Genomic DNA, 72,089 nt, shown 5'->3' on the forward strand with positions numbered 1-72,089 from the left:
CGCCTTTTGTGAGACAGCAAGTCTAGGTTTCCAGTTATGTGCCACAAAGTACTTCACCTTTAAAAGAAGCCTTCTACCCAAAGATACTTGACTCATCTATGTCCAGAAATTTGAAAGACAACTACTTGGCTGGCTGACTGCAAAGATCCACTGTGTACTCATGGCAAAGATAGGTCACACAACAGATTGCGCAAATTATAGACCAATACCATTGATAACACATGCAAGTAAAATTTGCTGAAGATCATCCAACAATGATTTTAGGAATGAACTGCCAGAGATCAGGTTGGGTTCAGAAAAGGACATGGAACAAGGGATATCATTGTTGATTTCAGATAGATCTTGGCTGAAAGCAGAGAATTCCAGAAAGTTATGTTCTTGTGTTTCATTGATTATGCAAAGGCATTCAACTGAAGGATCCATAGCAAACTATGGACAAGCTTGAGAATTGTACTTCCAGAACACTTTATTGTGATCCCGAAGAACTTGTACATGGATCAAGGGTTGGTTGTGGTAACAGAACAAAGGGATACTGCGTTTTTTAATGAAGAAAGGCATACATCAGGGTTGTATCCTTTCCTTGTATACTTATTTAATCTGTTTGCTAAGTAAATAATCAGAGAAACTACTGTATGAAGGAGAATGTGGCATCGGGTTTGGATTAATTCTCATTAACAACAATGACACAACCTTGCTTGCTGAAAGCAAGGAGAACTCAACATCCTTGCTGATGAAGACCAAGGATTACAACCTTCAATATGCATTACATCTCAATGTAAAGCAAACTCAAATGCTCACAACTGGGCCAATATGTAACATCGTGATAGATGGAGAAAAGATTGAAGTTATTAAGGATTAATTCTTGCTCAAATGCCCAACCAACGTTCATGAAATCAACAGGCAAGAGATCAAATGAAACGTTGCATAAGTTAGATCCACAGCACAAACCAGACATCTTTTAAATGTTAAAAAGCAAATGTGTTAGTCCAGGTTGACTAGAGAAACAAATTCATACACACTCATATGTGTATAAGAGAGAGCTTTATAAACAAGAGCAATTGAATATTGTGAAAATATCCCAGCCTAGCCCAGATCAAGTCCATAAGTCCAATATTAGCCCATATGTCCAATACCCATCTACAAATTCCTCTTCAGACTCACAAGCACATGCAATTAAGCCAAATGCAGGAAGATCACAGGCCAGTGGATGGAAAGCCGTGTGGATCCAATGGCAGTGTAAGCGTCTCTGTGCTGGGAGGGACTCCATGTAACTCTTCCAGCTCCAGGGCCATCAGTGTGTCTCCATGTGGCTTGTCAACAAGAATGTCTTGCAGGGAGTGAGTGTGTGTCTAGCCTCTACCAAACTATTTAGCAACTTAGCACCTCCAAATGAGGTCATCAAGCTGTGACCTGATTGACAGGCTACACACCAACCCTCCACAAGTTGACACCAGATTATGTAACTACCACAGTAAGGTTGTAACTTTGAAGACTAAGGTATGTCTGACCCAAGCCATAGAATTTTCAATGACCACATATGCATGTGAAAATTTGACATTGGATAAGGAAGCCTGAATAAAAATTGGCACATTTGAACTATAGTGTTGACAAAGAATATTGAAAGCACCATGCACTGCCAAAAGAATAAATAGATGTCTTGGAAGAAGTAGGGCCAGAATGCTCTTTAAACTTTGGCTCGTGTACTTTGGACATGTTGTCAGGAGAAGGACATCATGCTTGCTAAAGTGGAGAAGAGGAAATGAAGAAAGTACTCCCTGAAGGAGACTGACACAGCGGCTGAAACATAAGAACCAGTGGGAGGTTGGTGCATGACGGGGCCGGGTTGCTTTCTGTTGTAATAGGGCTGTGATGATTCAGAACAGACTGGATGATACCTACCACCAGGTGGCCAAACCTAATCACACCAATTTTTTAAAGAATGATAATTAGTATTGCTGTGTTTACAGGATATTTGATAATGGAAAAAGACACAGAGCTGATTAACTTGGCTGACTTTGAAGACAGAAGATCTCTCTAGCCAACAGATAGGGGTGGGTTCCAGAACCCGGAAAAATTAAGGATACAGATTTATCCTTAGTACCACCAGCAATTTATCCTTACTACCATCAGTGAAGGAACACCTTTACTTTGGCCCATTGAGACCCATGCCAGATTGCAAAAATCTAGGTGAAAATAGCATGGTGTAATTGATCATTACTATAATGTTGTAGTACAAGGTAGAGAGGAGGGAATAACACAGTGGTAGAGAAAAGCAGAAATTGAATACAGGAAAGCCCCCTTGGCATTCCCATGGAGCTTTACTGGTATCTTGTAAGACATCTTGCAACTATTCAAGTGCTTTAAATGGGTATTATTGTTGTTTTATCGGGTGCACTCAAGTTATGTACAACTCACAAAGATTATATACACCACAGAATTAAATACTGCTTGGTCCTGAACCGCCCCCACAATTGTTTGGCCTATTGTTGCAGACATTATGTCAACCTATCTCATTGAGAAATCTTCTTGAATAAAAATCCACATGATGTCAGTGAGTTTGATTGGGGTTCATAATTTACCAAACGCAATGCCCTTCTCTAGGGTCAGTTACTTCTTGGTAACATATACTTAATAACTCACTTCTAAGAGGCATCAGTGTAAATAAACTTGCATTTAATTTTATTTATCAACAGGATGATAGGAAAATTGAGAGGGACATTTTAAATCAAACTAAGATAGGAGTACTGGGAATTGTTGGGTGGAAAAGCATAATAGATACATTTTAATAAGGGAGGTATTCTTGGCATTAGGAGCAATATGTATTTATTTCCATATCTACTACCAAGTATTATTGCCTTGTAGATGAAGTCAGTGCTACTTTCTAGGCTTGACAGATGGGTTGCAGTCCCATTTCAGACTCTGTCAGAAATCTGTATTTGAATATTCAATCACTCGGCAAAATCTTTAATAGAAAATTTGAAATCATTATTTCAAAACAGTCTTTTTTCTCCATAATGATAATGATACCTGAGAACCTAAAAAGGTGTTCGTATAAATTTCAATCCAATGCCCTCCTCCAAATTGAAAATATAATGTGCACCCAACCTTTTTATTTTCTTTAAAATAATTATATATTAAAAGATGTGAACATATGTATTTTCATGTCAAATATTGAGAGAGAACATTTCATACAATGTGGCAAAGCTATTTATTCATAAAATAGTAGAGTGATGGAAATATTTTTATAAAAGGCACAAAGAAGATATTAAATAATCTGTATAATCTTAAATCATTTGAAATTATTACTTCATTGCTAAGTGAAATTTAGGAATTTTCTAAATGTCCTCCCAATAGAATTATTCTTTCCTTTTTATCTACTACAGAGCTCTCCCATTAAATCACAATTATTACAATAGTCTTTATTTCACCTCCCTGCTTCATTCCTTCTACATCCAATCCACAGTCTTCATGCATCCTGACATGTCGCTGTTAAAATCAGTTTCAGCACGGTAGCTATTCATTGAAGGATTAACTTGACTGGCCAGTACTTTCAGAATCTAGCCTTCTTGAATTTTTCTAGGCATTCCAAAATCTGTTCCACTTATATCCTCCAAAATGATCTCTCAAGTTTTAGCAAATTACACCATCTATTCAAGCCGGACTATAATCCGCAGTAGGCTCCATGCATTCATATATCCGAGTTCATCATCTCGGCTAGTTTACTTTTCCCAGATAGCATAGCAGTTGTGTATTGTTACAGAATATTAATATTACAAATTGAATCTATTTTTATTGTTTATTAAAAAGCCAACAGCTTCTTTATATGCTTTGTTCAAACTCACCTTAAATATTTGTTAAATGTTAATGAGGCATATGTCTACTGATTATTTCTACTTTTCTGTTGAATATTGTAACCCAGCTTTCTTAATAATTAATGCTGCTCAACTTCTCACTGACTCATCTGTCCCAGTACTTCATTAGATAGTGATTCACATGACAATGGGTACGTAGTAGACAGCAATACTTACTGGTTGATAAATTTTCCCCTTAATGGTCAAGTTCTTATCTCCCACATATGTTCAGCCACTTCCCCAAGACCTTCTCCCGGATTTGCCGGGTTTTTACACAATACACAATAGGATTCATCACGGGAGGCACTAACAAGAACACATCGGCAATAAGGATCGTAGCAAGGGGCCTCTTCTGCTTGGCAAAGCGAGGCATGGCAGACAGGGTGATGATGGGGACATAGAAGATGAGCACAGCACAAAAGTGAGACACGCACGTGTTGAGGGCTTTGAGTCTTTCTTCCAGAGAGCCAATGTTCATTACAGTCCTCAAGATCAGAACATATGACACAAAAATCAAAGTTAAGTCCAGCATAGTACAGAGTGCAACGAAGAAGCCATAAACAACGTTGATCTTGTTGTCAGAGCAGGCCAGCTTCATGGTGTCCTGATGAAAGCAATACGAGTGAGAAAGGACATGCTTCTGGCAGTATTTCAGTCTCCTCAGAATGAAGGGGAACGGCAGCACCAAGAGGATGCTCCTGAAGGCCATGGCGAGACTCATTTTACAAACCCGATCGCTAGTGAGGACGGAGCTATATCTTAGGGGATTATGAATGGCAAGAAACCGATCCAAAGACATAATTAGAAGAACTGAAGATTCCATGACAGTGAACCCATGAATAAAGAACTCTTGAGCAAAACAAGCATTGTGTGAGATTCCCATCACATTGAACAAGAAGACCCGCATCATGGTAGGAAGAGAAGAGACGGAGAGGCCCAAATCGGAGAGAGCCAACATGGCCAGGAAATAATACATGGGCTCATGGAGCGAGGACTCAGTCTTTATGACAAAGAGAATTGTGCAGTTGCCTAGGATGGCAACCGTGTACATGAGGCAGATGGGGATGGAGAACCAGATGTGGGCATGCTCCCATTCGGGAATCCCAATCAGAAGGAAAATCTGGACCTCAGAATTATTGAAAATAGACATAATGAGTAGGAGTATGTTCCCTCTATCCACATTTGAAACCATATAAATGGAAGGTAGTTACACTTTTGTGTAAAATCCAGTGTTATGAGAATAAGTGAGTCTTTCATATATTCTTCTAGAACATATATTTGACATAATATTGAGTTTCAAATTTTATCAAAAATTCTTTTAACATTTCCATGCCCTGCAGCATAGTTTTCCAACATTTCATCCAATAAGTAATACACGTCAACATATCTATTATGATTGAATCAATGATGGAATACCAATAGTATTTTCCACTTTATTTTTAGTATGATCTTCAGCATCCAATATGTTCACTTCACAAGACCTATGAATTTCAGAGAAGGATGGAAAATAAGATTTTAAAGAAATTATCATGAGTAACTGAAAATAACTATAGTGGTTAAACATAATAATAGAGACTACGTATATAGACTTATTTATTTCTTCAACTTTTAATATTATCCCATGTGTGTTGAATTGAACTCTCCTCCATTGAGTTTTCAATCCTAAATTTTCAGAAACAGATAGCCAGGCCTTTCTTCAGAGACATTGCACAGTGAACTTGATCTACTAACATTGTGATTACCAGCCGAAATGCTAATTATTTGCACCACCAAGGGATTCCTAAAATGTATAAGGTAGGTAGTTATTTCCACATTTTATGCAGGATTATGTATATGTATTTCATTAAGAATCAGAACCTTCATTTTTGTTTTCTGTTAGGTAAATTATTTGACATGAGTCTTCTTTCAGAACTGTAAAGGGAATAAAACTGAAACTGTACTGAATAAAACTGTAAAGGGAAAAAAAACTACTCAATGTTTGTAAGGATTTGTGAAATGCTAAACAGAACTTGGCTCATGACATCAGTGACAAGTATCTTTAAGTATCATTCTTAGTATATAATTTTAGTTTCAAATAGGGCATGAAGGAGTTATCGAATAATAGATACACGTTTGTGGTAGGCAACCATAACTGGCTTCACATATGAAATGAAATGTCTAACTTAAGAATCTATGGGCAACAGTCAGGTCACAATCTCAGAGAAAAGAGCAAAAGTTGTGCAGTAGGATGTCCTTCTGCTCTCTGTTTCAGACAATCCAGTTGGTCAAAGAAAGTTTAAGTGAAAAATTCCACAGCACTGAATTTATCGATGTAACAGAAAAGAAGCCACATGCATAAAAATAAACTAAATTCTGATTTTATTTTTAAATTATCTTGCAAATAAATGGTGATTCAGTGCTTGAAAAAAATTATTAAAGGAAAATCCCTCGGCCCAGGAGCTGAGGATTCTGGATTTGAACATGGAACGGTGCAATAGTGGTCTTCTGCTTTGAAGAGCTGGGCTTACCAGAAATTGCTCTCTCCTCTCCAGGCCTAGCTAAAGCTGACAGCTGCAGAGGACTGCTTGTTAGATGGAATTTACAGCCAATGCCTTTTACATTCCTCTCAAAATACCTATCCTTGGAAATAAAATGTGCATACTTGGCTGTTTAGTTCTACAAAACCCATATATGTTCTATGGTTAGCCAGATACATTTGAAGCAAATATTTAGAGATTGCTGAAACTGTTCACTGACCACTGAGACATGAGGGATGAAACTCTTCTCCATCCCTTCACTTGGATTTTCCCTATCCAAGTCACAGCCCTCCATTCAGGGAACAAACCGCAAATGATACTTCCAAAGGTAAAATATGTAATACTGTCACCTGTCACCAAAATATTTATGCTTCAAAATACCTTACTACTGAATAATCGATATAAATTACCAGTGACACACAAGTATCTACACTGTCTAACAGTAAAAATTTTGAAGTAAAAATTAAATAGCAACAAATAGTGACAATTCAGAGATCAAAAAATAGCCAATGCTAGAAATTAATGGACACATTAATCTCACAACAGAATTATGTAAGTTTTAACTACAATAGAAAAAGAGCATTGATCTTTAATGGAAAATATAAAGTACACTAGAAATTATTTCTTGAGGTTGAAACTTGATTGTAGTTTATATTCTATTTCATGATTATTTTAGAATAACTAGGACAAACACAATAAAAGTCAAGAATCCCTGAATTAATATATTTACTTTGTCTGAGGTCTAGCTACTCAGTTATACTCAGTCAGCCTAAATAGAGCCCCATAGGTCTAACTCATTTAGACTGGAAGCCCATAGACATTTAAACAATGTTTTATTCATCCTTCACTGTGACCAAGAGCCTAGTACCAAGCTCAGGAGAATATATATTTTGGAGATGGGTAGATTTTCAAATTTCATGAAAATCATCTTTCAGATAATCAGTCACATTGTGCCTACTTTTAATAAATGTGCTTCTGATTTCTCCTGAAATCATTTCCAAGAGCCATTTACCTTTATTCCATTTTCTTTTCCCCCTTTTCCTGAGGAGCATTGACTTAGTAGATCACTCAGGCAATTCTTTTGTTGGCATTCTTTATTGCGGCAGTTTCTACATTGCTTTATAATGTACTATTTCCCTATATTTCTATTCAATGAAACGTTTGCCATCACCGGCATACACACATACACAGTCTGTTAGATACTGAAAAGTATGTACTGGTATCTTTGTGTGTATATATATATATATATATAGATAGATAGATATAGATATAGATATAGATATATATATCATTAAATAGTATTTGAAATATATATGAAGCTCTCAGCAAATATGCAGGGAATGAAAGTGAATGGAAAAGTGAAAGACATGCAGAATTATCTCTTAGTCACTTCCCCCGTTTAATGTAATGGCAGCCAAGGACAATTGATGTATCCCTTCCTGTGGAGATTTTTAATAGTAAATGCATTCTTATGTACAGGCTGTATTTAGACATGCAGTCGGAACGTCAGGAGAGGGCAACTCAATAGCAATGTCAACTAGGAAGCATGAGCATCATAGTTGGGACCTGAAGTCATCATAATAGATGAAATCATGCAGTAAAAAATGTGCAAGAGGTAATATTTCAGTCTCAGAATTCTGAGGACCATCAATATTCTGGATACGATCTAACTAAGTAATACCCAGACACCTGGGTGAAAAACTGATAGCTGGATTTTATAGCTGCCAAAGGGAGAAGGCGTATTGGCCTCAATGAAGATGTTACAAAGACCTGTTGGCATTTCTATTTTTTGAGATACTAAAATCAGTCCCCAAGGCTGACATACAATATTTGGACATAAATCTCATCTCTTAAATATGCCATTTGTATGTATTTGTCTTAATTGCTTGATCTTCCAAGTAGATGTTTTCTGTTCTATAGCCTATTATAAATAATATCTACTTTAAAAGTCATTTGATATAATCCTCAACATAATGGTGATAATTAGTCAGTCAAAAATACTAACAAGGAGATTTTGTGGTGCTAACCACAGGCGCTGATGGTTCAAACCCACCAGTAGCTCAGTGTGGAAGCACGAAGCTATGTGCTCCCTTTTATGAGTTGGCATCAACGTGATGGTAGTGGATTCGAGGGCCCAGCTACTAATCATTATTTCAAAAAAATGTTTTTCCTTCCAGACGTGAAATCCTGAGCTGGTCAAAACATGTTTTCCCCTTAATTTTCAGTAAAGCTTAACTTTTGTCATACTGTCAAGTAAACGGGACCTTACCAGTATTGGAGTTGAAAAGGAATCCTTTTTAAACCTCAGACTGCGATTCAAACCACCCTCCGTTTATAAACATCACTAAGCTATTTCCTCATCTCCGTAGCCATTTATTTAAACATAAGCTGCTTAACAAAGCTTTAGCATATATTTCTAAAAATAATTTTAGTCCTTGAACTTACCAGAAACTAGACTCTCTACATATTTCAGCGATAAGGATGAAACTCTCTGGTTCAATCTCCATTTTATCTACTTCAGTTTCCTTGAGGGATGTAGTCTCCTGGGAGCAATAGAAAAGCTGTCTTGTTCTTTTTTTTTTTTTTTAATCCCCAGCGATTTTGCCAGAAATTTACACAAAAATGGATGAGCTTGGGGCTCAGAAATAAATTCGCGAGTACCTAGGGCCAACAGAAGCTAAAAGCAAAGTATAAGGTCAGAGAACCCGAAAACTCCTCAATGCTAACTATAGTGCTATTTCTAACGAACTACAAAGTCATACAAACCTTAGTAATATATTAAAATAGAACAGGAACCAAAGGGATATAACTATTATCTAACTCTCACCTTGGGTATTATGAGCATTATTTTGAAATGACGTGTTCTTTCTCCTGTTTGAGGCATACGAAATAGATTTCTCATATCATCAAATGACATTTCCTAGCATGAGCATCTACATAAACCATTTCTGTAAATGTGATCATCTATGAATACTTGCTAAGCTTAAACATTACTGAGCACATTTTTAGAATTGGGTACTCTTAGTTTTAGAGAGATCCAGTAATGTGATGCCCTAAGAAGCAGCCTGGTGTGACTCAGCGTGCGAATACAATAGGCATCAGTGAGGGGAATCTAGGAAGAAGGAAACATGCATCATATGTCCTGGTTGACTGAAGAAACTTGACATGTGACATCAATGATGATAGGACAATACAATTTTTTTAAGCAAAAGCTGTTTTTGATTTATTAAAACACTTTTAAAAATTATGATTGTAGGTCCTGCTACCTTGCTTCTCTCTAGCTAAGATTGATCATACATAAAAAGAAAATGAAAATACACAAGAATCAAAGATTCATGAAAATAATTTATAACCTATAAAATATCTTATCAATTATTTTATTTCTTTGATCCATTTCTGGACAATGGAACTAGATAAGTATAGAGCGATATATGCCCTGATGTTTCCTGTTATATTTCCAATAAGATATTCCAAAATGATGTTGCTGTTAGGTGCCATCAACCCTATGTACAGCAGAAGGAAACACTGCCTGGTCTAGTGATATACTACAATTGTTTTGTTTTAGTCCATTGTTACAGCCACCAAATCAGTCTTTCTTGTTGAAGGACAGCCTATTGTTTACTACCCCTCCACTTTACCAAGCATGAGGTCTTCCTCCAGGGACGGGTTTCTCCTGACATGTCCAAAGTATGTGAAACAAAGTCCTCATCCTCATCTCGAAGAAACATCCTGGCTATACTTCTTCCGTGATAGATTAGTTTGATCTTCTGGCAGAAGAATGGGAATTCCAGATTATTCCAGGTGTTTTCATTCAGTATTCTTTGCCAGCATCATAATTCAAGTGTATCCATTATTCTCCAGTCTTCATTATTCAGTGTCCAACTTACACATGCACGCGAGGTGATTAAGAATACCTTGACTTGGGTGGGTGTACCTGAGTCCTCAGAGTGACTTCCTTCTTCTTCAATACTTTACAGAGGTCTTGTGTGGCAGGCTCATCCAATGCTATGAGTTATTTGATCTCAGTAAAATATTCTATATATTAATTATATGGTGGTTTGACAGCTGTGTACATTTATAAATCATTATTAAACTTACATTTAAATTGACACATTTTATTTTGTGTTTTCATCTCAGTCTAAACCAATTTTATGAAATTGAAAATCATTAACAGAAATAAATTTCAAAAATTTAATTGCATCAAAATAAAATAATATCTTCATTCAAAGATACAGAGTAACAAAAGAATGGAAAAATACATTTGCAGACTCAATGTAGCATATAAGAAAATAACACTCAAACAGAAAACCATGGGAATTATTAGGTTATTAGCTAGTGGACAGATATCTTTTTAAATTATTATAAATGCATTTATATAATAAAAATAGTATTATATGTATTTAATAATACACTATAACAAAATTACTATATAGCATATTTAACATATTCATGTACTTCAAAAATTCAATATTATCTCATCAGGTGATTTTTAAATAATATAATTTATAGATTTAATCCTCTAATTAGAATATCTAAGTATATTGAATGCTTTGAATCCCTTAGCAGCATGAAGACAATCCTTTCAATCCCATAGTAGCAGAAGAAACTCATTGTTTCCTATAGGCAATAATAGGAGTCGAGGGTCCATGATCTGTATGGCCTAACAGTTAAACACTTGCATACTCACTGCGAGTAAGAAATTCTTGCCTACCAACAAAAAAGTTCATGGTTCAAATACACCCAATGTCCCTGTCACACCCATAGCTATGTCCAAATAAGCCAAAGACACCTAACAGTAACAAAAGATTCAAGTAAGCTTTGTCAATGGAGACATGAAGGTCATTTGGTGGGAGTAATAGAGACAAGGGGAAAAAAATAAATAAAAAGAAAAGGACCATATTAGATAATCCAGTGCATTGCCAACTGCCTTTGAATTACCCTCAGCATAATTTGGTGTGTATTGTTAATGATATTGATTGATAATTTCCAATTCTGTCTTTTCACCTTTCTATAAGTGATAAATAGATGATGATAGACGATGGATAGAGTGTTCAGCTGAGTTCTCTAGAGAAGGAAAACCAGTAGCACTTATTTATGTATGTATATAAAATGAGACTTATTTCGAGAAATACCTCACTTAGTTGTAGAAATATTTAAGTCCAGTGTGTGGGTCAGATGAAAGCGGGCTTCTCTTGATTCAGGTCGCCACATGACGGATGAACAGGAAGCAGGGTGATGAAGCAGGAAGACCACAGTATGGTGGCTGCAGAGCTGAATGAATCCAAGGTCAACAGTCTGCTGCTGTCTCTTTGCAGTGGAAGGCAATATAACAGGGGGTGACAAACCAGAGACAGGATCCAAATCCAGCAGTAAAAGTGAGCTTCCACACCCTCCCAGTCTATACTAAAGAGTGCCAAGGCCCAGTGAAACCTCCCTCAACTGTATCGAGATTAAGGAGAGGGCACTTTTCCCTACTGGGAGCCCTGGTAGTGTCGTAGTCTCAACATTGGACAAGGTCAGCACTTGAAACTACCAACCACTCCATAGCAGAAAGATGTGTAGAGTTATACTCTTGGAAACACACAGGTGCAGTTCTACCCTGTCCTGTAGGGCGGCTAGATGAGCTGAAGTTGAATCAATGATAGTGGGTTTGGGTTAGTTTGTTTGTTTACTCTACCCTATTCTTCCCACAACTTCTTGGCTACCTGACCCACCTAAATATCACATATGATAGATAATATATAAATAAATTAAAAGTATACATAAAACCTACCACATATAGTAGATAAGTAGATAGAAGTAAAAAGGTAATTGAAGAGATAAAGTTAAATACTGAAACATACTTGATTCAAAACATTCAAAAGAAGTCAGAAAAACAGTAATAAAGAACTCAAGGCATATTATAAAGAAAAAATAAATAAAGCAATGATAGTTAAAACCAAATATTTAGCTATAAATTATATTAAATGTAAATGGACTATAAATTCCAAGTATAAAAATTATATTAGAAAATATGCTGATTATAAATGGCATAGTTAAATATAAATACATAGGTAGCTTTTGAGTAAGATTATGGGGGGAAATGGCATTATGGTGAAATATAATTGCTTAAATATGGCTCTTCAAATCATTTCTCTATAATTCCCAACAAATGATTGGATAGGACCATGCAATTAGGGTGTGTGAAGCACTAGTAGAGATGATTGATCAGTTTTGCCATTCCTCTGTGTATAAGAGAGCAATCTCAGAAGCAGGAGAGAGAATCTTATAACTACCAAGAAATAAGAGCACACACAAGATTACTGCCAGAGGTGGCAGAGGCCCCAGAGGTCATGCCAGAGCAGAGGCATCAGACCAGAAGACCTCTGACGCAAGAAACCAAGAGATTATGAAGCAAAGCAGCATAGAGGTCTCTCCCAACACAGAACAAGGCAAAGGCCAATGGACTATGTGGCTGAGAGGCTGAGGACCAGATAAAGACTCAGGTGCTGGCAGAGAAAAAGCTCTGACTCTAGAAGACTAAATACTACAGTCTTAATATGATCTGATCCAGGCTTGTGATATAACCGGTTAGTTTCCCAATAAAACCATACAATCGTTAATATGGTCTGTGAGTTCTATGGGGCCATTGCTACAAATTTTCAAACCCAGAAGTGGAATGCCGTGTCAGGAAGGGTTGGGATCAGAACAGGGTAAGAGAAGGGAGGTAGAGACATCTCTGACTTCTGCCTTGTGAAAATTGGCTTTGTGTTGGTGTGGACTTGGGTTCTCTTTCCTTGTATAGCCAGAAAAGACCAGATATAGCCTCCATGTCATGTACTCAGACATTCATACTATTATTGGGGTACACAGGCTTTAACAACAGAGCTGTCACCAGAAGAAAATACATTTTGTACACTTCAGAGGATCAATTCACCAATGAGTCACATTCATAATATATGCATGTATATAATAGAAATGCCTCAAAATACACGACATAATTGAGAGCTCTAAAAAGGAAAGGACAAATTCATATTCATATTTTAAGATGTTATTACCCCAGTTATTAATGGTTACTTGACTGCACATATCAACACAAATCCATGGAACTGTACAATTCTGAATTCTGGATCTTACTATGTATAAATCATATTTCAATAATAAAGGGAATGCAACTTACTTGACTCTAAGAGAAAAAGAAAAGACACGAAAAAAATGAACCTAAAATAATGTGACAGTTTTTGTTTTGTTTTTTATTATATGATTTCTTGGTAGTCTCAACTGCTTTCCCCAATCTCTAGAGCACCATTCTCTTTAGAGTGATCCAGGATGCCAAAACTACTGTCCATTCCCATTTGATCCTGTCATGCCCTTCTGGGAACCAATGAGTTAAAAATTGTGGTCCTGAATCAGGCCTTCTCCTGGGAAATTCCTCAGGGTCTTTAAAGGAGGTAGTGCTCTGAGAGCAAAACTCAAAATAGCCGAAGCAGTCTATGGTCTCTAGATCAATATCGGGGTCAGCAAGTGCAGGGTAGTGAGGCCAAGAAGACTGATAGAAAGGTATTTCTCTGCCCCTCAGTTGTAAAATGGTAAGTGCGGTATAACTCGAGCATAATATTGTTCAATCGTGTGGTTTGTCTACTGAATTGTGTCTGACAGTCTCAGGACGCTACGGGGCTGCAATGAGTCCACAGGGACGCTATGGGAGTGGCTGCGATTCAGGGAGAGGGCTCTGAATCTAGTGGGAGCGCCAGGATTGTTACATAAAAGAGATAAAAACACACATCTATTTTTTAATGTACTAAACTTGGGGGAACTTGTCTAGGAAATCTAACTGCAGGCAAGCAAAGAGGCTTCCTCGATGTAAAAAAGAAGCTATGGAAATCAGGAAGGTGTGCTCCTTTAGAGCTGCTAAGAATCAGAATCAACTCCATGGCAGAGATTTTTTTTTCAACTCTCCAATTTCTCATTTAGTCACTTTTTTACTTTGGAATCGTTCACTTCATTTATCTGTAGTTCATTTCAGATGTTATCTAGTTGCTTTTGCACAGTTAGGAAACATCAGCTGGAATCAAAACTCTGTGTAGAACAAAGACAGGGATACATGCAGATGACCTGAAAGAGCAGTCATGGACTGCAGCAAAAACATGTACAAACAGCTAGATCCAGAAGTGAGTCATGAGCAACAGGATTCCAGAGGCTGGACTAGAATCCAGGGAACGGCTTTAGTCTTGGAAGATAGAACGGGAGAAAACACATCATGGCCTCATCTTATTGTAAGAGGAACTTCAGAATAGGAATTAAATGCCAAATGGCTTATATGTGTTTGGAAAGGAAGCAATATAAACAGTATAAGGTACTGATGGACACTCTTAAAGGAATAAAAAGATTTAAATTTTAGCTTTTTACTAGTTTATTTTTCATAATTTAAAAACTGTAGCAAATAATATTACCTGACTCATATGATTGCTTTGAGGATTCAAAAGTTGCTGTATATAAAGAGTTTAAAATAATGACTGGCTAAAGAAAGCATCTAAGACTTTTAAGTCTAGGAGTAGAACTGAGAAGAATGTGAATGGAACAAGTGGATAAGGACTTAGCTACTCACCTTGGCAGTCTTACTTAAACCAGAAGCAGAATAAAATTTCTAAATTTTTATCAAGGAAATCAACTTATAAAATCATTCTGAAGGCCCTTTTTCCTCATTCACTTTGTAAATATAATCTAAATCATAAGGCTGGGATAAACTCATATTTAAAAGTTTAATTATTAACATCAAAAGAAGTTAAATGACTAAGGTTAAACTTTTCATTGCATAGCTAACCTTTCCACTCTACTATCCCTCTTTTGCTAACAAAAATATATATATTCTTTTTTCTAAAGATTTCAAAGTAAAAATGTAGAGAGATATATTCCTCCCTCCACATCCCCTGTATATTATCTCTAACCATGCTACCCACAATGCCGCCTGTGATTTAGTTGATCCAGTCACTTCATATCTATGAGCATTTGTCTTGGTCAGAAGGCAAGCCCAACTTCCCTTATGCATAGAGCACGTTTAAGAACATTTGATTTGTAACCATACAAGAAGATACAATATCTACATAAGATAGAATGGCAAGTCATGCCCAGGTGGCGTATTGTCTGTCTTTTCTTTGGGCTCCTCCCTTGGTGAAGCTTGTAAGTAAAACCACCTTTAGGATTCCGAATTATCTCCATCTTTGGAAATTCTTGAAGCAGAATAACTCTAGAAACAGATGAAACCATAGCTACCTGGTCTTTTACAAGGTCTGTCCTGGATTTTCCCTGCTTGATTTATTTGTTTGTTTATTTTATTGTTTGCTTTTAAATTCTAATCTATTTCTGAACCAGGTGAAAAGAAGTTATTCCATTGTCCAGCCTAGAAGCATAAACATTGTTTCACTGAATTAGCAGTCATGGGAGCCAAATCTACTAGATAATTGTGGAGTATATTTAAAGAACACTTTTTTAATATGACTATTTCTATTCTTCCTAAGGACCTTCTGCAAAATAATGATTTATCAAAAGCAATAGCTCTATATTTTGGGTTCCCTTGCCAGTTAACATTATTTCACTCTAGCACATATCATCTGCTTAAAAATAAGAGTTCTTTAAACAAATAAGCATTCATTTTTTTTCTTCTTGCTATGGAAAATCTTTCAAAAAATTTGTTTTGAATTTGATTTTTCTCAGAAAAAAGTCACCAGACGAAGGGAGTGAGCACAATATACACATATCAAATGTGTAAGTGGAGCTAGATGCTTTCTAACTGACTAACAATGCACACTCTCAATTCTTCTGACATTGAAATCACCACTTTCTTCTTCATTGAAATCCCTGGGCTGGAGCATATGCACATCTGGATCGCCATCCCTGTCTGCCTCGTGTACCTAGTGGCCATCTTGGGTAATTGCACCATCCTCTTTGTGATCAAGACAGAGCTCTCACTCCACACCCCCATGTACGATTTCCTCTCCATGCTGGCCTTTTCTGACCTGGGCCTGTCCCTCTCCTCGTTCCCCACTATGCTAAGGATCTTCTTGTTCAACGCCACAGGCATTCTCCAAATGCCTGCTTTGCTCAAGAATTCTTCATCCATGGATTCACTGATATGAAGTCCTTGTTTCTTCTGCTTATGGCCTTTGATCACTTTTTGGTCATACACAACCCACTGAGATACAACTCTATCCTGACCAGTGCCAAGGTAGCCAAAATGGGGCTGGTATTGCTCATTAAAAGTCTGCTCTTGGTGCTCCCATTTCCTTTCACTCTGAGAAGATTAATATATTGTCAGAAAAGCCTACTTTCCCATTCCTACTGCCTCCATCAGGATGTCATGAAGCTGGCCTGCTCTGACAACACAGTCAACTTTTTCTATGGTTTCCTTGTCGCTCTCTGTATGATGTCAGACAGTGTGTTCATCGCTGTGTCCTATGTGTTCATCATAAAGACTGTGATGGGAATTGGATCCCATGAAGGGAGGCTCAAGGCCCTCAACACCCATGTCTCACATCTGTGCTGTGCTCCTCTGCCATGTGCCCTTATTGCTTCAGCTTCCATGCACCGTTTTGGCAAGCATCAATCTCTAATGGCCATGATCCTCACTGCCGACATTTTCTTGCTAGTGCCACCTCTGATGAACCCTATTGTAGACTGTGTGAAAACCCGGCAAATTCGTGAAAAGGTTCTGGGGAAATTGTGTCTGAAACTAAGATAAGGGGGGAAGTAGAACTGAGTGAACCTGGGAAATTAATATTTTCTATGCAAATTGTTATGGATGCCTGATGGACATTTGCTTTAATCACCATTATAGTTGACATAACAGGATTGGTTCTGGATTCTCTAATATTAGGAGTGACATAAAAACTGACTGATATTGATTAGGTAATGATTCAATCTCATTAAAATCATGAATAAACACACTGATATGGAATTTCAATTACATTATTTAATTAGACTGCTTAAGAGCCCTGGTGACTCACAGAGTTAAGAGCTGAGCTGTTCCCTGGAAAGCTGGCATTTCAACCAAACCAGTGACTCTGCAAAAGTTCTCAAGTTTGCAGCTAAGGAGAACCTGCAGGGCAGCTCAGCTCTATGGTTACAGAAATCACTTATGTCTCAGTGGCGCCTAAAAACAATACGGCAAAAAGATACATACGTATGAGAGATTGTATCGCATGGACAATGGATATCAAATGATCTGGGTAGTCAGAGATGCTCCTCCAGTCCACCTGCTGGTCCTCTTCCAGGTGGTCTCCAGATCCTATTTGTTGAGTGGTCATAAGTCATTTCTAAAACTCTTTGGGTTCACCACTTACACGAAACATGCCCATGGTCAAATTACCTTGGTTAATAATATTTTCTTCCACTCAAAGAAATAAACACTGGCATAGACATCTATATATCTTAATTTCTCAACAGTTACATATAGCAAGCGGTTATCTCTTTTACCTTATACTTTACTTTATACTTGTATAGCATTGTATCCTGGTGTCCATATCTCTTGTAACATTTTCATAACGCCAACTGGTTTTATTTACACATTATTAGAGGGCTCCTGAAATTCTACTAACTTAAAACAGAGCAGATGTTCTCTTCACTGTCATTAAAGAAAGGGAATAAGACAGCACTTCTTAAAACACTGATATTCTCAGCTGCTGTAAAAAGGTCATGAAATAATGACTCTCTTGCTTGTTTATATATATGGATTTCTAATTTTTATATATTAAATTGCATTAAATGAACTAGAAACAGTTTTAAACTAGGCAAAATATCATCATATCACCATATATTACACATTCTCAATTCATATTCATAAATATATAGCTTTATTGAAAACAAAGATAGTCAACTAAAGATGTTTGTCTTGAATTATTTTCTGCAAAAACCCATTTGTTTCTAGTTCATCTTTATTTATTATTACTTAGAAACAGAAAAAAAGAGAAATCTTAAAACAGAATAAATCAACCTTACTTCTTTTTACTACGAATTAAGAGAAACTCTGGTAACTTAGCATCCCTCTTAGTTATGTTGTTATCATTAGTTTACATTTCTGCCTTTATGAATTGTATTTTGTGCACTCAAAATAGTTTCATAAATTAAGTGTATTGACATATTTCTAGTACCTCAACAATGTAAATAAAATTTCATCCAGCTAGTAGGTCTTGACACAATATCTCCCAATTTCCTATGCAAAAAAAGAAAAGAAGAACATTTTTAACAACTCCTGTATTGATGACAAATTATAAGTACACTGAACATCTGGGTTGATAGAACAACTATTGCCAAAATCATTAAGGAGTAACTATAAATAAATGTGAACATTGTTGGTAATGTGTAGAGAAGAGGAGAATAGAACTGAAGCAAAGCAGAGTCATACAGTTTTCAGCACTTGAATTTCATGATGAAGATTTATATGATCAAAGAAGATACAGCAAACATGCCAGATTTGGGGACTGGTTTTCCTGTCTGTCATTGTATAGGAACTTGATGGGAGAAAATAGCCCAGAGCAGAGTGTCTTCATTGTCTACTGTGCTCAGACATGTTATTCTCTTGGACAGAATCAAAGGCTAAAACTCTGTGCAGAAGAATTCTCTCCCCACCTATAGAACCCTGTTGTTGGTATTCTTTCTTGAAAATCTCAGTATTGCTAGTAAATTTAACCCCAACATGTGAAAGTTATTTAAAAGCATTCAAGTGACTGTTTGATTACAAATACACTGGAGGTTGAGTTGGCTTACAGCTGCATAGGAAATGCACCATCCAGTAATGACGTACAGCCAGAAAAGAATATGGTTAAGAAACAAAGCAGATATTGAAGAGGAACCATGGAAATAACAATTAGAACTCGATTAAAGTATCTAGCCAATGAGGAAAGAAATCTGTAGTTTTACTTATTGGATTGATTCCCTAGGAAAGAAAAGGATTAAAGAAAATACAGACTACAGGAAACACATTTCTAGGGCTCCCTAGAGGAGACTACAAGAACCCAAACTAATATGCATGATTTTCCTACTTTTAAATAGCAAATCCGTGTGCACTGGAGTGCATATGTCACGCTTCCATTACCAGTTCAAGGAAAACTGTACATTGCTTCTTGACAATTTAACTACAAGAGAACACTTTTATTTATTCATCTGAATAAGACAAAAACTTTATTTGTGGTCTAATAATATTTTTTTCTTAAACACGTGGTTATATTTTTCACCCGGGATATAGCAATCATACTATGTATGCCCTTAATGTGCACAGGAGCTCACGTTATTGTTTTTAAAATGTTTGACGGAGTTGTACACATTTCATCTGAATTTCAATAATTTGTGTATACTCTTTGATAAGCTCAGGAAATTTTCTTTTTCCTTATGCCAACAATTCAGTTGGAATAGCTTCAGTAACCACAGCCCCAAATCCCTTCCCTACTTACATGCTGAGAATACTCCACTTGTCCAAGCTCACCTTCTGCTGACCTCCCTTCCACTGGAAGCTTGTGAGCACTTCGGTTGGAACAGTTTGAGCATCGCTCGGCGGATCCTCTTGGTCTTCAAGCTGTATGTTATGGGATTCAGTACAGGTGGTAAGAGAAGATAAATATTGGCCAAAATGCTGCAAAGCACTCTTGGAGTGGAGCTGAAGAAGCGGTGTGCCAAGGAAAGGCTGATCATTGGCATGTAGAAAATGGTGACAGCACAGAAATGACAGGCACAAGTACTGAGGGCTTTTTGTTGCTTCTTTGGGGCCACGGTGCTCAAAACAGTGCGGAGGATCATGATGTAGGAGAAAAAGATGAATAATAAGTCAGTGCCCGTCAGGTAGAGCTGAAGAAACATGCCAAAAACACTGGTCACCCAAGGGTTAGAAGATGTGTATTTGATCATATCTGGGTGATAGCAAAATGGGTGGGAGAGCTCATGGCCTCCACGGAAAGACAATTTCTTTAAGACTAGAAACATGGGAAACATGACAAGTGTCTGCCGGATGCAGATCACCAATGCGATCACCATGGTCAGCATATCTGTAACGATAGTGGCATACTTCAGCGGGTTACATATGGCCATGAAACGATCAAAGGCCATGGCTACCAGCACTGAGGACTCCAGGAACGAGAAGGTGTGTATAAAGAACATTTGAATCAGGCAGCCTTTAAAGCTGATCTCCCGGGAGTGAAACCATAGCACCCCGAGCACTGTTGGGAGGGTTGTGATGGTCAAACATAGGTCAACAGCTGACAGCATGGAAAGGAAATAGTACATAGGCTTGTGGAGACCCCTGTCAGTAACGATGACAAACAGGATCATGCTGTTCCCCAAAAAAGCAATGGTGTAAAGACAGCAGATGGGAATGGAGATCCAGACGTGAACAAGTTCCAACCCAGGGAAAGCAGTGAGGAGGAAGTGTGTGGAGGAGGACGTCGTATTATTAAAAATTAACATGGTGAACTGAAGATACACCTGAAAAGAGAAACAGTAGTTTAATTTCATGTATATTATGATGTTATTCCTACGTTCTAATCCCTTGTGAATGTTTTTTTTTATAATTACTCTATTATCTCTCTTTTATCAATATACCCGATCAAATTATCATGGTAGTATAATAGTGGTCAAAGTCAGCAGTTCGATATTATTAGCCGTTCTTTGGGATGGTGCTTTCTACTCCCATGAAGATTTAGTCTCAGAAACTCAGGACCCATAGGGTCCCTGGTCTACCCTCTCCTGTTCTATCTTGTCCTATAGGGTCACTATGAGTTGGAATCGACTCGATGGCAGTGAGTTTGGCATTTTTTAGTTAATAAATATGACTTCCCTATGCTCCTCCTACAGTGTCTCCCCTTCCCCACCTCACAGGTTTATGGGACTTGGATTTATCGCATGTTCTACTTCTGTGTCTCTGGGTAAGTCTTCTAGGTCGAAACATTCCTCTTATCCTCTTTTCCACATCTTCTACTTAGAGATGCCTCTTTCTATTATTGCTTTTCATAGATAGTGACCATGTGATCCTGAATACACTTACGGGGAGGAGAATTTCCTCATTAATCTTATCAAAAATTATTTACGAATACATGTTTTAAGTATCCTGATCCAAGCATAGGAGGTTAAGCTGAGATAAACTCCTGCCATATCAGTGTCTACTTCAGTTCTGGTAAGTTGTCATCTACAGAACAAGAGTGTGACCAGTCACCTTGGAGACCACACTTTTATTAATTACCTACACTATGATTGAGCTAGAGTCTTTGCATTCACTTTACATTATCTGCAGAACCCAGGAGAAGCTAAATCTGTATACCTCCTTCTCTGCTGTCCTGCTTTTACTATAAGTAAACCAAACACTGAACACTCATAGATATATTTGTGAGAGACTCTTTTAGAGCTTGGCTCTATTCGTGTTGTTAGATGACTTTCAGGTGTGTCCCTTGCATGGGAAAGAGGAACATGTGATGAATGGCTTTGGAAAATGTTTAAATGAGCTGTAAATAGGCACTGAAAACACAAACCAAGTTACTGCAACAACAGCCAGACTGAGGCACCATCATGTTGTGGTCTCAAATAGTTCAGTAGATGAGAGACCACATAGAATAGGAGCTGGAAGAAGAAAAAACACCAAAAATAAATAACTGGATAGACAGGAAGGAAGAATCTGGGACCTATATCTAGAAATAATCATTGAAATTCTATTGAGAACTTGTCCCTGAATACCAGAATAGTCATTATGGATTTTATTTATTTATTTCCTTAGGCCAATTAGTCATCAACAAAGAACTCACAAGGAAGTGATGTATCTAGCCCAACTGCTGATGTGCACACGGCATAGCCTGTGTTCTCATCTCAGCCTGCACTTGGCTACCCTGGTGACCGATTTAATATTAAAAATATTGATGCCAGAGCTGACTTGTCACTAAATAAAGATGAAAATGAGGGACTGATTTGTTCTGTTATCCTTTTCTCAAAATGGTGAGAGAAATTATCATGTTTTCTTAAAGGGAGAAAAAACAGGGAGCATGACTTTTCCTGCTGTAATCAAAGTATATTACACAAGGCCATTATTTGGTTAGAAAATAATTGGTGAAACTGATACTAAATGAGATATGAATTATAAATACACTAAATGAAATCAAGTCTCAGTGCATAAATGACTATTTCATTCCAGTTAATGTGCTGATGGCCAGGGAGAAAGAGATAAGTAAAGAATCATCTCTGTATTTAAAACTCTCAAAACCTTGTAAAGTTGAATCAAGTAAAAAGCCAAGGGAGACTATAAATGGTGAGCTATTACGACACAAGAATATAAGGGAAGATAAACTAGAATAACATAATTATTTGGAAACAAAACTGAGATTTCTGTTTTGATTGTTTTTCTCAGCTTGACAAAGATAGGTATTAAAAGTAAACCTCCTTTTATGTAACAACTATCCATAGCTCCTTCTGCAGCACAAATTACCCAGTCTACTGATCGTCTTCTAGAAGCATTTTATATGTACTTTTTATAACACCTGCATTTTTTGGTGAATGCCTGATCACATTTCCTTTTCCAGGTAGTATATTATCTCTCTGGGAATAGAGTTCAAGTCTTTCAGGAGCACCTTGAAAGAATAACCTCACGAACTACTTCCACAACTATAACCACACAGAGCACAATTCTACTCCAGCACACTCGGATTGCAGTGAGTCAGAGGCAACTGGATAGCAACTGGCGAGCTAGTGACAGTTAATAAGTGACAAATTATAAAAATGGTAGATGAAGAAAGGAAACTAGACATATAGATTGAACCTAGAATAAAGCAAGGAACATAAAGTGCTCACTCTGTTATTGATTGAGAAATAAAGGATGATGGTAAACTAAGGGAAATGGAAAATAATATGTTTATTATAGGATATACATTTCACTAGCCACCTAATGTATCATTTAACATAATCCCAGAAAATAATCTGGCTGAGATTTTTCTTCTGTTTTAAAGAAATTAAATGGTCCCAGTGAGGTTTAAAGTAGCATAACAAAGGTAAAATAGTTAGAAATACATCCAATAATCAAAACCAGATCTATGAACTCTGAAGTCCATTGCTTTGTACTGAACCATACTGCCAGAGAAACCAATAGGAAAAATAGAAAATGGAATTTTCATGACACATTGAAAAAAAATATATGAAGTTTATGTGTTTTAAATGTATGCATACTGGTATATGTATGTAAGTGATGTGCATTCCCATGTGATACTATATGAAAAGGGAAGTTTGGGGGTAGAAAAGCTGCAGAGGTAAGATATTAGTAAAGAAGACAGCAGTTACATTCTGTTCACTGGACAGTGACTTGTAAAGAAAAAGAAGATGCCACTGGAGGGGGGACAGGAAGAGAAGAGTCTCATTTTGCTGCTAGAAAACTCACTTCTTTACCAATTTTCTTCCTATGAAACAGAGACATGAAGACAAACAAAGCATAGGATTTTCTCTCTAGATTCAGTGAATTTATAGTATCTAAAACCAATAGTGAGACGATGCTCATTAGTAACCAGAGAAATAACCTAGTGAAAACCTTATGCTCTTCAGTTATACATCCCATTCCCCTTTCTGTTCTTCACCCAATGCTAAAATCAATCTTTACATACTTAAGACCTCACCCGATTAGCTCTGGGTCAGTTAACCTGAAACTTCACTGCTCTACATCTCTAAATCTCTTGTAGCTTGATCCTTGTGTCTGAGTATGAGTCGGCATCTACTCAGTGGCAGTGAGTTGGGTTTTTTTAGAATAATGAGGGATGGTAGCTGGTATTAGTAATTTTTATATTCAAGTGCCATCTCTTTTTCCTGCTTAGAGCATGAGTTCTTTGGCATTTGAGCATGCTTCCTTTTCTTCCCTTGATGCTAGCTTCTAAAGAAAACCTGACACCACTCCACCAGCCTCCTGCTATAGAGTTGATTTAAACTCACAGGATCCTGTAGAAACCCCAGAGTTTCCAAAACTGTAAATTTTTATGGAAGCTGTGGGCCACATATTTGTTCCCTGGGTTCAAACGGCTGACTTTTTGATTAGCAAACAAGTATTTCAACTAAAACCCCACCAGGACTCCTTGGGGCTAGTACAGTGGAGTCTTAATGAATGTTAACATTGATTGTTAAACAATCATGGCCACAGGTACAGTGGAGTTGTACAGCCATTTCCTTTTTCTCCTTCCCTTTTCCTGGTAGTCTATCTCAATGTCTTCTAAGTTCCATAGCCCCCTCATAGTCTTCACCCCACCATGCTTTCAATTTTCATGATTTTATGCTTCTTCCCCATCTCTTCCTGTCATCCCTCCCCCTTGAAATACTACTCCGTTAGTCCCTCTCCTTACCTGCTCACAGCAGCAGGAAATAACAACAGCACAGAGCAGGATGGGATCAGCTTCCAAAGGTGGGGGTCTTTATAGGCAACCTGGTAGAGTTCAGGGAGAAATTATAATCCGTGAGTGTACTAGGAGAGAGAGATCCTAATCGGTGAGTGTACAGACTGGAGCAAGAGTGATGGGGCCCTCCTGGATATGTTCCCCTCAAACACATCTTCCAGACAAAGCTTCACACTCTGCTCGCAGGCCCAAGTAAACACCATCCATCAGGGTCTGGGAATAGAGCCCTGGCCTGGGGCTAACAATAATGTTTGTCCACAAAATCTCCTGGGTCAGATAACTATAACAATTCCTCTTTGTCCAGCTGGAGGCTACAGACTTTCGGCACATAAGGTTGCAGAGAAATGGGATTCTTGGGAAAAAATGGATTCTTCAATTCTTCTGTTCTCATCACCCCCTTGGGAATTTCCATGTAACTCTTCATACCTGAGAAGCCCTCAAAAGAAGCCTTCCTATGAAATTGAACCACAACTGTACCTCCACTTTTCAAAATATCAGCAAGCTATGATTTGTTAAACACAAGACAGATCAAAAGCTGTTTTATGCCCTTTAACCATATGGTGCTTTTGAACTGCTGACCATGTGATTAGCAGCCCAATTCCTAATCCACTATGCCGCCAGGACTACTATGAGCTCTATTGTTTACAACAATGCCCAGGAGTATAAATTACTTCTCAAACTTATTTTCAGGTACCATAGAATAAATTCCAAGTAAGAACACCCTGAAACATGACCCAGCTCTATCCTATGCTCATAATAATCGCCTCCTGTCCTCTAGCCATGGCCAGTCCACTAGCATCAAATGACTGGGTGGAACTATGCAAATAAGGTGCTACTTGGCCACCAAGGTGATTATGCAACTTACTAATAAGGCAAATAAGATGTGTTACTTGTGGTAGCCCCCTTGAGGGGCTGGGGCCAGGCAAGTAAGGTCTTAATAGACCCCTAACAAGGAGATTGGTTACTTTGACTATCTACTCAGCTTAAAATCCAACTCTCATCTGTCAGTTTTTAGTCCTATGGCTGGAATGTTGCTGCGGTCCTGAAAGGAATACCACCAGTTTTCAAATACCAAAAACGTCACACCTGGTGGGCGGGTTTTCACAGAACTTCCAGACTAAGACAAACAGATGAAGAAGGAAGAAGAATTCCACTTCTGAAAGATCAGCCACCAAAAAATCCCATAATTCTCAGCAGAACAAGAGGTAGCATATGATCAAGAACTTATGGCATTAAAGGATACAGTTCAAGTTGCCCTGAAGGTTTTGGCAGGAAATAAAACTCCAGGAATTATTGGAATACCAACTGTGTTAGGCTGGGTTCTCTAAAGAAGCAAAACCAATTACGCTTATATACATGTATATAGAGAGAAATGTGTATCAAGAAAACCACTCACACAGTTGAAGAAGCAAGAAAGTCCAATCCAGAGTGGCCCCAAGTCTTTGGGTCAGATATTAATCTAAAGGCTGCTCTTGGCTCCTGCAGCTTTGGGGACTGAGGTTGTAGACCAGAGGCTGGTGACACAGAAGCAGAGAATCCAACATTAGCCGGTCAGGTGGCCGGTCACAGCCACTGGTGACTATCAGAGTTGACATATTGGCAGGCCAGTAGATCCAGAAACAAGAACTAAAAACCAGTGAGCCAGAATTCAGGATCCAGCCCCAGCAAAGAGTAAGCAATGTTTTCCACAGTGTCCACTTATATCACACACCGGAGGAAGCCTCAATTGCATCCGGGCTGTGACATGAATAAGGACGGGTGTGATACCCCACCATCTGTCTGTCATTTTGTCATCTTACTGCGGTGGTTTGTGTGTTGCTGTGATGCTGGAAGCTCTGTCACTGGCATTTTAAATGCCAGCAGGGTCACAGAAAGCACACAGGTTTCAATGGAGCTCCCAGCTTAAAAACACATTATGAGGAAGGAATCAGCTTTCCACAGTCAGAGAAAGTGAACACTGAAAACCCTATGCATAGACCTGAAGCATTGTCATTTACTGAAGGCCTAGTAAATGCAAGTAGAACCTTGTCAGAGATGGTCCCGGAGGATGGGCTCCTCGGGTAGGAAGACATTCAGATTATGACTGAGGAGTTGCTTGCTCAAGGTAGAGTCGACTATGGTCATCTGAATGGAGTAATGCTCATAGTGGAAAAGTCTAGGATCTTCATTTATTGATGGGGCACAACTCAAAATTAGAAGCAACAGTTTCAAATGTGCATTTAAATCATGATGGTAGCAAAGATTATTGAATAATAAATGCCTTAAAGAAGTTTTGACTTTCTAGTCTTTTTATCCATTCTTGTCTCCAAGAACACTAGGGTATTCATGGCTGAAATTGAGGAAGTATACTACCAGGCCTTTTTACAAGTCACTTCTGGTGAAAGCAAGATACCACTTTTTGTTAGGGCCCATGTGTTGGTTACTTCCACCTCACAGGGACTCTGACACACAATTATGTGCATAATACTAAGCTCTTGAAGGCTCTAACCTAGGCGCTAAAGCATAGAACTGGCCCCTTGGGGTTGTAATTTGAAGAAAACATGAATGACTCTCTCACCTGGGAGAAGAATACAGTTGATCATTTGAATATGGTGTTATAAATGAAGGCCACCCATTGACAAGACTCTAGATCATATCTCTATTAGCTTTTATTAGGATAACATATTCCTATCTCCCCCTAATTCCTATTTCTACAGTCAGAAGTATAACTTCTCTTTTAATATAAAAGGAGAAAAAAAATTTAAAACCTCCTGAACAATTTATACATTCTTAACAATACAAATCAAAAATAACAGTAGAAATCAAAAATAGCCCTGTGTAATACTATAAAATAGATAAGAAAGAAAAATTAGCAGATTTTTAATTACTTCTGCCATAAAATAACAATACATATTTTAAGTGCTTATTTACTTCCCAGACTGTGATCTTTTTTTTTTCAATAATCTTATTGGGAGCTCATACAATTCCCATCACAAACCATACATACATCCATTGTGTCAGGTACATATGTACATTTATTGCCACCATCATTCTCAAAACACTTGCCTTCCACCTGAGCCCTTAATATCGGCTGCTCATTTTACCCTCTCCCTCCACTCCCCCCTCCCTCATGAACCCTTCATAATTCACAAATTATTATTATTTTGTCATATGTTACACTGTGTGATGACTCCCCCACCCTTTCTCTGCTGTCCATCCCCCAGGGAGGAGGCTATACGTAGATTCTTATAGTTGGTTCCCCCTTTCTACCCCACATTCCCTCCACACTCCAGGTATCACCACTCTCACCACTTCTTCCTGAAGAAATCATATGTCCTGGATTCCCTGAGTTTCCAGTTGCTATCTGTACCAATGTACATCCTCTGGTCTAGCCAGATTTGTGAGGTAGAATTGGAATCATGATAGTGGGTGGGGAGGAACATTTAAGAACTAGAGGAAAGTTATATGATTCATTGTTGCTAACCTGCACCCTAACTGGCTCATCCCCTCCCCACAACACTTCAGTAAGGGGGTGTCCAGTGCCTACTGATGGGTTTTGAGTCTCCATTCTACACTCACCCACATTTACAAAGATATGAATATTTTTGTTGTTTCATGCTTGATACCTGATCCCTTCGACAGTTCTTGGTCACACAGGCTGGTGTGCTTCTTCCATGTGGGCTTTGTTGCTTCTGAGCTAAATGGCCACTTCTTTATCTTCAAGCTTTTAAGACCCCAGACTCTACACCCCTTGATAGGTGGGCACCATCAGCTTTCTTCACCACATTTGCTGATGCACACAATTTTGTTCATCAATCATGTCAGGAAGGTGTGCATCCTGGAATGCCAATTTAATAGAACAACGTGATCTTGCAATCATCAAGTGCTTCAGTGGAGGTCCAGTGTCATCTGCTGCCTTAATACTAAACCTATAAATATACGCACATAGATCTGTTTCCCCACACTTTTATATAAATATATTTACATATGTACATTCCAGTCTTTAGACCTCTATAAATACCCTTTGTTGCCTAGTTCTTTCCTCTATTTCCTTTTACTTTCCTCTTGTCCCACTAACATGCACAGCTTTCATTTGGGTTTCAGCAATTTCTCTCAGTTGCATTACATTTGCTGAATCCCTACCAGGCCTCTCACACTCTCCTTGCCACTGATTTTGGATCACTTGTTGTTCCCCGGTCCCTGGGTTGGTCAGCACCACCTCCTTACCTCCGCCTTCCCCTCTCCCGTGTCCCCCCAGAACCAATGAACCTGTTGTTTTCTCCTGCTGACTATTCATCCAGTCTAACTTATCAAGATAGATCTGTAGAGATAATAAATAATATGTACCACAAATCAAGCCATAACAAGATAGGTGATGATAACAAAAAAGAATACCAATTACCAATTGCCCATAAAAGAATAAATTAATTAAAAGAAAAAAAAATTTTTTAAAGAAAAACCTGTTAATAGATCAAGGTCTGATTTTTCTATCTCTAGGCATGTCCTTCAGTCAGGTCCAATGGGGTTCCATGCTCTGGCCCTAGATTCTGTCCTTTGTACTCCCTTAGGGGCTCCCTGCTCTGCTCCCATGGATGCTCTGCTGCACGATTTTAGTGGTTTAACTTGGTGTCCCAGGGTCAGTCTGGGCCAATCCAGACACTGAGTCTCCAGTGTTGTCCCCCTAGGGCCCTGAGCCATCGAGGGATGACATGTATCTTAATGGGATCAGCCATATTGTCCACTCTGTCCATTGACTGTTCAGAGCGGAGATATCATCCTCCAGGCCTTGTGGGTCAGGATGTGCTCCACTCTCTCTTCCTCCCCCTTCATTTGCTCCCATTTGCTCTGATCAAACATGCTCCTCTCCCCTAGCTGCAGCTTCAGTGCCATCCTCTCAAGTAAATTCTTCTGGGGGAAGGGGCAGTTGTCCACTTAGCTGGTATGGGGCCAAGGCCCCAGGTCCCTCCACTGGCTCCTCACTCCTTGCCAGTACGCTGCATTCATCTGGCACTGGCTTTATATCTGGTCCCTCTTTCCCTGTGGAGACACAAACAATACCCTCCCCTTGGGTGGGTCAGTTCCCTTCCCCCCCACCACACATCTTTTTTTTCTTTCTTTCCCTTTTCTTCCCTCCCGATCCCTTTTTACTTGGCTACCATACATACATACATGCTGGATTTGGTCTGGCCCCTGGAGGGTTTGTATACAGTAGCTTTTTCCATGTTATACTTTCCTTTTGTGCTTGGCTTACTTCACTTAGCATAATTTCCTCCAGTTCTTCCCATGCTGTAATATGCTTCATGCGTTCATCACTGCTTTTTAGTGATGCATAGAACTCCATTGTATATATGTACCACCATTTTTAATCCATTCATCTGATGATGGAAATTTGGGTTGTTTCCAATTCCTTGTGATTGTGAACTGTCCCACAATGAACATGGGAGTATAGATTTCTGATGTGGTTTCTTTCTTGCCTCTTCTGGGTATATGCCTAGTAGGGGAATTGCTGGATTGTGTGGTAGCTCAATTTTTATCTGTTTGAGAAATCACCAAAACAATTTCCATAGTGGCTGTACATACCTACAGGTCCAACAGCAGTGAATGAGATTTCCTATTTCACCACAGCCCCTCCAACACTTGTTGCTTTCTGATTTTTTGTATTGGGCTATCTTTGAGGGTGTTAGTTGGTATCTCATAGTTGTTTTGATTTGCATTTCTCTTATGGCGAAAGATTAGGAACATTTTTTCATATGTTTATAGCCCATTCGGATTTCAGACTCTATGAAACTTCTGTTCAGGTCCTTTGCCAACCTCCTCAGTGGGAGATTAGTTTTTCTCTTATTGTAAGCTTGCAGCGTATTGTAGATTTTAGTAATAAGGCCTTTGTCTGATGTGTCATTGCTAAAGATGTTTTGCCATTCGATGAAATCTCTTATTACTCTCGGTGAATTCTTTCAATGTACACACGTGTCTTATCTTCAGTATATCGCACTCGTGTATTTGTGACTCCTCCGTATTTGTATCCTTCCCTATTTCTAATAGGCTATGTATTCGCTGTGCCAAGGTTCTCAGATTTGTCACAATTCCCTCATTAATGGCCCTAAACATTTGGGGTTTTATCTTGAGGTCTGTGATCCACCTTGAATTTATTCTTGTGCAGGGAGTGAGGTAAGGGTCTTGCTTCATTTTTCTGCAGGTTGATATCCATTTTTTCCAGCACCATTTATTGAAGATGGCATCTGCTTCCCATTTAATAGTTTTTGGGCCCCTATCAAAGATCAGTTGCCAGTATGCTGATGTTTTTATTTCTGGGTCTTCACCTTTTTTCCATTGGTATGAATATCTTTAATTATACCACACTGTTTTTTGTTACTGTGGCAGTATAGTACGAGATAAAGTCAGGTAAAGCAAGCCCTCCCACTTTGTCTATCTTTTTGAGGAGTTCTCTGCTAATTCTGGGCTTCGTCCCCCTCCATATGAAGTTGGTAATCTGTTTTTTTCTATTTCTTTGAAGAAGGATGGTGGTTTCATATCAGGATAACATTGAATTTATGTTTTACCTTGGGCAGAAGTGACATCTTTATTACATTGAGTCTGCCCATTCACGATCATGGGATATTCTTCCATTTATTGAGGTCACTCTTGGTTTCTTGTAGTAGTGCTTTATAATTTTCCTCATACAAATCTTTCATTTTTTAGTCAGGTATATCCCAAGGTATCTCAATTTGTGCTTGGCTATTTTTAATCATCTCTTCTGTGATCCTGTCTGATGTGTAGAGCAATAGCCTTCTGTTGGTTGATTTTGTATTCTGCAACTCTACCACATTCCTCTATTGCTTTCTACACTCTGCTTGTGGAGTTTATGGAATGTTCAATATAGAGAATCATATCATCTGCGAATAATGATGATTTCGCCTCTTCCCTCCCCAAATGAATACCTTTAAGATCTTTCCTTTGTCTTATGTTGTTAGCTAGGACCTCCAGTACAATGTTAAATAGGAGTGGGGATAAGGGACATCCTTGTCTGGTTCCCTTTTTCAGTGGAATTGTTTTAGTCTTTTCCCCATTAACTACCATGTTGGCTAATGGTTTTTCATATATGGCTTGTATAATATTGAGGAATTTTCCTTCTCTCCTTATGGGACAGTATTTTGTTAAGGATTTTTGTATCAATGGTCTTTAGGGATATTAGTCTATAGTTCTTGATTCTTGTGGCATCTTTGCCCGCTTTAGGTATCAGAGTTATGATAGCTTCGTAGAAAGAGTTTGGGAGTCTTTTTAAGATGTTCTGGAAGAATTTGTATAGGATTGGTTTCAGTTCCTCCCTGAATTCTTGATAGAATTCTCCTGTGAAGCCATCTGGCCCGGGGATTTTTTTGTTGGTAATCTCTTGATTGCCTTGTCTATTTCTTCCATTAATATGGGTCTGTTGAGATTCTTAACATCCATCTGGGATAGTCTAGGGAGAGATCTTGTTTCCAAGTATTTGTCCATGTCTTCCAAATTGTTGAATTCATTAGAGAATATACCTTCATAGTACTGTTATTATCCTTTTGGTTTCATTAGGGTCCATTGTAATGCCCCCTGTGTCATTCCTCATCCTTGCAAATGTCGTTTGTTCCTTCCTTTCTTTGGTTAGGTTTGCCAGAGGTCTATCAATTCTGTTAACTCTTTCAAAGAACCAACTTTTAGCGGCATTAAATTTTTCCATAGTTTTCTTGTTTTCCCGCTCCTGTATCTCAGCTCTGATTTGTATTATATCTCTCCTCTTGCTATTAGTAGGGTGTTATGTTGACTCTCCTCTAATTAGTGTAAGTTGGTGTCAGCAAATCATCCACGAGTCTCTCTTCTTTTTTTATTGTGTGCATTTATTGCTATCACCCTTCCTCTAATAGATGTCTTTGCTATATCCCACATGTTCTGGTACATCGTCTTTTTTGTTATCATTGGTTTCTGGAAACTTCCTGATTTAATCTCTGATCTGGGTCAATACCCACTCCTTTTGCAATAGGAAATTGTTCATTCTCCAATTGTTTCCTGTTGTTTTCTTCACCGCCCTTCTGTTAATTTACAGTTTTATGGTGCAGTGACCAGTGAGAGATGTCTGCTTATCATCCATGTGCTTGAATTTACTCAAATTTGACTTGTGTCCCAGCATGTGGTCTATTTTCAAATATGTGCCATGTGAGCTTGAAAAGAATGTGAATTTATTGTATGTGGGTGGAAAGCTTTGAAAATATCTATCAAGTCGTCCAATTGTGCTACTTAGATCTGTAAACTCCTTGTTGTATTTCTTTCCCAATGATGTGTCTTTTTCACAGAGTGGTATATTAAAGTCATCAACTATAATTTTCATCTTTTGGAGTGTGATCTCTTTTTTCAACTTTTGGAGTGTTTGATTTACAAATTTGGTAGTTCTCTCATTAGGTGCATATATGTTTATTATGCTCACTGGTTCTTGGTCTATAGTTCCCTTGAGCACTATATAGTGCCCCTTCTTGTCTCCTGTTGTGGCCTGCATCTTGAGGTCAATTTGGTCAGATATTAAGATAGCACCACTGCTTTTTGTGCATTACCATTTGCTTGGTATATTTTTCTCCAGCCTTTAACTCTCAACCTGTTTTTATCTGCAAGCTTGAGATGAGTTTCCTGGTAGCAGCAGATCAATGGGCTATGTTTCCTCGGCCAGTCTGTTAGCCTCTCTGCATTTTTATGCCTGAGTTCAAGCCATTGATATTCAGTGTTGTCATATCCATCTGTGGACTCTATCATGTCATCTTGTACCTTTTGTGTTGGATATTTTCCTACCTATCTTATCCGCTTTTGTTCTGTGTGTTGTTTATGTTTGCCTTCTTTCTACTATTGGGCTGATACTATTCTGGGGACTGTTTCCTCTTTGCCACCTTATGGGTGGAGTTGTTCTATGTGATGGTCTCTTTTTTGCCCTTGGTGAGTGTTGATCTTCTGCCCATACTAGATTGGCAAGGATCCTTTATAGGGTTGAGTTTCTTTTTATGGATTCCCTGAGGTTGTCCTTGTCTGGGAAGACTCTTACTTCTCCATCTATCTTAATAGATGATTTCGCCGGGTAAAGTATTCTTGGGTTTGTGTTGTTTTCCTTCAATTTTTGGAATATGTTACTCCATTCCCTCCTCTTCTTCATCATTTCTGCTGATAGGTCTGAATATACTCTTACTGGAGTACCTTCTTACGTGACTGTTTGCTTTTCCTAGCTGCTTTTATGATCATCTCCTTTTCTTCATAGTTGGATAGTTTGACAATTATGTGTCTTGGTGACTTCTTCTTGGGATTTAGTCTGACTGGTGTTCTTTCAGCCTCTTGAATGGTTGCCTGGTTTTCATTTATTAGGCCGGGGAAGTTTTCCTCTAAAAATTCCCTTGTTATTTTGACTGTTGACTTCTTTGTTGTGTCTTGTTGGTAGTCCAATTATTCTAATACTGTTTCTTTCCATAGCATCAGACATGGCTCTCCATTATCCGTTAGCTAATTTTATTGCCTTATTTGATTGATTTTCCTGTTTGCTGAGGTCAGCCTGATTGTCCTCTAGGTCACTGGTGTGATTATTTGCCTCTTCAAGCCTATTTGCAAGGTCCATCAATTTGTTACTTGATCTGGTTATTTCATCCCTTAACTGTTATATCTGCTTCTTCTATGCCCATCATTACGTTCATGACTTCTTCCAGCACTGTCTCCTGGTTCTCCTGATTTTTCATTGAAGCTGTTAGAACTGGTTACTGTTTATGTGTTGTTTTAGAGGAGCATGGAGCCATCTTCCTGAGTCTAAGAGCCCTGTTCTCTCTCTTGGGGAATTCTTAGGAGTACTTCTATAAACTACCTACTAGTAGCTGTACTGAGGGGTCAGACTATTGCTATATCATCCTGTGGTTTCACTCTTATCCTAGCCATCCAATATTCCATTATTTGCAATGTGTGTTGGATAATCCTCTCCCTGTGACACATTTCAGGTTGTTGTGGGCCCCTAGGGTGTTGACTTCTGGGGCCATTCGCTTCTCAGTAAAGATGCAAAGTTTGTGTTCATAGTCTACTTCGATGAGTTTCTGGCAGCCAGTGGCTTGGAGGGAGATGTCCAGCTTCATGGTGAGGCAGCCATTCGCCTCCGTGATGCCATGGAAACGTGTTTTCTTCCTGTCAGCACAATTAGGGGGGAAAAAAGGAATCTTACCATCCAAACCTTTCTCTACTTGGCTGCCAACACCAAAAAGCCAGTTTTGTGCTTGAGTCTTTTTATGTCCTCCCTGTCCTCATGTCTGATGCATTGTTAATACCAGATGATTCTACAAAGGCTCATATAAAATTAGTTCCTGGTTTTATCACCCTAACAATCACCATCACTTCTCTCCAATTCCAAAACTATGACTTCATATCTATTGCTTCATTTTTACTTTACTCTATTTGATTTTATTATAGAATAATATCCAGACCATGAAACCTAATCATTGTCAGGGTAAAAGTCAATGTTTGAGCAAAGTTGTACAAGTATTACCCCAAACCAGATTTTTAAAAGTCATCCCCTAAGATAAAAAGTGCTCCTTTTGTGAATTTAAAGGTAACCTTGGACAAGTGAGAGGACAAATACACATCAAAACACAAATAATAGGTTTTCAGGCTCCCTGTTGACATGGGGAAAAGCCCTTGGGGGCACCGTGTTCACTGAAAGATCATCAGTTTGCACTCACCAGCCTCTCCGTGGGAGAAAGAGGTAGCAGTTTACTTCTGTAAAGATGACAGCTTTCAGACCCTCCAGGGGAGGTTCTCTCTGTGATACAGGGTTGATTTGAGTTGTAATCCTGGCTTTGGTTTGGATGTTTGATTAAAATGGGGGAAGAGATTCCCTACCTCCCAATGCTTTTAGAATTCACATAAGATAGCTTGTCATTGAAAATTATTTATCTAGATATGTTATTTATCTAGATACACATATGATGTATATGTGAATACACAAGCAATATTTGGAATACTAATTTGGGTAAAGGAGTAAATCTCTTTTTCAAAACTGGGAGAAGGCAGAGAAAATCAGAAAGAAAGAAAATATTAAGATTAAATGTTGGTTGAATAAAAGTCTGAGAACAATGATTGGGATTTTTATGGAGAAGCTCAAGGGAATTATTTTAAAATCCCGCGGGATTTTCCCACAGGAGTTGAGAAATCCTTGGAGGGACATTCGATCATCAGTAGAGTTTTAAGGTGTCTTCATAAATCTTCACGTTAGTCTTGGGGAAGGAAATTTAATGTGAGCTTGAACTTTCAGATTGAGACAGGTAATAATCTCTATAAAATCTAAATGTTCTCTAAATGTTCTCCAGTTAGCACGCTTTGCATAGGGTAATGTATGTATATTATTCCATTGAGTTCTTACAGAAATCCTAGTAAAGGAGATCAATAGAACAGATGAGGAAAGGGAGTAAGAATTCAGGCGTTGTTATTATGAATAATAGAAACTATGCACTATGTGAGAGAAAGCAGGGGTATGAAATAGAGATGTGGTTGAGATATAACTGATGATTGAATTGGGGAATAAGTCAAAGAGGGGATAGAAAATTGTATTAAGAATATAAAGAGCATTGCAAGGGATAGAAATCTGTGTGATAGCAAATAAGAAGAGGATTCAAACATGTTCTGATGAAGAGAAACAGAGTAAAAGACAGCAAGGAAGGGAGGGAGGGAAGATCAATGGCTTACCAGGGAACATGTTTCATCAGACACTGGGAATTAGAGAATATAAAAGGTTTTGTCAAGGTGTTCCCAAGAAAATCATCTATGAAGGGTCAGTCAAGTGACACTTAAAAGCAGAAGTCCTAAGAATTCCTTGGTGGAAGTTCCCAGGCTCAAGGAAGTGAAGGATTGTGGCTTAAATATGCTTAATTTATAGTACTCCTATAACAAAGCTCCGTCTCAAAGTATAGCCAGAGGAAATCAAGCACCCAGAGAATTTAGATCTGAGCATTTTGTTTCGATCTGAGCATTTTGATTCATTTAGAGAGATAATTGGATTTTGTTTACAAAATATAATATGTTTAAGTGGGCTATTCTGGTTTTCAAGAATGTATTTATATTTAAAACAAAAGAAACCCCACAGACATTGAATCAATTCCACTAATAGTGACTATATATGATAGCATATAACTGTTCTGTGGGTTTTGGAGATTTAAAATCATTACAAGAGCAAAGTCTCATCTTTCCCCAGTGGAGCGGCTGGTGGTTTTAAACTACTGACCTCATCAGTAGCCACCCATCAGGTAACCCGCTATGCCATCAGGTAAATGTTATATCTAAGAGATTCAATTGTGCAAAGTAACTGTTTTATCATAATGTTTACAAACAGCAGCTACTCGGCCTATACCAGTTATGCAGGAAGCAAACAGGTGGGAAAGACAAACCGGTCATGTGCACGTTTCCTTCTTCTTGGTGATGGGCTGTTTCCAGGCATACAAGGTCTTGAGATTGTTTCATTATTATTCATCTTTCTGACAGAGGTTCCTAGATGAGTTGAGAGGGGTGTGTGTGGGCGGGGGCAGTGGATGAATGCCCATTTCTTCTCAAATACTAATCTTTTTTTTGCCAGTCCTTTTGGGGAAAGAGAGGTTTTTAGCTTGGCTCATGATTTCCCTCCTGCAGAAGGTCAGGGAAGGATTTAAGGGTTTGCAAAACTTCTAGGATGCAGGCAGCCAACTAAAAATTTTATGCATCTTTGCTTTATTAATCACTCCACACATATGACTGCAACTCCAGCATATGACTCCAACAACTCATATTGACCCCGTACAACAAAGCTGAATGCCCCTCTGTGTTCTGAGACTTTGAATCTTTACAGAAATAGGCAGCCTCATTTTTCTCCCTCAGAGAGGTGGGTGGGTTCAAACTTTTGATCTCGTAGTTAGCAATTCAATGAGCAACCTAATGTGCCACCAGAGCTCCTTCAAGGTCTGTGAAATGGTGAATAATAGATGTGCTTTTCCATCAAGGAGTTTGATTGGAAATATAAGCATTAAATAAACCCTTGTATACTGTTTTATTTGTTCTCTATCCTTTTAAAATCAAAAACAGCATCCCAGGAATGATTGAGCTATTTTAGGAATTTGGTGAAGGCTTATTTAAAGAATAAATAGGGTTTAAACTGAGAAAAGAAATTACACAAAGAGTAGAGAAAGGGGCAGTTAGAATAACATATATAAACACACCATAAAAGGAAGCCCACGTTAGGCAAAGTTCCCAGGATATTCAAATTCAGGATGTAGCTATATAAAAGAGACTACCTAGAATAATTGATGGGAGGTGATAATAGCGAGGTAAGGAGGGGTAGACTTTACAAACTTTAAAACCCAAAGTAAGAATTTACAAATCGGTTGTAAGTAAAGAAGCTTTAGATTAGGATAAATGTATCAGTTTTGATTTCAAAATGTTTACTCTACCAACAATGAAAATCTGGGGGGAAGGTTTCATTAGTGGATTGAGGAAGATCATTTAGGAAGTTGAAGTCCACGTTGTAATCATTGCTACATTATTTATTGACTAGATGTGATGAAAGAAAGGAAACATTTTTGCACATACTTTGAAGTAAATTTGATATGTTACTAGTTTGTTTGATGAAGGATAAAAGTCCTATAAGTGATTGCTCTCATATCTCAAACCGATAACTTTTATATTCTGCTCTTTGGTACATTAAAATTAAGTTACAGAAAATATTTTATTGTTGGAATCTGGAGCTGAGGTACTAATTTAAGCAACTTTACAGATTAATGTGTATATTTGTAGCAAAAAAAACCCTTTAAAAGTAGATTGGGGGCAATAACTTATCATGTGGTAACATTTATCCATCTACTCGACATGGCATACTTACACAGGTGGGTGTGGGCTTGTGAGTTCAGTGAAATTGTTTGTTGGTTTGTGTGTGTGTGCTGATGTTATGAGGTTTTTGGTTTTGATAAATAAGTAAAATGGCCCGTGGCAATAAGTATTTTGATGTTTCCACTGTATTTTTCTTTATGGTCAAATACTGATGGCTATTAAAAAAGGAGAATTCAAATTGCTCTATAATGTGAATACTTGATACTTAGTCTTATCTTCATTTTTTCCATAATATCAAATTAAACTTTATCATTGCATAGGAAACATAAAGCCAAAGTGAATTGAAACATACCTAGATTCTGTTTGAAATGTGTATTTTTCCTTCTACCTTTTAATATGTGTGTTCATTAAAACATTTGCCTCCCTCATATAAGAATAAATTTTCAATTTAGGAGCTGTGATCTAAGTGGGAGAGTCTTGTCTCACCCGACTGTGAGCACACCAGCATGGATTTTAACATGTCACATGCCAACCACCAGAGTTTCATGCTGACAGGTATCCCAGGGATACCAGATAAAAACCCATGGATGGCGTTCCCTCTGGAACTTCTCTACACCCTTACTCTCCTGGGAAATGGCACTATGCTGGCTGTTGTCAAGGTGGATCAGAGTCTCCATGAACCCATGTACTACTTCCTCTCCATCCTGGCGCTGACTGATGTGAGTCTCTCCATGTCTACATTGCCCACTATGCTCAGCATCTTCTGGTTTAATGCCCCTGAGATTGCCTTTGATGCATGCATCACACAGATGTTCTTCATCCATGGGTTTGGAGTGGTAGAGTCAGGAGTACTTGTGTCCATGGCCTTCGACCGATTCGTAGCCATCAGAGACCCACTGCGCTATGCTTCCATCCTCACCCATGGCATCATTGGCAAGATTGGAATAGCTGTCCTCACTCGAGCAGTTTGTGTGGTTTTCCCTGTGCCCTTTCTTATAAAGCGGCTACCATTCTGTCGTTCCAATGTCCTGTCTCATTCTTACTGTCTCCACCAAGATGCCATGAGACTAGCCTGTGCCAGCACATGAGTCAATAGCCTTTACGGGCTCATCGTCGTCATCCTCACTTTGGGGCTGGATGCCCTCATCATACTTTTGTCCTATGTGCTCATCCTCAAGACTGTGCTGGGCGTTGCTTCCAGGGCTGAACGGCTCAGAGGCCTCAGCACCTGCCTCTCTCACATTTGTGCTGTGCTTCTCTTCTATGTCCCCCTCGTTGGTGTCACCATGGTTCACAGATTTGGGAAGCATTTGTCACCAGCAGTGCACACACTCATGGCCAATATCTACCTATTGCTCCCCCCAGTTCTGAACCCCATTGTTTACAGTGTGAAGACTAAGCAGATACGGAGACAGATCATCCAAGTGTTCCAGAGGAGAAAGAAGAGTCTGAAATGACATCTGAGTATAAAAATGTTAAAAAGGTAGCAACTGAGAAAGTTAAAAGAAGCGTTGGTGGTTCCTTTAAAGTAGTCTTCTGATAACCAAAAGGTCGATGGTTTGAACCCACCAGTGGATTCTTGGGAGAAAGATGTGGCAGTCTACTTGGCTAAAGATTTACAGACTTAGAACCTCTATGGACATTTCTACTCCATCCTAAGAGTCACTGTGAATGGACATCGACCCAAGGCCATAGGGCTTGATCTCTGATTTGGAAGTTTAATATTTTGATTTTCAATACTTACCAAAACCCACTGCCCTGTTCCAACTCACTGCAACCTTAAGTGACAAAGTCGAACTGTCCCTTTGTGCTTCTGAGTTTGCTTGACTTTATTGGAGCGGGAAGCATCATCTTGCTCCTTTAAAAGAGCTGGTAGGTTCACACACTTATTTAATCATGGGATTGGCAACTCAACTTCTAACCTCTGCCCCTCCTGGGTCCCTGTCAGCACCTAGAGTGCACTTACATTATACATGCCTGCTAAAATGCAGGGTTGGGGTTAAGACTGAGGTTGAAGAATCAACACAGGTCATTCTTGTTCTGTATACAAGCTTTGGTTTTGAATTTCTACATTCAAAATCCAAATGAGTTAATTAAAATTACACTTCTTCATATTCATAAGTAAACATCAAGGATGGCATTAATCATCATCTATTAATTCTTCTAACATTTGTGAGTTTGTATTAAATAATATTGAATGTATATTGTTTAATCCATAAAATATTAATTGCATCAAGAAGGATCACACTAGCTCTCTAACATTATTGAAAGGCTGGGCTTCTGAGATTTTCTTAAAATTACACAAAGAAAAGTGTTATAAGATCAAATAAAGTTTATCTTTACTTTTAGGAGGTTATTGGGTGAAGGGTTCATTTCATTAAATTGAAGCAGGTATAGGTACAATTGCTTTTATTTGAAGTGATAGCACTCTTAAAACAGAATTGTAATAGTTCTACTGTTTTGCCCTATCCTGGGTAGAGTAACCGATGCCCTGGACTAACTGTATTAGATCCAGCAGGAGTGAGTCTCCTTTCCTTCTGCACAGGAAGACACAATGAAACCTTCCTAGTTAAACTTAAGCTGGATGCTACATGAGGAGAAATGAGAATGTTTAGACAGAGGAGAAGTTTCAGGGTGCAATGTGCACCTCTATGTAGTGAGTATAGACTGCAGCATCTCTCTATTATTTTGAGTTTGCTGTCAATCATTACACCCGCAGTTTGTTACTGTTCAGGAGTGACATTGATTCCTCAATAAATGTGTATTGAGCACTACCTAACAGCATGATGTTAGACTTCAAGAGCAGGCATGAATGGACCAATTTCCTGGGCAGACCCATGTATAGTTTTCTGAAAAGCAATACTCATATACACAGCTGTAAGGCAAGCCAGTTTTGCATTAAATTATCACATTTCATTTGTTAGTAACAAATATTTTTGTTGTTAATACTGACTACTACCAGCTGTGTTCATATAATATCTCACTTAATTATCCTTAAAAACCTTTCATACAGGTTCCCAATAAAATGATTTAAATTTAAAAAATTAAAACCCTTTCCGATTAACATAGGCAATATTTTGCACATAAGAGAAGTGAGATTTAGAATGGTCAACTAACTTCATTCAAGTGGTACACTTTACAGCTCTCTTCAAGCTTAGCTAATTTAAGTCTGAGATCTGACTTGTGCCTTCGAGTTGCCTGTCCTAAAAGCAATTTCCATAGGAGGACCTCAGAGACATGGGAAATTGAGTACCATTCACTATTGTGCAGATTTTATGTGAGAAGTTTAGCTCACCAAGATGAAATTAGGCCCAGATCCAGAGTTAAGATTAAAATTGTAAGTGCTCATATAGAATTTAGAAATCCAATGGAGCTCACTTTGAAATTTTGTCTGTAGACAAGGGAGTCTTGGGAAAGTGTTTATGCACTAGGCTGCTAACTTTAAGGTCGACATTCTAAAATCATCAGCTGCCTTGTTGGAGAAAGAGGAAAAGTGCAGTTTGTTACGTTTGCCAGCAGTTAGTGGTTACTGTTTATCATTGGTTTTTTTTTTAAGAAACCTATTAGCTTGTTGTTTTTTTTCCCCTTTTTTGTTTGTTTGTTTTCCAGTTCTTTTATTTCTAAGCACGCCAGATGTTGAAGTGTTATTGCATATGTTTCTCTTCAACTTCTCTGCTCAGGGTCCTTCAATGGCATCTCTTCCCATCCTCGAGCTGTTAGGACACTCCCTACTTGATCTCTTACACTTCAGTTGAACCCTACTATCTCATTTGGAGATATTATCTTTTCTCTAAATGTCATGTGTACACTAACCAAACCCAAGTGTATTCCCTTAGCTCTGTATTCAGTTTTGAGTGACAAATACATTTGTTGTTTAGGAACAATCATTTCCCATCAAATATGAAACTTCAAATTAACCTAGAATACACAGTAAAGCTAACAAATGCATTTTCTTCCTATCTATTTAATTAAAAAACAGAGCAACCACCCTAACCAAACCACGTTCTACCCTGATGCTGAGGCAGAATGGCCACTGCAAGGTTATGGTGACTACTGAATGTGCTGCCTCCCTCCCCGACCCCTCTCAGAAAGCTGACTGCTAGTTGACCTTCCCACTCCCCTTCCCTTCTGGGAAATCTCCCACGATGATGAATTTTAAAATGTGCTCTCATGCTTCTGGGTTCAGGACATTATAATAATTAGTTTTGGCTATTCATCAATCTATTTCGTTTCTTTTGATTGTTCTTCAATATTGGTCCTTTTGATGTTGTAATCTGAATGGTGTGATTAATCTTGTTATGTTGACCAGGGTGTTATAATCAATTCCGGTATTGTTTCCTGGTAGTTAACAGATATACTTTGCAATGGTTACTTGCTCTTTTTGATGTTAATGCTTCTGTTTCTGCCCACACACAACAAATAATAGAGGGGTTATTTTTTTGTTCCTTTAAAGAGGGACTGAGAGGTCCACTCAGGGCTGCTATGCAGAGAAGCAACTTTAATTTCTCCATAGCCCAGCTAGCTGAATAAAGACTTTTCTAAATTATCAAGACATTAAAGTGGCTGTCATTTATTTTAATCTGCAATAATACCAACAGACAAATTCAAGATTTGTACTTCAGTCTTTTTTAATAGTATTTTTGGCTTATGCATTTCCTATCATACAATTTAAACGTTCTATCAAATTAAGAATAATTGTACAATCATTATCACAATATTTCCTATATATAAAATCATACAAAACAAAAACAAGAAACAACAAAAAACAATGATTAGCCAAAAAACTCAATTGAAAAGAAATCAGAAAATATTAAAAACTGAAACAATTTGAAATGGGTCAAAAGGAAGATCAATTGATATTTTAACCTAACTATATCTGCCAAAATCAACTTCATAATGTCTGATAGCAAGATTATCCACATCCCTATGTGATCCAAGGATGGCAAATAATAAAATCCAATCAGAAGTAGGGAATGTTTTTGGGGCTTTAATCATGGAAACCTGTTTGAAAAAGGTTATGAATGATAGTGGAAGTCCAAAAATCCTGTTGATTCTATACCTAAAACAGAGTCCATATATTGTCAATTATCTTCATTCCAATACTGTTGTCCTATCAAAATTACCATCATCTCTTTTCAGAATCAAATTATTTCACCCCTATTGTTTTATATGTTATTTTTAATTTACTATATTTGATTTTACTATGGAATAACCCCAGTACATGAAACCCATCCATTGTCAGTATAAAACTCAATGATATTTAGCAAATTTATACAATTATGCCACCATTACCCACACACCAGTTTCAAAACATCTCTCACCATTTTTCCCCCTTTGTGAATATGTAGTTAACCTTACACCTATCCCAAGTACCAAGTGTGATGACAAATGCAAAACATTGACATAGGGAAAAGTTCCTGGTGGCACACATAGCTAAGTGCTCCACTGGTAACACAGAGTTCCTCAGTTCAAACCCACCAGGCTCTACATGGGAGAAAGATGTAGCAGTCTGCTTCTATAAAGATTACAGAATTGGAAACTCCAAAAGGGTGATTCTACTCTGTCCTACAAGGTAGCTGTGAGTTGAAAACTTGGTTTGGTTTAGGTATTTGATTGACATGGGGGAAGAGGCTCCTCATCTTCCAGTTCTTCCAGAATTCGCACTACATAACTTGCCACTGAAATTTTTTTCTCTGTTTTGAAAAGTGTTTAAATGTAAAGTATAAACTGAAATACCTTGTAGTCACCTCTTTAAAGCCTAATTTCTATTTTTTATCATTTTATTGAGAGCTCATACAACTCATCACAATCCATATATACATCCATTGGGTCAAGCACATTTGTACATTTCCTGCCATAATCTTCTCAAAACATTTGCTCTCCACTTCAGCTCCTGGCATCAGCTCCTCATTTTTTCCCTCCCTCACTGCTCCCCACTCCCTCATGAACCCTTGATAATTTATAAATTATTATTTTTTCATACCTTACACTGTCTGACAACTCCCTTCACCCACTTTTCTGTTCTCTGTCCCCCAGGGAGGAGGTTATATGTAGGTTCTTGCAAACGGTTCCCCCTTTCTATTCCACCTTCCCTCAACCCTCCTGTTACCATCACTCTCACCACTGGTCCTGAAGGGATCATTTGTCCTGGGTTCCCTGTGTTTCCAGTTCCTAGCTGTACCAGTGTACATCCTCTGGTCTAGCCATATTTGTAAGGTAAAACTGGGATCATGATAGTGGAGAAAGGGGAGCATGTTGGAACTCGAGGAAAGTTGCATATTTCATCATTGTTCCACTGCGCTCTGGCTGACTCATATCCTTCCCGTGACCCTTCTGTAAGGGGATGTCCTATTGCCTACATATGGGTCGTGGCTCCCTACTCTGCCCTCCCCCCCATTCACAATTATTTGATTTTTTGTTCTTTGATGTCTGATACCTGATCAGGCATCAAAGTACCAAAATATCATTTCATTGTGTGCTCACCTCCCAGATAGGATAGCTGAAGACAAATGGGTGCATAAGCAAATGTGGCGAAGAAAGCTGATGGTGCCTGGCTATCAAAAGATATACCATCTAGGGTCTTAAAGGTTTGAAGATAAGCAAGTGGCCATCTAGCTCAGAAGCAACAACGCCCACATGGAACAAGCACACCAACCTGTTTAAAGTCTAATTTCAAGTGATTTCCCTACTTCAAATTTCTTGGAAGATTGGTATAGCTTCAGGTATTCAAGATAAAGATATTAGAAAATGAATAATTTTATCTTAAAGAAGATAAATGAGATTGTAATGGATGATTCCTATTTAGTCATTGTGAGAATGGCATGGAGGCCACAATAGACCTCCTCGATCCACAGGCGAGAGAAGGCGGTTCTAATTGCACACTATCCCTAGGCCATGTGGCACAAGAGAAGGATACATTCCTGCTCATTCCATCTTTTATACCCTATTCTGACACCAGCCATACCTCAGACACTCTACTTTTTGCTGCGTTCAATGATTTCTTGCAGCGGCCATGCAGAAATCACAAACAACACTTAGGGTTCTGCAATTAGTATGAAAGTTAACAGGTTAGCACAACCCAGGTTTAAAAGCATTACGGGTTGTATGATGTAAAGTATATGCCTATAAAACTATAGTTTAAAGTTTTTTAAAGATACAGGCATTGGTCCACAGAAAAGCTTGTCCTCAGCCAGTGGGCCTCAACTTCTCAGCCTTATTGTCCCTGGTCCTCTGCCTCAGGTATCCTCAGTGGTTGCCTACTGCTCTGCCTCACAATTGCTGCTCTTAGCTCCTCTGCTCTAGCACACGGTCTTATTGGTCCTACTTCTTGACCTCTTATTTTCATGGGGATGTGCTTTGCTGCCTCCACTCCTTCAGGCAGATAGATATCTTGAACATACGTCTCTGGTGGCTCTTCTTCCTTATGGTCATGGGACTGATTTTCTTTCCCTGCTTCTGAGATGCCTCCTTATAGTCATGGGAACTGGAAAACTATCCAATCCCTGAGTTCATGCCCCCTGTACCTTAGTTTCATGGCCCCAACCAATCATTTGGCAGATGTTCCAAAGACATAAAGAAAGGAGCCGCATCAGGAACTTTTACTTCATCTAAGTTATAAACAGGGTCAGATTTCTTTTATGTCTTGACAGAACCTTCCAGAGGTTGCCTGTGATGCATCACATTCTGCTCTAATGAGCATTCAGTAATGAACCTTTCTTTCTAGGCTCTATTTATGGAAACATTTCCTGTGTGTGAATAAGTTTTGCACACAGTCCAGCAAATCCTTTTCAACTGAGATATCAGTAACCTGCATCTCTGTTTCAAGGCAATTTATAAAACTATCTAATTCTTGAAAACTGACTAGATTTCAAATAAAAAGGTCTAAACAAATATGTGTCAGAGACATTAGAATTTATTTAGTAACTTAAAAAGAAACAAACCATAAGGTTGTTACTCAAGTTATTTTCTTTAATGTAGTTATAAAAATTCCATATTATTAAATGAAGCACCTATGGAATTTTTATAGCTTGATACATTGCTCAAAGACAGGCTGGATTCAAATGTCACCTACATAGGCCAGGTGACTCTGAGTATCTTCTCCTGTTTTTTGTTAGTAATTAAAATTTAGATCTCATTCCTAGATGTTCCACAACAACATCCTGAGACTGGCCTAAGGCTGAAACAAGTTTATTGTTCCATTTACTTCCTCACAGTCAACAATTGTTTTCAATGGTTATCAAGAGTTAATATAATTCCAAGTTCATATAAATTATCTGTATATGACTCCCAAAAAGTATAAATTCAAAGTAAAATGTATATATTCTCTATGAGGTCGGATCTCAAATAAAATGATCATGGTTGGGATCCTTGCTGGTAGCATCTTCCAAAAAAGTTTCATTTCTCCTTCTAACTTGCAGTGACAAAATTGGCTGCACTGCTCCAAGCAAATTACCTACATTTCTGGTGACAAAAGTGAAACCTGAACCTGGGGCTCATTTCAGTAAACCTGATCACATCTCCCTCAGGCCCAGGCTTCCAGAGAGACGAGGGCTGAGAAAGAGTGTACCCCTCCTCTGCTTCTGGAGGGCTCTGTACCCCAGGGAAAGTCCAGTGAGCCCTAGAGAATGAAATATAACTTGCAAATGCACACACATACACACACACACACACACATATACACCCAAATACCTGTAGCTATAGACAGATAACTGTAAATCCCCTATAAGTACCTGAAGAGTGTGAGATCCTGTAGACCCCAATCTAAGAGAGGATCAGGAGATGGTGAAGCAACCCAAGCTGAAACAAGGAGACGGGGAAGGTGTGCTAGCAGGAAATTCTACAGGATTCTGGAAACCTTGGTCGATTTTGGTAGAGACCATCTGTGTTAAAAAAAAAAAGTCACATATTTGTCATAATAAGGTGTAACCAGAGTGTACCTTCACAGATGTGGATGGTTGCTGGGAAACAGTCCTGGTAATTATATTATTTTTAACTGGATTTGGTTTTGAGAACTAACAAATGGGATGAAATATCTATGTCGAATATTTCATGACTTTCAGGCAGGATGGACACAAAGACAGACTGTTTTCTCATTTTGATTTTAAAGCTCTTTGTGAAAGCAACCATGAACTCTTGAAAGTTTCCTTTATTTCCTGAGAGTTTGAAAAGTTTATAGGAGAGTTGCTGCTGGCTACCAAGTCTACTTGCTGATAGTTTCAGAAGATAAAACAGAAAAATCCAGCAAGGAAGCCTTGGAGTTACAGTAAGTCTAATGTTACTGCCCAACACATAGTGGGACATAATTTGATCCTAGTTCTTCCTATGACCTTATCATCTCAAAGGGGTTCAATGCCAGCAGTCTAAGAGGTGACCCATGCTCCGTCCACAAGCACTATGCTTCACATAGGCACAAGGAGCTTGGCTGGAATGCTCTGAAGTCACACTCCAGGGGCTGAGTAATAGCTCCTAAAATTGAAGAACAAGTTCAACTTTCATTTCCCACATGTACTGTAGATGCTGGAAGACAATGACAAGGAAATGCCTGGATGGGAAATTCAGGGCAGATTGAAAGTCACCTTGAATAATGTGGTTACAAATGCCTTTTCTGGCTTCTGACGTACATAGGAAATGGAACTTGCTGGTCTATCTGGCTCCTTATCATTCATGTGTTATCCATCACCCCACCTAGGATGATTGGCAGGCCTTGTTAAATACTCTACTGGTGGCTAAGGAAATGGGCGATCCAGTAAAAAACCAGAAAAGACCAATGTAAAAAATACAGAGGGTGGAGTGGCTCATGGGACTCCTCAACCAAAGATGTATCTGCTGGAAAACCCAAAAGGAAGGAACCAAAAACATCCACCTAGTTAAAGATTCTTTTGGTTCAACTCCTCATGGTTTACCCCCAAGCTCCCAGATTTGCATCTAGTTTAAGTCTTTATATGTAGGTATGATCTTTCAGCTTCTTTGCCTGCTGTACTCATGGTGCCCCACGCTGACTTTGCTCTCAGGCTCCACCATCCAACGCTAACAAAAGCTTGAAGACAAGCGAGTGCTGACTCTTCTCTCAGGAGTACATAATCCAACTGACCCTTGAGGTTTAGAAACATTAATTGCTTATCATTTTTAGCTTCAAAGGGGAGGAGCATGTAACCCAAGTTATTTTACTTAATGTAGCTAGGAATGAAGTTTATATGAATGTTCATTCCTTGATATGTCGCCCAAAGACAAACAGGCTGGATGGATGTGGTTGTGACCTAGAAGGGGCAGATGACTCTGAGAGTCTTCTCTTATTTACATGACAATTAGTGATTAAAAGTTAGGCCCAATATCTAGTCAGTCCACAACAACATCTTGGGTTTGGCCTACCACTAAAAGAATCAGGGTCAGTAATTGTTTCTTGTCATTACCGAGAAACCTTACTTACTGTGGAACATCCATACCTGACTCCCCCAAGTGGAGGTTCCAAATTGAAAAGTAGATATTCACTAAAAATTATTATCTCAAACAAGATGCCTCTAAAATAACTGGCTCCTTGTTGGTCTCCTCTAATAAATGTGGTGACCCCATCTACCAAAAAGTTCTATATTGTTCTCCAACATTGAGTGGAAAAATTGTCTCTCCTGCCCCAGATTAAGGACCTGCAAGTCAGGTGACAAAATAGATAGATGATATAGGTCTAGCTATAAATAGAGTAAATACAGATATACCATGTGTGTGAATACTCATATGCAAGGTTTTAAACACTAATGGGTTCAAGTCAGGTTACAAAAGATATAAATAGATGATATAAGTCTAGCTATAGATATAGTAAATACAGATATACCATGTGTGAATACTCACAGGCAATGTTTTAAGCACTAATTTGGGTGAAGAGGTAGATATATCTCCTTTCTTCAGAGTTAAGAGGAGTTGGAGAAAATCAGAAGAAAGGAAAATGTAAGATTAAGTGTTGGATGAAGAAGAAACAATCTGACAGATAAGAAAAGTGTTTGAGATTTTCATGGAATACAGCAGAGGCACTATTTAACATTGCTCATGGGAATTTTCCAGAGTAGTTGAGAAATCTTTGGAGGATTACGATGGTTCCAGGTACCACAAGAGTTTTAAGACAACTTCATAAATTCTCTGCACTCATGTCTCAGGTTAGAAAAGAAGGCCAAATTCATTCCCAGCTGGCATCAGGGGTTGAGGCAGGTAATAAATCTATGTAAATGTAAAGGTTCTCAAAATAAGCTCTGTTTAGGTTAATTAATGTGCGTATTGTTTCATGAATTCTCACAGAAATTATTTCAAGGGAGACCAATGGGGAACATAAGAAAAGAGATTAAGATAAAGGTGGTGGGTAGGAGGAGGCCCCTGGGGTGTATTGCTTAAGAGTGGATTCCAGCCTGCACAGCAGGCAGATCCTAATCAACTGCAGCTCCCTGGGAGAGAGACTAGGCCTTCTATTCTCAGAAACAGTTACATTCTTGGGAACCCACTGGGGTCACTGTGACTTAGCACTGACTCCATAGCAGTGGATTGTTTATTTATTTGTGTATTATTACAAATAAAAGAAGGCAGACACTATGTGAGGGATTGCAGGAGTGGGAAACAGAGACCAGCTTGAAATGTAACTGATGATTGAATTAGGACATAATAAAATGGGAAGAGAGTGAAAATTGTGTGTTAAGGACGTGAAGAGGGAAGTGTGAGGAATAAAGAGCTGATAACAGCCAACAGGAGGGGAATTTAAACATGTTCTCCTGAAGAAAAACAGAGTTAAAAGCATTAAGAAGTTAAGGGAAATAAAATAATGAACTACATACTTAGAGCGACAATGCTCCTGCAGCTAGATAATTCTCTCTAAATCAAAGCATTTTGTCTCATTTAAGGAGAGTCCTAGAATTTCTTTTCAAGATATAACATTAGTAAGTAGCCTACTCTATTTTCAAGAAGGTCTCCTTACCTAAGAAATCAGATTGTGTCATGTTACTATTTTATGGTCATGTTTCCAAGCAGCACGTATACGTCCTATAACAGATAAACCAAAGGCAGACAGGTGGGAAAGCCTAGCTTGTCAGGTGCACTTCTTCCTTCTTTCTTGATGACTGTATAGTCTCCAGACATACTAGCTCTTGAGATTATTTTATTATTATTTTTTTTAAACATTTATTAGGGGCTCATACAACTCTTATCACAATCCATACATATACATAGATCCCAATCTAAGAGAGGATAAATCAATTGTATAAAGCACAACTGTACATTCTTTGCCCTAATCATTTTCTTTTTTTCTCTCTTCTTTTCTTTTTTTACATTTTATTAGGGGTTCATAAACTCTTACCACAATACATACATATACATACATCAATTGTATAAAGCACATCCGCACATTCCCTGCCCCAATCATTCTCAAAGCATTTGCTCTCCACTTAAGCCCTTTGCATCAGGTCCTCTTTTTTTTTCCCCTCCCTCATGTGCCCTTGGTAATTTATACATTGTTATTTTGTCATATCTTGCCCTATCCAGAGTCTCCCTTCCCACACCCCCCCATTCTCTGCCGTCCATCTCCCAGAGAGGAGGTCACATGTGGATCCTTGTAATCAGTTCCCCCTTTCCAACCCACTCACCCTCCACTCTCCCAGCATCGCCCCTCACACCCTTGGTCCTGAAGGTATCATCCACCCTGGATTCCCTGTACCTCCAGCCCTCATATGTACCAGTGTACAACCTCTGCCCTATCCAGTCCTGCAAGGTAGAATTCAGATCATGGTAGTTGAGGAGAGGAAGCATCCAGGATCTGGGGGAAAGCTGTGTTCTTCATCGGTACTACCTCGCACCCTGACTGACCCATCTCCTCTCCTAAACCTCTATCAGGGAATCTCCAGTGGCCGACACTTGGGCCTTGGGTCTCCACTCTGCACTTCCCCCTTCATTCAATATGGTATATATATATATATATATATATATATATGTATATATATATATATATATACATACATACATACATATACATACCTATTTTTTTTGCATGATGCCTTATACCTGGTCCCTTTGGCACCTCGTGATCACACTGGCTGGTGTGCTTCTTCCATGTGGGCTTTGTTGCTTCTGAGCTAGATGGCCGCTTATTTATCTTCAAGCTTTTAAGACCACAGTCACTATCTCTTTTGATAGCCGGGCACCATCAGCTTTCTTCACCACATTTACTTGTTCACCCACTTTGGCTTCAGCAGTTGTGTCGGGAGAGTGAACATCATAGAGTTCCAATTTAATAAAAGAAAGTATTCATGCATTGAGGGAGTGCTTGAGTAGAGGCCCAAGGTCCTTACACCACCTTAATACTTAACCTATAAATATAGACACATAGATCTATTTCCCATTCCTCATATATATATTTGCATGTCTGTTTTTGTGTTCATCCTGTCTGAAAGTCATGAAATATTTGACATAGATATTTCATCCCATTTGTTAGTTCTCAAAACCAAATCCAGTTAAAAATAATATAATTACCAGGACTGTTTCCTAGCAACCATCACATCTGTTAAGGCACACTGTGGTTACACCTTATTATGACAAATATGTGACTTTTTTTTTTAACACAGATGGTCTCTACCAAAATCGACCAAGGTTTCCTCATCTACGTACCTGTTGTCAGAAATAATAATAATATTTTCATGTACATGTCTTTTTCCAGACCTCCATAAATGCCCTTTGACTCCTAGCTCTTTCCTCCATCTCCCTTGACTTTCCTCCTGCCCTACTACCATGCTCCATCACCACCTGGGTTACAGCTATACCTCTTCTCTATGTAACCTTACCCTTGGTCATTCCCCACCAGGCCTGCCACTCCCTCCTCTCTACCATTTTGGGTCCTATGTTGTTCCCTTGTCCCTCTGTTTGTTAACACCACTTCCTTACCCCCCCTAACCCCCCACCCCAAATCCCCCCAGAACTGTCGGTCCCATTGTTTTTCCTATTCAGACAGACCTGTGGAGACACTAACATGCATGAAAACAGGACAGAAGAAAACCAAACAACAGTATACAACCAGACAACAACAACTGTGAAATGACACAAAAATTGCCATGTTTCATTTTGTTGTGGTAGTTATATAATTTCATGTCAACTTGATAAATTAATATAGTGGTGGAGTCTAGCTTGTCAAACAGATCAAAGCCAGATGATGCCTCCTTGTACCATGAAGATCCTGGGAAATTCATCTCTTTCTCCCTGGAAGTGGGCCACACTCTCTCTGCTTCACCTTTCTGTTGAAGAGCCACACTTGGAGTATCTCTGGATTTGTTTCTCTAGTCAACCCAGTCTAACACAAATGCCATTATTTTCTGGTTTGGAAAAAATCTAACTTCTAACCACCAACAAACTATTTTTATATACTGTAATTCTCAGTGTGTAATCCCATCCATGTTAGGTATAAAATTCAACAGTTTTGAACACATTTATACAATTATGCCACTATTACCTGCAAACCAGCTTTAAACATTTCTCACCTAAATGTTTCTCCTTTTGTTAATTTTTAGTTAAACTTGGACTCATCCCTAGTACCAGATGTGAGGACAAATACACATAAAAACAAAAATAAGATATTTTAATTCTCACTGCTGACTAAGGGAAAAGCAGATAACTGAAAGATCATCAGCTCAAACTCATCATCCTCTACATGGGGGAAAGATGTAGCAGTCTGCTTCTGTAAGGATTAAAACAGAATGAAACACCCCCAGCCCTGTGACCTCACAATCGATCATATGTTTGAGTCCATCAATGTAGGCACTGTGCCAATCAATCCATCTTCTAGAACGTCTTCTACTTTTTTGCTGCCCTACTATTTTACCAAACATGGTATCCTTCAGAGTCTGACCTCTCCTGACAAGATGCCCTAAGTATGTGAGATAAAGTGCCGCCATCTTTCATCAAAGGAGCATACTGGCTATATTTCTTCCAAGACAGATTTATTTGCTCTGTTAGAAGTCCATGGTACTTTTAGTATTTTTCACCACAACCATAAATCAAATGCATTGATTTGTGGCATTGAGTTACATGAATATTTCTTAAATAGAACACCAGAAAACATAATTTACAAAAATTAAAAAGTGATACATACATTTATATTATATCATAAAACTTAAAATTCTTGCTTTTTGAAAGACAATAATTAAGCAGTGGGAAGAACAGCCCAGCTTGTGGGAAAATATTTTCAAAGTATACATCTGATAAACATAAGCCCGCTGCTGGGTGTTTATTGGAGTCATAGTCACACTATAGCACAGAGTAGAATGGATCCAAATGGCTTCCAATGGTGCACATAATTTTTGTTTTTTAATAACTCATTTCATTGTGGGTTCTTACAGCTCTTATCACAATCCACACATCCATCCATTGTATCAAGCACATTTGTACATATGTTACCATCATCATTTTCAAAACATTTTCTTTCCATTTGAGCCTTTGGGATCAGCTCATTTCCCTTCCCCCACCTTCCCTCTTCATGAACCCTTGATAAAATTTTTTTCCCCATGTCTTACACTGACCACAGTCTCCCTTCAACCACTTTTCTGTTGTCCATCCCCCTAGAAGAGAATCTTATGTTGGTTATTGGGTCGGATGTCCCTTTCTTCCCCCACCTTCCCCTTCCCCTTCCCCTCCTGGTATCAGTAGTCACATTATTGATCCTGAGGAGTTTATCTGTCCTTGATCCCCTGTGTTGCAATTTCTTATCTAGACCAGTGCACATGCTCTGGTCTAGCCAGCTCTGTAAGGTAGAATTAAAGGATTAGAGGAAAATTGCATGTTTTCTCAGTGTTACATTGAACACTGACTGGCTCTTCTCTTCATTGTGACCCAGCAGTGGATGAGAGTTCCTGTTTCCCCACAGTCCCTCCAACACTTGTTACTTTCTGATTTTTTGAATTGGGCTATCTTTGAGGGTGTTAGGTGGTACCTCGTTGTTGTTTTAATTTGCATATCTCAAACATTTTCTCATATGTTTCTTGGCCATTTGAGTTTCAGACTCTGTGAAACTTCTGTTCAGGTCCTTAACCCACCTCCTCAGTGGGCAATTATATATTTTTTTCTCTTTGGAAGCTAGCATACTACTGTAGATTTTATTACTAAGGCCTTTGTCTGATGTGTCATTGCTAAAGATGTTTTCCCAGTACATGGGCTCTCTTATTGCTCTCTTGGTAAATTCTTTTGATGTACACAGGTGTTTTATCTTGAGTGTATCCAATTTGCCCATTTGTACCTCCTCTGTGTTTGTGTCCTTCCCTATTTCTGATAGCTTATGTATTCCCTGTACCAAAGTTCTCAAGTTCGTCCCAATACCCTCATTGATGGCCCTATTGGTTTGGGGTTTAACTTCAATGTCTGTGATCTACCATGAGTTTGTTCTTATGCATGGAGTGAGATAAGGGTCTTGCTTCATTTTTCTGCATGTTAATATCCTTTTTTTCCAGCACCACTTGTTAAAGTGGGCATTTGCTTCACATTTGATATTTTTGGGACCCTTATCAAAGAACAGTTGTCTGTGTGCTGATAATTTTATTTCTGGGTTTTCAGTTCTTTTCCACTGGTCTCAGTATTTGTTATTCTACCAATACCATGCGGTTTTGACAAAGGTGGCTGTATAGTATGTGCTAAAGTCAGGTAAAGTAAGCCCTCCAACTGTGTCCTTCTTCTTGAGGAGTTCTCTGCTCATTCTGGGCTTCTTCCCTCTCCATATGAAGTTGGTAACCAGTTTTTCCATTTCTTTGAAGAAAGATGAGGGTAATTGTATCAGGAATGCATTAAATTTATATAGTGCCTTTGGCAGAACTGATATCTTGACTATATTGAGTCTTCCAATCCATGAGTATGGGATATTCTTCCATTTGTTGAATTCGCTCTTAGTTTCTTTTAATACTGTGTTCTGTAATTTTCCCCATATAGTCTTTTGTTCTTTTAGTCAGGTATATCCCTAGATAAGTTAATTTGTGTTTGGCTATTATGAAGGGAACCACCTTTTTATTCTCCTCTTTTGTGGTCTTGTCTGATGTGTATAGTGTCAGATGGACATCTGTTTGTTGATCTTGTATCCTAACATTCTGCCAAACTCCTCTCTTGCTTCCAGTACTCCCCTTGTGGAGCTTTTGGGATTTTCCATATATAAAATCATATCATCTGCAAAAAAAAAGTAATTTCACCTCCTCCTTCCCCAGATGAATACCTTTGATGTCTTATCTTTACTTTATGTTTTTAGCTAAAACCTCCAGCATGATATTAAAGAAGAATGGGGGTAAAAAAAAGAAAAAAATTTTTAATAAAGAAGAGAGGGGACAAGGAGCATCCTTGTGTGGTCCGCCTTTTCAGTGGGATTGTGTTACTCTTTTCTCCATTGACTGCCACGTTGGCTGTTGGTTTTTCATATATAGCTTGTATTGTCTTGAGGAACTTTCCTTCCATTCCTATCTTCTCAAGTGTCTTAAACAGGAATTGGTGTTGGATGTTGTTGAATGTTTTTTCTGCATCTATGACTGTGATCATATGGTTCTTATAGTTTTCATGTCAATGTGACAAATAATACTAATGGTCTTTCATATGTTGAATCATCTCTGCATCCCTGGTATGAATCCCACTTGGTCATGGTGAATTATTTGTTGTATATATTTTTGTATTCTGAGGGTTAATATTTTGTTAAGGATTTTTGCATCGATGTTCATTAGGGATATTGGTCTGTAGTTTTTGATTCTTGTGGGAGCCTTTCCTGGTTTTGGTATCAGAGTTATACTAGCTTCGTAGAAGGAATTCAGGAGTTTGCCATCTTTTTCTATGTTCTGGAAGAATTTGTGTAGGATTGGTGTTAGTTCTTTCCTAAATGCTTGGTAGTACTCTCCAGTGAAGCCATCAGGTCCAGGGATTTTTTTTTGTTGGTAATCCCTTGATAACCATGTCTATTTCATCTATTACTATGAATCTGTTGAGATTTTTTACCTCCACCGAGGATAGTCTAGGGAGGGATTGTTTTTCCAAGAATTTGTTCATGTCTTCCAAATTATTGAATTCATTGGAGTACAATCCTTCGTAGTATTGTGAAAACATCCTTTTGATTACATTAGGGTTTGTTGTAATGTCCCCTCTTTCATCCCTTATTCCTGCTCATGAAATTTGTTCCCTCCTTTCTTTTGTTAGGTTTGCCAGTGGTCTATCAATTCTGTTTATCTTTTCAAAGAACCAACTTTTAGCAGTATTGATTTTTCCATAGTTTTCTTATTTTCTTTCTCCTGAATCTCAGCCCTGATTTTTATAATTTATTTTCTTTTGCTATTAGTAGGATTGTTCTGCTGACTCTGCTCTAGTTGCTGTAAATTTTGAGCCAGTATAGATGGTGCAGTTCTTTATTCCAGCTCTAACCCTCATCTCTCTCTCCTTTGGAGAAGCTGCTGATTTCAAACTCTTAAGCTTGTGTTAGCAGCTCAACACAAGAACCACTCCTCTTCCAGAGCTCCTTTCAGTACTTAGAGGGCACTCAGATTTACATGTTGGTCAAATGCTGAGTGGAAGTAAGGTTTGAAGGTGAGGAATCAATACAGATCATTCTCATTCTTTAAATTCTATTTTGGAATTTTTATATAAAATGCTAATGAGTTAATTAGTATTATACTATTTCTTCTACATGATGGACACGAAACATCAATAATGCAATAAATTTTCACCTATACATTCTTTTAATACTTATAACTGTGCATTCATAAATATCAAGTAATGTATCCTTTATCCATAATATCCTAATTGCCTCATGAATAACTCCAGTGCCGCTTCTTAGATTTTTCTTAAAATAATACGAGTAAAATTGTTACAGGGCCAAATGAAGTGTATCTTTATGTTTAGGAAGTTATTGAGTCAAGGAAGAATTTCATTAAATTAAAGCAGAGAATTGATATATTACTTGAAATGATATAACTTTCTTACAGATTGTAGTAGTTCTAATTTTATATCATATACAAGGTAGAATGACAGGTACTCTGTATCTATTAGATCCAGAATGATTGACGTTTATTACATTGTTCACTAGAAGAGTCAATAAGACTTTATCTAGTAAAAATTAAGCTGAGATTTTCATGAGGAGAAATAAAATTTTCAGAGCAGGAGCGAGGTTTAGAAAGCAATGTACATTTTTATGGGGGTGAGTATGGGAAGTGCAACATGCGTTTGCATGGGATCCTTGATTACTTTGATTATTTTGTTAATCACTATACAATAATATTTATAATGTTAAGGAGTGAAATGTATTCATATATATGAATATATATATGTATTGAGCATAAACAAAGTACCAGTATGCTGCTGTGCCCTCACAGAAGGGATAAATGGACCAATTTTCCATTGTATATTTATCTTAAAAGCCCAACTTTAAGGCAAGTCGATATTCACTAAATTATCACATTAGTTAATACCAATTATTTTTTTCTTTAATACTGCTTATTATCAGCTGCTTTCACATATTATCCCAGTGAATTACCCTAACAACTTTTCAGATTGATATAATCAACATTTCACACCAAGGGAAGGGAGATTTAGAGTGGCCAACTAACTATTAAAGTCATATACTTTCAAAACTGAGTAGATTCAGACTTAAGTAATTCAAAGTCTCAGACCTGATGTGTCTTAAGTTTACCCATCCTTAAAAGCAAATTCCAGGTAGAGGGACTCAGTAATTGTAAGATAGAGATACATGACAATTCAGACAGTGTCCAATATGGTGCAAATTTAAAGGGAGAGGTTCAGCTCACCAAAATGAAATTAGGCAGAGTAAGATAAAATAGCAAGCCTTCATATAGAATTTAGATATTCCATGGAGATCACTTTAAAACTGTGTCTGTAGAGCATAGAAATGTGCATGCCTGAATATATTACTCATTGAGGCCCTCTAGGGCAAGGGGGAGCTGCCCTGTGAGTTTCTTAAACTGTAAGTATTTACAGGAGTAGAAAGCTGGTCTTTCTCTAGATGAGTAGTTGCTGGTTTCTAACTGCTGACTTGTAGTTTTCAGCTCAAGTGACATTTCACATCAATGAAGATCCGAAGAACACTGTTGTCTAAATGAGCCCCAGGCAAAACAGAATATAATCAATTTGGCTACATGGAATATAAAAATAGAACTTTTTTTCCAACAATTTTATTGGCACATAATTTACACATCATACAAATCAATAGTTCAATCGTCCAAACATATCAAGGGGGAATTGTACTCATGGTTGACTGGCCCCTATAGTGCGCTGTTCAATCCCCGTCCCCTGCCTTCATTATTTACTCGTAAATTCCCTTCCCCTCGCTCTCACCTATCCCCTCCCTAACATCCACTGAATCGGTTATTATCATTGTGCATCCACTCCTCCTGAGCTTCACAGCTAGGAAACCTCACAGAAAACAATGAAAAACAAATCTCACTAAGGTGGGAAGGATAAGATCACATTAGTGTAAAGGCAAAACTATAAGTAATCCGTGAAGGAAGAAGACTCCATCAACATTTAAGAAGCCAGGGAAAAGGTTTTAGTCATGGAACATTTAAGAGATACTTTCCCCCACAACAATTTGAGGATGTGTCTATGGGGAAGGCCAACTGGCCACATATCAAGTTCTGTCCAGCATAATCAAGGTTACCAGGTCTCTGCTTTCTAGTAGGGCTGTTCAGGATGCTAGCCTTTGGCTAGAGTGGATCTGCCAGCAGCTCGCTCTGACTATACACTTTGCAGATGGGTTTTGGGCTCCCATGTCCTCCACTGTACTTATGTTTTTATCTCCTATTTTAAAATGCTTCCTGGTGTGTTTGTAATGTCTTAGTAAGGTACAGTCCTGCATGCATACAGTTTTGAAAGAATGCAAAATATACGCATATATAAGGGGTGTTGCTTTCTATTTTACTTGTACAAATAAATTATCCACATAAGTAAAAAATGACCACTGTAGAGAAAAAGGGTAAAACCAATCATTGTGGAGTATATTATTGATGATCAAATACTGTAGTAACAAAAGGAATAAATTGATTGTGTCCTTTTAGTGACAGTATTTTTAATGTGGAAAGGAGGTGATGGAATTAAAAATTCTTCCCACCAATAACCTATTTTTATATCATCTTACCTTCTCCACTTGCAATCCATTCTCAAGTCCATGCAGTGTGACTACGACCTCAATGACTACAAGAGAAATACAGTTTTAAGAGCTCAGATCTCTTAATTAATAAATCAAATGCTTTCCCCTAATACTCTGAGCTTAACTTCGCTTGGATAAATTGCCGATGTTAGAAAAACATCTTTTTTTCCAAAATACCCTCCATGCTATGCGAACCCCCTTTCTCTCTCAAGTGCTAATACTTCATTTTTATCTGCCTTGCAAAATCTATATCTCAAGACCTTTATGTACATCATTACCAAACAATCCGAATTTAATTCATGTTTCTTCCATGTGAGTCAACCTCTATTCTTTACTTTAAAGCTACAATCCCCACTCATACTACATTCAAAAAGCCTACTGACACAAATGCAATAAAATATCAATTTCTTGGTTCCTTTTTCTTCTTCTTACATCTCACTCATGGACATCACAGGACTATAATCATATTTTACAATGTAAGATACAGTCTTGTCCCAGAATTATGAGGGTTGTGTAGGCGTGAAGGAAGAATATTTCCCAAGGGGAAGAAAACAGAATGGGAAACAAGCCAGATGTTAAAACAACATACCATAGGAAAAAAAATGGACCTTGACAATATTACCAAGTTTATTATTTTTTACCTAATGTGATTGAGCTGATTCAAACTCATTGGGTGTCCATTTGGGATTTCTGAGACCAAATTTTTATAGGAGCAGATGGCCTCATCCTTCTCCCTAAGCACCTAAGGAGTTTGCACCTCTTGCAGTTAGCAATTAAGCACACTACCTGCAAGGTCCACAGCTCAAACCCACCAGCCACTTGAGAATGAAAGGTGAAGTTATCAGCTACTCTGAAGATTGACAGTTTCAGAAAATCTTCACAGGGTCTCTATGAGTGGACGTTGACTTTATGGCAGTGAGTTGTTGTTTTTTTTTTCACTTAAACATATAGCAAAAATTTTTGTATTTAATAACCATTAAACACAAAAACCTACATAGTTTGATAATCAAATTAGAAGCAAACTGATAAGTAACTGCTGATTTTTACATACAAAACAACAGGGAGTTTTCCCTGGACAAAAAAGAAAGCTTCTTGCACTTAGGCATGGAGACAAACACAGAGACTTATTCTTAAGTTTGTCCAGCATGCAAAGATTCTAGACAAAGTTCTGTTTCATTTCAAGTTTGGGAATAAAATCATATGTCCTTATAAATTTATCATTAAGATTATTGGACATAACTGGGGGGAGGGGACATGTCAGAAGAATAGAGCTGGACAGGAGAAAATGAACCGAGGAATTGGGTGCTGGGTTTGATGAGCAAGTACATAAGTTAAAAGAGACACAGCTGAAATCCACATAGACTTCCTATTTGGTTTTCTATCCCTAGATATTTGCAATTTTAATTTTATTACTTTATTTTGTTGTTGTTTTGTTTTTCAAACTGTCTTTGAATTTTTTCTGTTCAGGTATTTTACTTCATATTGTATTCCATTTACATTAGTTGCTATATGCTTGAAAGCAAATTTGGAGTCTCCTCTGACATCCGCTTTGATTGTTTTCTTTCTTTTCTGACTTTTATTGACCTTTTGCATTCCACATGTAAAATGTTCTTGATGTTATTCCACGGTTTGCCAGATCTTCTGTCATTAGTGTGCAGTATGTCAAATCTATTCTGGAAATGTCCTCTAAATTCAGATGGAATCTACTCAAGGTCATATTTTGACTCTCTTGGATTTCCTTAAGTGTTCTTCAATCTCAATCTCAATTTACAGATAAGAAAAGGATGGTCTGTCCCCCGGTAAGCCCTTAACTCTTTCTGATTGATGGTACAGGACTTCTCCATCATCACTTCCCATAGATGTGGGGAGTCAATGTGATTCCTTTGTATTCCATCTGGCCACGTCGATGTGAAGAGTCACCATTTGTGTTGTTGAAAAAAAGTATCTACAATGAAGACATTATTGGCCTTGTAAAATTTTATGATATAATATCTAGCTTTGGGTCTTTTACCAATATCATATTTTCCAACTCTTGTCCCTTCCTCTTTATTCCATCCTTTGTATTCTAATTGTCAATTATTATCAATGAATATTGATGTGATGTTTTATCAGTTACAGACTTTAGAAGTTGTTAGAATTCATCCATTTCTCCATCATTAGCAATAGTGGTTGGTGCATAAATTTGAATAATCTTTTTATTAATTGGTTTCCTTTAGGCTTGCAAATATTTTTCTATCACAGATAGAATTATATTTCAAGTTAGATCATGAAATACTATTTTTGGCAATGAATGTGGCACCATTTCTCTTGAATGAGTAATCCATGGCATATCCTATTTAAAAATGACCATACCAGTTCATTTCACTCTCTAATGCTCAGGATATATATATATTTCATTTCCTTGTTGGAAACTCCTAATTTTTCTAGATTCATACTTCATGCATTTGACATTCTAACAATCAATGTGTGTTTATAAATCTTTCTTCTCATTTTGAGTTATGCACCTTCAGAAAATGAAGGTTTTTAATTAATTTAATAAGGTTAAATTAAGAGACATGGAACTCATGAATTTTCTATTCAAATAATTATTCCAATATAATTGTGGTGGTTATATAATTTAATGTCAACTTGAAGATCTATAAAGGTATAGAGGTAGTATTCAATCTGTCAATCAGGTCACAGCCTACTGGTGTCTCCCTTGTGGGAGTGGCCTTCTCCTAGGAAGGAAACCTCCTCTTCTCTCTCTGCGTTCCCCATCCTTCTGAGTCAACCCCTAACCTTGGTTGTGACTAGAACCCTGAAATGTTACCACTACTATTGGATACACAGGACGTTGCCACCTGTGTATCCCACCAGCCTGTGATCTTCCTGAATTCTGCATCATTGCATGTGACTGCATGAGTCTGAGGAAGGACTTGTGAATTAGTACCGTATTGATAAACTTGAGTTGGACTGGGCTGGGATGTTTTTTTAATATCTAATTACTCCTTAATCTAAAGCTTTTCATCACAGGACTTTTTTCTCTGGTCAACCCAGCCATACACAGTAATGAATAATATTCCCTGCCTGCCATTGTTCTTTGCCAAGGCAGAAATATGGCACTATAATATAGCACATTTAGTTGTTTCAGATTCCATTCTTTTATATCAAGAAAAGAGGATTTTTATGTGGGAGAGGGAAAGTGTACTACACAACCCTGGGGCTCCCTCTTTGCCCAATTTAAACCACACAGAAAGTATAAACATAAAATAAGCTTTTATTTCTGATTGCCATAAGTGAACATTTGCATAATATGTTTTTCTTGTAAACTAGCTGAACCTAGCCCTCTGCAGTCACCTTGGTATGAACAAAAATATGGATGATTTTTCTTCGTATTTCCTTGGTCTTCACAGTGTAGACTATGGGGTTCAGTACAGGGGGTATGAGAAGGTAGGCATTAGCCATGAGCGCATGAGACAGTGGGGAAAGATGCTTTCCAAAGCGGTGAATGACAGACACCCCAATGAGTGGCACATAGAAGATGAGTACAGCACAGATGTGGGAAACACAAGTGTTGAGCGCCTTTAGCCGCCCCTCCCCTGAGGCAATCGCCATCACTGTTCGGAGGATGAACACGTAGGAGAGAAGGATGGAAAGGGAGTCAGAACCCTTTGTGAAGATGACAGCAATGAGGCCATAGAGACTGTTGACTCGGGTGCTGGCACAGGCAAGACGCATGACATCTTGATGGAGGCAGAAGGAGTGAGAGAGGATGTTGGACCGGTAGAAAGGGAGTCTTTTGATGAGGAAAGGCACTGGAAGGACCACGCAGATGGCTCTGGTCAAGATGACAGCCCCAACTTTGCATACCACCCGATTGGTTAGGATGGTGCTGTACCTAAGAGGGTTCCAGATTGCCACAACCCGATCGAAGGCCATGGCCACTAGCACACCTGATTCAATGGCTGAGAAGGTGTGGATGAAGTACATCTGAACTAAGCAGGCATCAAAGGTAATGAACTTGTAGTTAAACCAGAATATTCCCAGCATCGAGGGCAGAGTACACAGGGCAAGTCCCATGTCTGCCAATGCAAGCATACACAGAAAATAGTACATAGGGATATGCAAGGACAGTTCAGATTTGATAGTAGAGATGATGATGCCGTTGCCAAATAAGGCAATGACATACACAGCCCCCAATGGGAATGCCATCCAGTAATACTTTTGCTCAAGCCCTGGAATTCCAGTTAAGACAAAGGAAAGATGTTGGAAATAGGAGTGGTTATAATCTGCCATGAAGTCAATGTGACTTGGACATGGGATACGTGATTGTGGGTCGCTGAAGGGTCACTTCCTAAAGATACAATGATAGAGAATAACAAGATGTTACATTGGAATTTCCTTAGGTGGGGAGTTATTTTAATTTTTACATGGGAGAAGGGCTTGTAAGAGAAGTCAGAATCCTTGTCAATATATTCTAATATGTATTCTGTTGAGGATGCATCTATATTCTGTCGAGGATGCATCTATTGCCCCAGAGGGAATGACACCCTATGTACAAATATTGAGGCCATGGTGGTACTATAACATAAGTGTTGGCTTGGTAACTGAAAGGTTAAGGGTTCAAATCCACCAGGTGCTCTGTAGGTGAAAGATTAGGTTACCTGCTTCCAAAAAAATGTAGTTTTGGAAAGTCTTTATGAGGATTCTAGGAGTCAAAATAGACTCCCTAGCAGTGGTAAGTACACAAAAATCAAAACCTCATTTCCATTGAGTCCATTTAGTTCACTGCAACCCTCTTGGAAAGAGCAGCACTGTCGACCAAGATTGGCAGTTCATAACCATGAGCATCTTCCAGGGAGATAATTGAGGTTCCTATGAGTTGAAAGCAACATGATGGCAGCGAGTTTGGAGTTTAGGGTTCATGAGACTATCCACCTTTAAGGGGATAGACAGACTCCTCTTTTTCCCTAGAAAGTTTTAGGTTCAAACACTGACCTTGTGGTTAAAAGCTTCATGATTAAGTCACTATGCCATCAGGATTCCTAAATAAATCAGATTCAGCTTCAAACACACATATTAGTGCCAATCTACTAGTGAAATTATTTCTCTTCTGCCTTCTCATCACCATCTCTAATCAATATTTTTAAAACTGCTGATTCATAGTTTAATGGAATAACTAAAACAGACTCAATATGAAATATGGATTATTTTATTTTCCTGCATTGAAGTCTTTCCTATCCATTATATCCGTTACACTCAGAACTCCCCTAAAGCAAGAGACCTTGTACCTAGGGTAGAAGTAGAACTGTGCATGCAGATTCTCCTACTCCATGATGATCACCCTTCATTTCCCCTAAGCCTGAATGTGGCCTCAGAATTGTTCTCTACTCAGGAGCATCAAATAGCCACATCCAATAATAGAAAATGTATCTGTCTTCTATAATTTAATGGAATCCTAATTGGCAAAGAACATTCACTTGGAAATACAATAAGGATTCAACCCTTTTTAAAGACTAATCCATCTTACCCAAGAGGCAGTGAGAGTGAGGCAAGGAGAATTCATGTGGATCCTTTCTTAAGATTAGGATCCTCTAGAGATCTTCTAATGCTGAGGCATGGTGATCATGCAAAATGGCACGCTCCACTCTGATTAAGAGTCGGTCTAAAGGCCTAAGTGGAAATCTGGAAGACATGCTCATATTGACAGCACCAGTATTTTCGTTGGCATCTTTTGACTTTAGATATGATGTTAGAGGAAATATATACCCTTTTTGAAAAGTTCTCTACCATAAGACATCCACAAATTGCCTGCATCAGTTGATGGGAATAAAACTGAGTAAGAGGCTCGGTAGTGTTAGGAGCATGGATTTTAGATTAGCATAGTGTTCAGATGGATGAGCTCTGGTGGCATAGTAGCTGAAGTGCTGGACTGTTAACTAAAGGTCAGAGGTTAGGAGCCACTAGCTACTCAGCAGAAGAAAAATGAGGTTTAATACTGCCATAAAGGTTTATACTTTCAGAAACAGATAGGGGCTGCTACGCCCTGTACTGTGGGCTCAATATGGGTCAGACTTGACTAATGGCAGTGGGTTTGGGTTGGGTTTGGTGGCACAGTGTGTTCCCGATGGGCTGTTAACCATGAGTTCAGTCTTTCAAACCCACCAGCTGCTCTGCTGGAGAGAGGTGAGGCTTTTTGCTCCCTTAAAGATGTACAGCCTCAGAAACCCACTGAGCAGTTCTACTGCCTTATCATGTTGCGTTTCATTGGGATCAGCTCAATGGCAGTGAGCTAAATTGAGTGTTCAGATTCCAGATCTGTCACTGACTAGCATTTTGACTAAATAGCTCCCCTACTCTTCCAGCATCACCCTTTCATAAGTAATATGGAGGTAACAATAGTATCTGTTTCATAGGATCAATGTGAAGATTAACATGTAAATGTTTTAGATCATAAAACATGAGTGTGTTTTATAATTAATTAAGTGGAATAACAAGTTTTTTGTTTTCTCTGTAAATAAATTGTGTGTCAGAGTTCTTTCCACTACATAAAAGTGAAACTCAGATTCTCTCCCATTCACAAAAAGTGCCTTTTTACTTTGTAGCCCCTGTAATTTGAATAATACACCCTCTTGTGTGGAACTGTTAAACACCCCATCTCCTCTAGCTAATGCAAGCATCTCCTGGTTCACTCTCCTGATGGATCAAAAATGTATAGCAGTTTTCAAAAGCTCTATGAAAAACACTTCCCATTTTGATTTCTCCAATCTTAGCCAGAGTATTTTATCTATTCCTGTTAAAATACTGATTTACTTAAATAATTTTTATCAGATACAGCCTGGGCATTTCAAATACCTATCCTATTAGATTATTAGCTTACATTTTCTACATTTATAGTAAACTGATGTGTGTCTCTCTCTTTGTGTAGGTGTTTTGGTGATTTTTCATAAAGAAAATAAGGTTTTCAAAGAAAAATGACAAAGGGGGGGGTAAGAGAAAATACTAAAGGTGAAATTTGAAATAATTCATATTTCCATGGTAAAGAATATAAAACCTAGAAAAATAAAATATCTTTCTTGGGTCAAACATCTAGTCAACAACAAAACAAGAGAAAAAGGAGGAGAAAATAAACACTACATATTCTTATTGAGAAAATCACAACTTAGTGCAATGGAATATTAGGGATGCAATTAGAGAAGACCAAATCAATACATTATCTCTTGCATAAGCTCCTTTCACCGAAAAGAGGCTTTGGAATGTGTTACCTGTATTACTCTAGAAAGCAGGTGGTGTACAAGGTTATCCCCCTGATGACGGAGTTCTTACACTCCAAGCTCGCTCTCTGAAAGTTCGATCTGGATTTGACACGCTACTATCTATTTCCCTTCATCAAAGCTGTTTACTCTCCTTTGGAAATCTAATGGCATATGTGTTTACAATTTTTTTAAAGAACCAACTCAATGTATGTGTGCAGAAATTTGTACAACTTACTTGTACAACTTTACATTAGAAATAACTTTTACATCTATAACTGCATTTGTTAATCACAAAATCCTTTGGAGGCCAAGAAAAGAGACTGAATACGTACCTACAATATTGTGTCAGTGTTTGGTATCATCTTCATGGCTTCATTATAGATAGTTTCTTAAAGGAGCAGGTGGAAACTAGAAGTTTTCTATTGTATGAGTATCAGCAGAACAAGCTGGCAACCCCCACCCCACCCCCCTTTTACCATAAGTAGTAGGAAAGAGCTAGGTATCCTAAGGCATTTGTGGGAAATGGAATACAATTGAGTGAGACTAGCCATCACAGGAAATATTTACTCTTTCTTGTACTTGAATATGTAATAGGCAGGAGAGACTTGCAGCCATAGAAAGAAAACCTTTTCCCACCTAAAGATTCATTATAGATTAAAGAGTAACTATAACTAAAGATGAACTACAACCACTCCTTACCTGCTGGCAGTGTCCTGAATTCTGTTTTCAAGTGGAGAATTCCCAAACTCTGATCATGGTAAGGCTCTAGGTGAAAAGAATTATAAAGATAATATAGAAATATTCATGGAGTGTTTGTTCCATAGTTGACATTTAACTTCAGCCTACTTTAGTTCCAGTAACTGGGAGTTTCCTATCTGGTAAGGCCATACATTCACTATAAAGAATCAGATATCTTTCCACTTCTTAGACCAGAGTCACCCATTCACTTTGAGGTTAAAGACGTTGTTCTTTATTTAACTTGTTCTTTAATTAAAGTAGATGTGGGTGAGAAAGAGAGTAAGCACAAAAGAGCTTGTGTTCTTGGGTTAGAGGAAAACAGCACAGAAAGAGATGAAGAGATACAGAAAGTAATAGTTGGAGCCAATTAGAAACTTTAGTAATGGTATTTTTTTTTAAGTAATAGTATTTTATTAATGGGCTAACTTTATCCTCTCATTTAACTCTAAACTTTACCTGTTTGCTGAAAGGAACCCTACCTGGAAAAGGGTACTTAAGCAGCCCACGTCTTGCCAGGCAAAACCTTTGCCACTGCCCCGATACAGGCTTTTATTTCCTTGTTCTTTCCCAGTTTGCTCCCTTTACTGTGCCGTGGGGAATTCCACAGGTCCATAAACAGGGTTATTCCCCATGGTTCTCAAGATTCAGGAGGTCTCTCCTGGGCTATACAGATAATGCCTGGATTCTCATATCCAGGGAATAAGGTAGTATTGAGGGAGTTATTAGGAAAATGCATGTGTGCATGGTGGAGTTCAGATGTTTCCCATAGGCCGGGTGTCTATTACTCAATGAGTCTCTGAGGACTAGCTTAGTCATCCTACCATTCTCCAAACATAGTGAAACAAACAAAACTACATCAAGGAAAAGTGACTACATGGTTTCCTCATTCAACTGGAATTTTAAAGTTGAAAAAAACTCCTTAAGGAAAACAATTTTCTTGATGTATCACCTTTGTTTTTCAATATCCAATATCAGTACAATAAGTCTAGCCATCCCTTGTGCCGAAGAAAAGCAGGAGACCATTCAGACCATTCAGCATAGGTGCAGAGTAATTTAATATTAATGAAATATATTCTTCCAATACTTTGTCAAACACTGAGTTCCTTAACTCAAGTAATACAAGAATGCTTCCAACACTTGGTGAGAACTATTCAACCTGTTGCTGAATGACAAGGGTAATTGATGTGGAGCCAACACCAGGGAGTGCCAGGAATAAGAAACAGTCTACACTTGATTGTGATGATGATTAAACAACTCTTTTGAATATGATTAAACTATTGAACTGTGTGATGTGCGAATTTCTTCCACTAAGAAAACGAACAGACATAATTCCAATAAACCCATTACTGTCTAGTGGATTCTGACTTAGGAATTCACTACAGAGTAAAACTGCTTCATGGGGTCATCTAGGTTGTAATCTTTATGGCACAGTGGACCAGCCTTGTCTGCAGATCTGCCGGGTGGGTTCGAACTGACAACCAAACTTTGCTTCCTCCAGATTCTTGGTGATACATTTGTTAAGGACTCAACTCCTAGTTGAAAGGTTGGCAACTCAAACCCACCTACATGTGCCTCAGGAGACAGGCCAGGCAATCCTGATGTCACTGCCCTGAAAACCCTATGGGGATGGTTTATTGCTACACACAAAGGTTATTGTGAGTCAGAATCAACCCATGGTAACTAATGACTCCTCCTCAAAAGTGATGTGATTATTATATTTACTTAATTCATCCTCTTATTGAAACACATGCACACCTATCTTTCCTCTCTTAGAGGCTAATCAAAACTACCTTTCCTCGGGATTAATAATAATACTCTCCCACCCCACACCACATTTTTGATTCCATCTCCTTTTAGTGCCCTTGTTCTTCTCATCATACGCAACTGCTACATAGAAGTAGGTAATTTCCAGATGTGCAAATCTAAACTGATCATTATATTGAGTTTCAGACAGTTACATGAGTCCAAATGCTAGACATTTTCATCTATGGATAACATAGGTTCCTCAAAATTAACATGCTAAGAACACAAATAAATAAAAATGTATGACTCCCCCTACATCTATGCCTTTAACTTTTATAACTTGTTTTCAGTTCATGTATCATGTCATTTAAAATAGGAAAATATGTTATTCAACATATGATGAAGTTCTGGTAAATCTACCACTTAGATATTTCTAATAGTTTTTTTTTGCATTTGTTTCTCTATTAGTGTTATACAATTTCAGTTCCTCTGACATCTTACATGGACTCCTTCAGTAGCATCCTAACATGAGTCATAGTTTACATTTTTTATTCACATTAAAATAAGTTGCTTTGCTTAGTTTTATTTTGGCTTATGCCTTATTTCTTTTGCTGAGAAATAACACTTTTCTTACTTTTCATCAATTTATTTAGAAACTATTACTATAATATTTGACATTAACTGAATTTGAATTATACAGGTGTATTATTGCTTCTAGCTAAATGATTTCATTACCACATAAATTTAATTTTTATGAAGGTCTCATGAAAATCATATTGTAGAAAGGTTAAAATGCATTTACAAATAATCTGCAAGCCTATGTAATCTATCTTGTCTAACCTTAAGCAATTTTCATAACATCAAGATCAGTTTTAGCATTCATTAAAGTACATTTTTCCCAAAGGCAGACGTTCATATTCACTCATTCTTGACCCACTTTTGAGACATGAAAAACCTGAGTTACTAGAATTTGTCCAACATATGGTGGCTGAAGCATAACTATGGGCTAGCACGTATGTGAGTTAAAGAATTGCACAAATGAAGAAAAGAGAGAAGCTAGCAAGAAACAAAGAGGGTATGTTCAGAGATAAAAGTGGTGGAGAAGAAAGGAAGCATAAGAAAAGAAAAACTCACTGCCGCGGACTCCATTCAGACTCATCGCTACCCAGTAAGAGCGGGTGGAACTTCCTTTGTGAGTTCATGAGACTACCCTTTTATGGGAGTAGAAAGCCCATATTTCTCACTCAGAGCAGTTGGTGGTTTTGAACTGCTGACCTTGTGGTTTGCACCCCAACTCTTATCTACTATGCCACGAGGGCTCCTTTCGGAAAAGATAGGTGTACCCTAAAACGTAAACTTTACAGAAATGAAGTTGCCAAGTGTCCTATGGGCGTGGATCCCCAGGTGACATGTAAAGTGTAAGTTTGGGTTTAAGAGAAAATATCAGCAGATACAAAATGGCAGACAAGATAGATGCACAATTGAGACTCTACAACGAAGGCTTAGGAAATCAAGTGAAACATATGATTACCAAATTTGGAATCTACAATTTCAAAAGAAAAAAAAGAAGATATGAAATACTGACTAGAGGAAGAGGCTGAGCTAAACTAAGGAACAAGGAGGCATACAACGGGATAAACTGCCAATCAGGACATTACTGTGGTTTCAAATTATTGCAAGCGATGTTACTGATAAAGGGGAAACAGTAGAACTAAGCTCTAATTTTTTTTAATTTAAGAAACCATGCAGATAAGAAGTCAATGTACTGGCATATAAAACACAGAGATAAAGAAAAAAATGCCAATAACGACTGTAAAGCCAGGAAATTCTCCCTCAAGTACAATGGTAAAATTAAAACATTTCCAGATACAGGAATTAGGGGGATTTGTGAAAACAATATCAAGCTTACACAAAATGCTAAATGGAGAAAGACATTCAAGAAGAACATCAATAACAGTAGACAACAGCCCAAGATAGGACCCATAGCAGCATCACCTGGAAATGAGCCTAGATATAGAAGTATCAAAAATAAACAAACCTACAAGCTTATAAACATGGACCTGGATACATCAGAAGATGAGTATTGACAGCTACAAGGTAGAAAGAGGGAATAAAGAGCATGTTTACAGAACTTCTGAGTGGAGAGAATGTCAAGATCATATCAAGATAGAGGTATCATTCCATCAGGAAGGTAATAATAAGTTACAGAGTAACCTAAACAAATCTTCCTAACAAAATCAAACGGAAGAAAATAAAAGATTTGATTAACACTAAAACCATAACAGTGAACAGAATAATTAAAATATGTAAATAAAATAAACTTAACACAGAAAAATATATGGAACAAAGAATATGAAACAAACCATTATTACCATAAAAAAGCAAACTTACAGCAATAGATGCAACATTCTCTATACTTACACTGAATAGAAGTGGATTGAATGCACTTATTAAGAGACAGAGGGTAGCAGAATAGATGAGAAAATGTAACTCATTTATATATTGTATACAAGAGACACAACTTAAATACTAAGACAAAAATAAGCTAAAGTCAAAGGGTGGAAAAACATAAATCAAGTAAATGGAAACCAAAGAACAGTGTGGCAATATTAATTTCTAATGCAATATACTTTAGGACAAAACCCAGAAAGACACAAGGAAAGCTATTGTAGAACAAATACCCTTGGATTGACACAGTTGCT

The 72,089-nt window shown here is 38.1% G+C and overlaps 4 protein-coding genes and 1 pseudogene across 4 annotated transcripts; 2 read left to right on the top strand and 3 right to left on the bottom strand.

The window, feature by feature from the left end:
* Positions 1-4,062: 4,062 nt before the first annotated feature.
* LOC142446881 (olfactory receptor 51A7-like) lies at positions 4,063-5,010 on the bottom strand. The gene has a single exon (XM_075548617.1). It carries the CDS (start codon positions 4,999-5,001, stop codon positions 4,063-4,065), a length of 939 nt encoding a protein of 312 aa, XP_075404732.1. The 5' UTR covers positions 5,002-5,010.
* An 11,115-nt stretch (positions 5,011-16,125) lies between these two features.
* Positions 16,126-17,084, top strand: LOC142446882 (olfactory receptor 51A7-like; annotated as a pseudogene).
* A 2,735-nt stretch (positions 17,085-19,819) lies between these two features.
* OR51T1 (olfactory receptor family 51 subfamily T member 1) lies at positions 19,820-20,797 on the bottom strand. Its single transcript, XM_075548618.1, has one exon. It carries the CDS (start codon positions 20,795-20,797, stop codon positions 19,820-19,822), a length of 978 nt encoding a protein of 325 aa, XP_075404733.1.
* An 18,253-nt stretch (positions 20,798-39,050) lies between these two features.
* On the top strand, positions 39,051-40,001 carry LOC142445900 (olfactory receptor 51H1-like). Its single transcript, XM_075547769.1, is given in 1 exon segment — positions 39,051-40,001. A coding segment is annotated over 1 exon segment (951 nt).
* A 22,988-nt stretch (positions 40,002-62,989) lies between these two features.
* Positions 62,990-63,946, bottom strand: LOC142446884 (olfactory receptor 51H1-like). The gene has a single exon (XM_075548619.1). The coding sequence runs from the start codon at positions 63,944-63,946 to the stop codon at positions 62,990-62,992; it is 957 nt and encodes a 318-aa protein (XP_075404734.1).
* Between the last annotated feature and the right edge of the window lie 8,143 nt (positions 63,947-72,089).

This window comes from Tenrec ecaudatus, chromosome 4, assembly GCF_050624435.1.
Source record: "Tenrec ecaudatus isolate mTenEca1 chromosome 4, mTenEca1.hap1, whole genome shotgun sequence".
NCBI classification, from domain to species: Eukaryota; Metazoa; Chordata; class Mammalia; order Afrosoricida; family Tenrecidae; genus Tenrec; species Tenrec ecaudatus.

Excerpts from the sequence above, each read along its gene's own strand:
- OR51T1 (XM_075548618.1), bottom strand. The coding sequence starts at position 20,797 with ATGTTAATTTTTAATAATACGACGTCCTCCTCCACACACTTCCTCCTC.
- LOC142446881 (XM_075548617.1), bottom strand. The coding sequence starts at position 5,001 with ATGTCTATTTTCAATAATTCTGAGGTCCAGATTTTCCTTCTGATTGGG.
- LOC142446884 (XM_075548619.1), bottom strand. The coding sequence starts at position 63,946 with ATGGCAGATTATAACCACTCCTATTTCCAACATCTTTCCTTTGTCTTA.